We start from the raw sequence: 72,089 nt of genomic DNA, 5'->3' as shown, positions 1-72,089 counted from the left end.
GAGGGGTCTGAGTCCACATAGTCCTTAGCTAGAGAGGGAGGGGGAGAGAGAGAGGGAGGGGAGAGAGAGAGGGGAGGGAGGGGAGAGGGGGAGGGAGGGGAGAGAGGGAGGGAGAGAGAGAGAGGGAGGGGAGAGAGAGAGAGGGAGGGAGGGAGGGAGGGAGGGAGGGAGGGAGGGAGGGAGGGAGAAAGAGGGAGGGGGAGAGAGGGAGGGGAGAGAGGGAAGGGGAGGGAGAGAGAGGGAGGGGAGAGAGAGGGGGGAGAGAGAGAGAGATGAGGGGGAGGGAGGGGAGAGAGAGAGATGAGGGAGGGGGGAGAGAAAGGGGGGAGAGAGAGAAAGAGAGAGGGAGGAAGGGATGGAAAGAGCATAAACATTATTCCTGTATACTGACAGTCCAAGTCTCTAGCTAAAGAGAGAGACCAGAAATACAGTACTGTTATGTTATTAAGTCACAAAAGGAACTCATATGCTTTGATCCAGAAAATATTTTTATTTTTACAAATATAAAGGTCATCCTTTGATTATATAGCTAGACACACTGAGCGTCATAAGACAACTCATGTTCTTCTTAATCAGTTGTGACCCCCGTCTGGATCCTGAGTAGGGGCCACTGTAAAAGTTTGTTTCTCTGCGTGTTCTCGTACCTATTTTGGGTGCTCCAGTCCTCTCTTCCGCATTTGCATCGTTGCCGATCCAGAGGAAGATCTGTTGGGAGGCCACACATGCTGTTAGCTTATAGACTTTCAGATTCACTCTGCATTGTTTTTTGAGAGCAGAAGATGAACAAGCTTGTGAATTATGATTATGATGGGGGAGCTTCACTCACCTGGTCCCAGGTGTCCAGCAACATGACATCATCAGTGGCCAGGTCAGACTGTTGGAAGTCTCCAGGAACCTCTTCCACCTGGTGATTGGAAGATTACAATACAGCACTGTGGAACATGGGCACATTGGACTTTTGCATTGTAGTATTCCACATTGTGTTTCCTATGCAATGTTCTCTCCTTCTGAGTGACACTGAATTTCTCATTGGGGGTTGGATTGAGTAGTCATCTATCTATCCAAGAGAGACGCTACGATAGACACACTCAACAACACTCCCATCACTTACGCTGAGGCATCCGGTCTTGTTGGAGCAGCCAAACAGGCGTGGAGGTTTGACCATGTTCTGCAGACTCTTGGAGGTCTGGTACTCCTTCTTTCCTCCAAGGGCAGACCAGAACCCAGCTAGGACAGGTAAGACCAGCATAGATTCATTTCACTGGTTCTTCGGAACTATCGCGTTTTGTTGTGATATTAGGATGTGTGATGTTATCTCTTTCCTGTGTTATTTTATGGGCTCATTTCAATTGTCTAAAGTTGTTTCCTCTCCTTGTAACCTTTCCTTCATCAACACTGATCTGAAAAAGGTATATAGTCAAGCAAATACATGAGAGGAAGCCACCACCAAATAGCCTTTACCTATCCTGTGATTTCAGCCTAGTGTAGACGAAGGAGATAAGACAAGTAGAGGAAGACACGTTGGACTATTGAGATGCAACCCCACTAATACAATAAAGATGGAAAACTGCATGAAATCCTTACCTGGCTCCTTGCCCTCAGACACATCACTGGCACTGCCACCCAGGATGCCCACCACATGCTTGGCGGCGGCCATTTCCTCCTCGCTGGCGCCAACCCCCCTCCACACAAACATGGCATCGGGAGATTTAAGCACAAACACGTCATTGGCATTCAGGAAGGAAGCGGAGGGCTCTACCTGACAGGGAGAAAAAGACAAGAGGTGTTCAGAAAGGGTTTGGTAAAAGAATAATCCTACTTCTTATACTACACTGTTTCTATACTTCTACTATATTATAGTCTTAGATGTTCTTCTAAGGGCCTGTCAATCCTCCTCCCACACCGATGGTCATTATCTCAACTTTTTATTTTGTTTGTCATTTTTTTCAGAAGGGGGTCACAGCGTAGAGCTGTGGCGGTCATACAATTTTGTCAGACAGTTATTGTCACGCAAAATACTGCCTGTCTCACAGTAATTGACTCTTAATTCATGTAAACACGTTTAGTATCACCAGGCCTCCATGCATACAAGCCGCATACAATCCACTGATGCGCGCCTTTGGAACATCTACATTGAAAAAAGCCAAACATCAGCCTCGAAACCTTAATGACTTGGAGAAGATCTGCAAAGAGGAGTGGGCCAAAATCCCTCCTGAAACGTTTGCAAACCTGGTGGCCAACTACAAGAAACGTCTGACCTCTGTGATTGCCAACAAGGGTTTTGCCACCAAGTACTAAGTCATGTTTTTCAGAGGGGTCAAATACTTATTTCCCTCATTAAAATGCAAATCAATTTATAACATTTTTGACATGCGTTTTTCTGGACATTTTTGTTGTTATTCTGTCTCTCACTGTTCAAATAAACCTACCATTAAAATTATAGACTGATCCTTTCTTTATCAGTGGGCAAACGTACAAAATCAGCAGGGGATCAAATACTTTTTTCCCCCACTGTATGGGCTGCATGATGTGACTATAGCCTACTGATGATTTGAGAAAGTCGCAAAAAAAGCATGCGCTCTGCTCCTTACCTCAGGCTGCACAGCTGTTCTCTCATCAAGTGATCATATTATCACCCATCACACTATTCTCAATGTAATCTTGTCTTTCCTAATACGTCAAATTAGTTTCGATTTAGAATGGACCATTATCAAATGGGCAGGAACAGGGGCAGGGGGTAAACGACGTCATCCATATGCACTCGAATAGCGAATGGAGGCCACTTTCCCGCCTGTTCGTTTTTCAATCATGCCAGGTAGGCTACTCCGGTTATTTCACTCCACGCATCAACCACGCTGGGCTACAGGTTATATTCCAACCAAACCCCATGCCATGGGCTCTCCAACCCTGTTCCTGCAGGTACCCAGTGCTTCATTTGGGAAACCAAGTGAAATCTGTTCTGAAACATCAATAGCAACATGTTTTCACAACTAAACATATTTCATTAAACTGTTGACAGCCCCTCTCTCTGCGCACTCGAGAAAGGAATGAAGGAGAGAGGGGATGAGATGGAAACGCATGGTGATGAGATATTCTGTAGCTAAAGGTAATGTGTCAGCCTATTAATTAATTAAAAATATTTTTTTAAATCCCTATTACTAGGCTATTCCAAATCAAATACAAATTCACTATACTTGTAGGCTAACTCTGCACAATCAATTAACCAACAGCATCGCCTAGGCCTATTCAGTACGTTCTCTCCCAGACTTTTTAATAGGAAGTTTGGAGCGTAGAATAAGGTAACCAGTCTATCCAGTATGCATAACAATACAGTCCACAATCAAAGGCGATTACTAGAATTTGTTTAATTTGGAAGTATAGGCTAGATCAATTATGTACGAAGGACGTCTTAAATCTTTTTTTTTTTATATGTTTTTCTGACATGCGCAATATGCGATAGGCTATGTATTGTATAATGGCACAATCAATATTTTAATTCCTGTATTTTTTCGGGCATGGGCTCATATATAGGCATATGTGTATGCATAAACTCTAATATGCGTTTGGATGTTTTGAATTAATCATCACCTTAGGAAGTTGTGTGAGGCTTTAAAACAACATCCACAAAGACCAATTATGTTTTCCACTCAGTTTGGAGGGACAATAGATCCCTGAATACCAGACCATTTGGACCTGATGGAGGAACAATAGAGCCTTGAGTACCAGGCCATTAGGACCTGATTGAGGAACAATAGAGCCTTGAGTACCAGGCCATTAGGACCTGATGGAGGGACAATAGAGCCCTGAGTACCAGACCATTAGGACCTGATGGAGGGACAAGAGAGCCCTGAGTACCAGGCCATTAGGACCTGATGGAGGGACAAGAAAACCCTGAGTACCAGGCCATTAGGACCTGATGGAGGGACAATAGAGCCCTGAGTACCAGACCAATAGAACCTGATGGAGGGACAATAGAGCCCTGAGTACCAGACCATTGGCGACCTGATGGTCATTAGCGAGATGGGTACTACCAAGCATGTCCAGAGTGCATAACAGGAGATTACCGTTACTCAGCGGTCCCGTGGAATTTTACTGCGGTCATGACTCATGACTGCCAGCATGGCAGTAATCTGATTAACGCAACAGCCATATTTACAGCCCTAGTTACGGGTACAGGAACAACATTCAAAGTCATATTAATTCTGATATATTCAGTTATCATATTTGTATTTCATATTTTCACATATATTTTCTTGTACCCGTGGGTACATTATTAGTTTTTAAATAAGGAGAAATGCATACAAAGATAAAGAACAGTATCAACAGTTTAGTAATATTTTGTATTTAGGAAAAGAAACAAAAAAGGCACCCCTCCCCAGCCCATTACCCCCAACCCCCTCAGTCCCCATCTACCCGCCAGGATCCTTCCTCCCCACCCGGAAACCATGTTTCCCATCCCTTCCCACACCGCCAAGCCCCCTCTTCCCGCAAATCCCATTTTAATAGGTAATGGTATCATAATCGATCATTTCAATAAGCAATTTTCTATGCCATGCTTTCCACCTGGCTACCCCGGCCAACAGCTCAGCACCCCCTGCAGCAACTTGCCCAAGCCCCCCCTGCTTCTCCTTCACCCAAATCCAGACGGCTGATGTTCTGAAAGAGCTGCAAAATCTGGATCCCTACAAATCAGCTGGGCTAGACAATCTGGACCCTCTCTTTCTAAAATTATCTGCCGAAATTGTTGCAACCCGTATTACTAGCCTGTTCAACCTCTCTTTCGTATCGTCTAAGATCCCCAAAGATTGGAAAGCTGCCACGGTCATCCCCCTCTTCAAAGGGGGAGACACTCTAGACCCAAACTGTTATAGACCTATATCCATCCTGCCCTGCCTTTCTAAAATCTTCTAAAGCAAAGTTAACAAACAGATCACCGACCATTTCGAATCCCACCGTACCTTCTCCACTATGCAATCTGGTTTCCGAGCTGGTCATGGGTGCCCCTCAGCCAAGCTCAAGGTCCTAAACAATATCATAACCGCCATCGATAAAGACTGTACTGTGCAGCCATCTTCATTGACCTGGCCAAGGCTTTCGACTCTGTCAATCACAACATTCTTATCGGCAGACTCAATAGCCTTGGTTTCTCAAATGACTGCCTTGCCTGGTTCACCAACTACTTCTCAGATAGAGTTCAGTGTGTCAAATCGGAGGGCCTGTTGTCCAGACCTCTGGCAGTCTCTATGGGGGTGCCACAGGGTTCAATTCTCGGGTCGACTCTTTTCTCTGTATATATCAATGATGTCGCTCTAGCTGCTGGTGATTCTCTGATCACTCTATGCAGACGACACCATTCTGTTTACATCTGGCCCTTCTTTGGACACTGTGTTAACAAACCTCCAAACGAGCTTCAATGCCATACAACTCTCCTTCTGTGGCCTCCAACTGCTTTTAAATGCTAGTAAAACTAAATGCATGCTCTTCAACAGATTGTTGCCCGCAGCCACCCGCCCGACTAGCATCACTACTCTGGACGGTTCTCCTTTAGAATATGTGAACAACTACAAATACCTAGGTGTCTGGTTAGACTGTAAACTCTCCTTCCAGACTCACATTAAGTATCTCCAATCCAAAATTAAATCTGGAATCGGCTTCCTATTTCTCAACAAAGCATCCTTCACTCATTCTGCCAAACATACCCCCGTAAAACGGACTATCCTACCGATCCTTGACTTCGGCGATGTCATTTACAAAATAGCCTCCAACACTCTACTCAGCAAACTGGATGTAGTCTATCACAGTGCCATCCGTTTTGTGACCTGTATGCTCTCGTTGGCTGGTCCTCACTACATATTCGTCGCCAAACCCACTGGCTCCAGGTCATCTATAAGTCTTTGCTAGGTAAAGCTCTGCCTTATCTCAACTCACTGGTCACCATAGCAACACCCACCCGTAGCACGCGCTCCAGCAGGTATATTTCACTGGTCATCCCCAAAGCCAACACTTCCTTTGAACCCCTTTCCTTCCAGTTCTCTGCTGCCAATGACTGGAACAAATTTCAAAAATCACTGAAGCTGGAATCTTATATCTCCCTCTCTAACTTGAAGTATCAGCTGTCAGAGCAGCTTACCGATCACTGTACCTGTACACAGCCAATCTGTAAATAGCACACCCAACTACCTCATTCCCATATTGTTATTTATCCTCTTGCTCTTTTGCACCCCAGTGTCTCTACTTGCATATCATCATCTGCACATCTATCACTCCAGTGTTAATGCTAAATTGTAATTATTTTGCCTCTATGGCATATTTATTGCCTTACCTCCCTTCTCTTCTACATTTGCACACACTGTACATAGATTTTTATATTGTGTTATTGACTGTCCGTTTGTTTATGTGTAACTCTGTGTTGTTGTTTTTGTCGCACTGCTTTGCTTTATCTTGGCCAGGTCGCAGTTGTAAATGAGAACTTGCTCTGAACTGGCCTACCTGGTTAAATAAAGGTGAAATAAAAATAATAAATACATAATATAACCCTGTTGAACCCGACCTGACTTATCTGTTCCTCTTCCTCACACATAGACACACTGAGAACTCACCTCTACAGCTCGTGTAGCGCGGGTGGAGGACTGCCGAATGTGGAAGAGTCGTGTGCTGCCAGTGCCTGTCTGTCCTCCTTTACGGGACGTTCCTCCAATGTGGACCATCATGGGCTTGCCCTGGAACAGGCTCATCAGGTGGGGGGGTTCCTGGCCCTGGGTCACACGCACCTGTAGGGGGAAATAGACAAACGTGGACACTTAATGATAATGATGTAGATTAAGAAAAAACATTCTAAAGTGATGGGTCATTCTGTTGATTTCATGAAAATTGAGCAAAGGTTGCTTTCCTTAATAGACTGAACTGTCACGATGTAACATTATGTGCCAATATGGTGGTACCCATTAAAATATTAAACGCAAAACTGCTTGAAACACCCAACTGGAAGCAAAACAAAGAGTGATTGCCCTCTGCTGGTCAGAATCAAAACCTTTCCACACAATTATTCAGTCTATAAAGACAGGACAAAATGCATAGGAGACTCAATAATGTGACCTCATTTGCTAGAGACTGGATACCAACGCAGCAGCTGCCCTTGGCAAAAGATCATACATGCACAGGCAAATTGGATGTAGTCTATCACAGTGCCATCCGTTTTGTCACCAAAGCCCCATATACCATCCACCACTGCGACCTGTATGCTCTCGTCGGCTGGCCCTCGCTACATATTCGTCGCCAGACCCACTGGCTCCAGGCCATCTATAAGTCTTTGCTAGGTAAAGCTCCGCCTTATCTCAGCTCACTGGTCACCATAACAACACCCACCCGTAAGCACACGCTCCAGCAGGTATATCTCACTGTCATCCCCAAAACCAACACCTACTTTGGCCACCTTTCCTTCCTGCTGCTTCCTCTTCTGTCAATGACTGGAACGAATTGCAAAAATCGCTGAAGCTGGAGACTTATATCTCCCTCACTAACTTTAAGCATCAGCTGTCAGAGCAGCTTACCGATCGCTGCAGCTGTACACAGCCCATCTGTAAATTGCCCATCCAACTACCTACCTCATCCCCATATTGTTTTTATTTACTTTCTTTGCTCTTTTGCACACCAGTATTTCTACTTGCACATCATCACCTGCACATCTATCACTCCAGTGTTCATTTGCTAAATTGTAATTACTTCGCTACTATGGCCTATTTATTGCCTTACCTCCTTACTCCATTTGCACACACTGTATATAGATTTTTCTATTGTGTTATTGACTGTATGTTTGTTTATCCCATGTGTAACTCTGTGTTGTTGTTTTTGTCGCACTGCTTTGCTTTATATCGGCCAGGTCGCAGTTGTAAATGAGAACTTGTTCTCAACTGGCCTATCTGGTTAAATCAAAAAAATGTTAATCGGCTTTATGAACCACAATAAATTCAACGGCTTGACAACCTTTGACCTATTGAATTCAAGTTCTTTGTCCAGTGCCCTTACGAATAAAAATGCCACACCGTCCTAGCTATTGACTGTGCTGTGCTATTGACACTGATTGCGTTGGGGACAGGAAGATGAGCTGGAGAGTAAAGAGACCCACCTGAACAGGGGCTCCTCCCATCGAGTCATCCAGCTTCACAGTCATGAAGGCAGAGGCAGCCAGCTCATCCTGGGTGCACTTCAGCCCCTGCCTGATACACGGATACAGATTAAAAAAACACACACACAAACCAACAAACATGTTAACCACACCGTATTGGGACCTTCCGACAGGTATCAGATATGGACTAAAAGTATTGAGTCAGTTTGCAATGCTCCTTTCAGATACCTCTTCCTTTATGAACTAGGTTAAGGAGGACACGTGGAAGTGTTTCAGAATATTCAAGAACAGGTTAGGGTTAGGTAAAATGCCCCCTTTGTGTAACTGATTTGTTGTACACAAACCTGGCGTCGATGTCATTTGCACTGTCCAGGTGCACAGTAGATGATTAGGTGTAGGTGATGTCATTTGCACTCACTAGGTGTAAATAAATGATGTCATGTTTACAGCATAGTTGTGGATGATGTCATATTTACTGACCAGGTGTAGATGATGTGCTGCTCCCTGCCTCCCAGTCTGTAGCTGTAGAGGACGAGGTAACAGTCTCCTCCATAGAACTGGCCGTAGGAGGAGGGATCCACAGCCACTTTATCACCATCCTCAACACGCCAGATCTGAAACCAAAGCAATAGTTAGGGGTGCTCACTCACAATATCATTTTCAACGTTTATGTTGCCGCCCTGATTTGTTCTGAAAGTGCCCAGCACCCTGACTGCTGCTTCAAAACCTTGTATTTGCCTGGACTTTCCTAAATTTAAGATAGAAACACAGTAAAGTCCAAAGACTTAGTTCAGGGGTCTGAAACGTTCGGGTGGTGGGCCACATCCGGCCCACAAGCCGATTAAATGCGGCCCGTAGTTGTCTATGTAAATTTAAACAGATAGACCCTGGGAAAAATTAGTTTGAGACCCTTGACTTAGTTATTTCCATTGTAGTCCAGTATTATGTGTTTTACCTGGACTTTGCCTTTACCATCATCCACCATGCCATGCTGTGCGGCCATGTTTTTGTTGGAGTGGAGGGAGGAGGCGTCGAAGGGCACTTGCTCCACCTTGGCAATGCGGCCGATGCTGTAGGCCTTACTGGGACCTGTGGTCTGGTCCTTGTCCTTCCAGTCACTGAAGAACTGCTTGAAAAGAGTGGTCTCGCCTCCTGCTGGAAGTACCTGGATCTGCAGGGCCGAAGAAGAAATACACATTTTTTTTGTTTGCCATAAACCACAAATTCATCTCACGTTTGTGCCAATAGCTGAGTGATAAATGAAACTTGGAAGTACGGTTATATTCATTATCATTCAAAAGTTTAAGTCACTTTTGTTTTTAAGTGGACATGGCTAACAACATTTTGACCATTTCCTAGTAGTGCCTGAGCAAGACCTAGGAATGGTCAAAATGTTATTTTTTTCAAAATGAAACTTCCTGTTATTCCATCAGTGTACCTGTGTCTTATCGGAGTAGCCCTTCTCTTTGATGAACTTCTGGGCTGCTGACATGGCTGCTTTACGTTCTGATGTGTTGGCCTTGGGTCCTGCGGAGGGGAAACAGACAGGGATGCTAAATTATCAACCCAACTCAACAAGACTCTTAAAAAAAACTGACGATCGCTAAAACAAATACGTCAAGAGAGAACTCTGAAAAGATTGCTGTAAAACATTACACGTTGAGGTAGCCATTTACGCCCCGACACTATTCTTGACCAGACGGAGCTGTTTACCAGAAGGTACATATTTTCCGATAATCGACTTGCTTCGCCGAAGTACGTCACATAATGGATCAATATCCTGGCAAATGTTTCAAAAGCAAAGCGGAGAGGAGAAGAGTAGCCTACCTTTCCATACGAAGACGTTCTTGTCCACTCCGTTGTCCAGGATGTAGCACTCCTCAGCGGTCAGCATGGCCTGTTTGAAGGGACTGGAGGAGGCCACCGCCGATGACTTCATAGAGCCAGAAGCATCGGAGATCTACAAAACACAGGGATTAGATATCAACAGACACATATTCATCCTGTACATATGTTGACAGTACTCCCTTGAAAAGCAATGTGTTCTTCTCTACGGATTCCCATGTCTAAATAAGGGATCAATATGGAATCAACAAATAGATACAACATCAGAGATCTACAATGTACCTGAATAAGCTTGAGAGATCAACAATATGTGAGAAGTGAAATGGATAACACCATTATCAAGAGAAGAGAACAATGAGATAAGAACAATGACAAATCATGATGCTGATGCTAAACAGCAAAGTGCAGTAACATCAGTTACCATGTAGAGGGCACCCTTCTTCCTGTTGGAGGTGTCCACCTTCTCATCATCGGGTGTGCCAGGGGGGATACTGGGTTTGGGCCCCAGAGCCTAGGAGGATCCAACATGGAAGATTAGCTTCATACAGAAACACAGAGAAGCCTCGTTCCAGGCCCCATACACATGCATGGCCAGTCTCTCTTTTCTCTCTCTTTTTCACGTTCTCCATCTCTCTCTCCCCCTTTTTATTTATCCTTTTCTCTCTCGTTAGTCTTAGTGACATTGCCATATACTTGTTTGGGGTGGGGGGGGGTCCAGTTTAGCAAAAGGCTATGGCACAGAAGTGGCACAGGGTACAAAAAAGGCATTTGTACCCATCTGCATTCCCACGGTGAAGGCGATTTCAATAACCAGGAAACGCCTCAAAAATGTATAGCGCCATTTTATGATGTTATACAGTAATTACCACGTCCAATGATGAATATTTGAATGTTGTTTGAATGTTACTTGGATACTGTACGTGTATAAGCATGATTGATTTTCTTGTGTGTGTGTGTGTGTGTGTGTGTGTGTGTGTGTGTGTGTGTGTGTGTGTGTGTGTGTGTGTGTGTGTGTGTGTGTGTGTGTGTGTGTGTGTGTGTGTGTGTGTGTGTGTGTGTGTGTATCCCTATCCTTCACCTCAGTAAGTGCCTGTGGCTCAGCCCCATCCTCCACCATGTGGAGTTTGGCCCTGCCGTTCCTCTCGTTGTCCCTGATGTCAATGGCCACCTGGGACGCCTTCAGACGCTCAAAGCGGTTACACTCACTGCCACACCACTGGTAGATATCCTGAGGAAGAGGTAGAGTGGTGAAGATGAGGAAATAAAAGGTTTAGCTAGCTTTCCAGTGTCACCAAGTTACATGTCTTTTCGATGCCTAAGGGCTCGATACGTGTATTGAAATTCAGCTATGTGATTTCAAATCAAATACACATGGTTAGCAGATGTTAATGCGAGTTTAGTGAAATGCTTGTGCTTCTAGTTCCGACCATGCAGTAATATCTAACAAGTAATCTAACAATTTCACAACAACTACCTTATACACACAAGTGTAAAGGAATGAATAAGAATATGTGCATAAAAATATATATGGATGAGCGATGGCCGAACGGCATAGGCAAGATGCAGTAGATGGTATAGAGTACAGTATATACATATGAGATGAGTAGTGCATGTAAACATTATATAAAGTGGCATAGTTTAAAGTGACTAGTGATACATTTATTACATCCAATTCCAATTTCTGGTGTACATCATTTTTGCTTCTCATGTTACCTAGCTATAGCCCTTCAGGCTTGAACTCCTATATTGAGATGCCTAACTTGAAATGTTATGCAGATAATCATTGACATCAATACATGATTTACACAGAAATGTGAGGTGCTGTAAATATGAGTTCAGGTTAATGGTGATCATTTCACCAATTCCACCGACTACAGAGTCCCTTCAATGGTGTGGCCACATCATTTTGCTCATCATATAACTTAGCTAAAAGCTCTGACTCTAGCTTCCAAATACCAACACCTACATCATCATTCAAAAGTTTTAGAACATCCACTCATTCAAGGGTTTTTCTTTATTTTTACTATTTTCTACATTCTATAATAATAGTGAAGACATCAAAACGATGCAATAACACATATGGAATCATGTAGTAACCAAAAAAGTGTTAAACAAATCAAAACATATTTTATATTTGAGATTCTTCAAATAGCCACCCCTTTGCCTTGATGACAGCTTTGCACACTCTTGGCATTCTCTCAACTAGCTTCATCTTCATCTTCTTATTGGTGTCCTTTAGTAGTGGTTTCTTTGCAGCAATTCGACCATGAAGGCCTGATTCACACAGTCTCCTCTGAAGAGTTGATGTTGAGATGTGTCTGTTACTTGAACTCTGTGAAGTGTTTATTTCGGCTGCAATTTCTGAGGCTGGTAACTATAGTGAACTTATCCTCTGCAGCAGAGGTAACTCTGGGTCTTCCATTCCTGTGGCATTCCTCATGAGAGCCAGTTTCATCATCGTGCTTGATGATTTTTGTGACTGCACTTGAAGAAACTTTCAAAGTTCTTGACATTTTCTGTATTGACAGACCTTCATGTCTTAAAGAAATGATGGACTGTCATTTCTCTTTGCTTATTTTAGCTGTTCTTGACATAATATGGACTTGGTCTTTTACCAAGTAGGGCTATCTTCTCTATACCCCCTACCTTGTCACAACACAACTGATTGCTCAAACGCATTAAGAAGGAAAGAAATTCCACAAATTAACTTTTAAGAAGGCACACCTGTTAATTGAAATACATTCCAGGTGACTACCTCCTGAAGCTGGTTGAGAGAATGCCGAGAGTGTGCAAAGCTGTCATCACGGCAAAGGTTGGCTATTTGAAGAATCTCAAATATCAAATATATTTTGATTTGTTTAACACCTTTTTGGTACTACATGATTCCATGTGTGTTATTTCATAGTTTTGATGTCTTTACTATTATTCTACAATGTAGAAAATAGTAAAAATAAAGAAAAACCTTTTTAATGAGTAGGTGTTCTAAAACTTTTGACTGGTAGTGTATATACACAGGTCTACATTTCACCAAGGCTGTACTGTGTCGAGGAGAGTTACCTTTCCCAGGTCCACGATAAAGCAGTCACCCTGGTTGAAGCTAGCCCAGGACAGGGCCACCTCTGTGGCTCGGATGGCCCGCCTCCCCTTGATGTGCAACAGGCGCTTCACGGTCATGTCATTGGTCACGACGTGTTGGAAGCCTGAGGCCACACCCCCTTGCTGTGATGGGAGTGGTCAAATTAGGTGAAAGAGAAAAGAGGAGATCAGAGGCTTTTTTGTTGGTGGGTCTCTCTATAAACTAGGGTACCAGTGAGTGTTTCTTGTAATGGACAACTGTTTGGAGCTGTTACAAAGTTATTAGTAATAATTTGCCTTTTTTTTCATGTGAATACATTAAGATATAAAGGGGTAACATAGATACATTCAATATAATTCATGAGTTGAATCAAAACCTGTTTAAACACTACCTTTCTTTCCTTACATCTATCATACTGCTTTTTGTCATTATATCATATACTAAGCATTTAACAATTGAATTACACATTGAATTACAAAATCCAAAATTGGACTTCTTCTTGTATGGAGCTCTCGGAATTGCACTGTAACCCGTAATATTTCGTATATCCCTATGTCACGGTGTGAAAACAGCTTTCATGGGCACACATACCCCAAAAAATGTATGGATTTGCAAAATCAAATGCCTCTAACAGAAAGAATATTGTAACTTTAACAAGATGAATCAAACTAAAATCAATACTGTCATTAAAGGAGTTCTTAAATTGTTATGCATATCAGTTGTTTGATGCGCATTTGATGTCTAGCTGTTTAGTTATGTGGGGAAATTATTGTGCAACATCAGCTGATTCAGGAAAGGATTTTCTGAATGAAAATCAAGTGATAAACAGCTGGTGTCAGTGGAGACCTGTCAATCAGGGCAGGTGGAGCAGAGCCTGTTTTGAGCCACACATTTTTTGGGGGGGCTTGCCTGTTTTGCATGTTATTTTGGCATTAATACATGTCACATATCAGTTTGCAAACAATGTAAAAAAATATATATATACTACCGTTCAAAAGTTTGGGGTCACTTAAAAATGTCCTTGTTTTTGAAAGAAAAGCTAATTTTTTTCCATTAAAATAACATCAAATTGATTAGACATAGAGTGTAGACATTGTTAATGTTGTAAATGACTATTGTAGCTGGAAACGGCAGATTTTTTATGGAATATCTACGTAGGCGTACAGAGGCCCATTATCAGCAACCATCACTCCTGTGTTCCAATGGCACGTTGTGTTAGCTAATCCAAGTTAATAATTTTAAAAGGCTAATTGATCATTAGAAAACCCTCACTCATGGGGACACTATGTCACCTCCAAGTCTAAGGGTGGACTTAGAAAATTCTAGCCCCTTGGGTGATGCCATAGAGTTACATTAGAAGCATCCATCCAAGAAGGCTCAAGGTCATTGGCCACAGATAAAATGACGTAAAATCGCGTTATATCTACAGTATCTTTGATTGGACTGTCAACATCATACTTTCCAAATCTTAGCTAGCAGTCATCATCATCATGAATTAAGTTGACAATCTACTGGCAATTCCTTTTTAATCCTTGTCATATGAAGAGAAATAATGACGAGAAATTATAGATAAAACGTATCGGGGCTCATCGGCCATTGGACATAAACATTACACAACAAGTTGGAAATCGCAAATTCAACAATGAGTGGTTTGGAAGGAATCTGTGAGTTCAAGACAACTGGGAACTCGGGAAAACAAGTTACTAATCGGAAAATACGTTTTGAACATTAATCCAATTCGGAATTGTAAATGGAGACCTCAGGCCTCTTTCTAGAGCTATGATCTGAAGATCACTGACGTCATCATGATTTGACCTTTTTTCCCCCCAGAGGTCCCAGTTGTCTTGAAAGCACCATAAATCCAGAGAATGACAGACTTTGATGACAAAATGACTACAGTATATATGACTAAATGACTAAATTTGCCCACGAAGCACCGCCGTGCTACCTTCCTGTTCAACCGCTACCTTCCTGTGAACACAGCACAACTAGGGGAGTCCAAAAATGTCTTGTATGCTGTTGCATGAATGATGTAATATGCCAGGGAGATATGTATACCGTAGCCAAGAAAGTAATACTAAGTGTATGTTGTGTAGTATGCTGTTAGTATCTCATTTGCCTCACCATAATAATTTGGTCTATTTTCCCCTCTTAATTTCGCCTACTGTTCTGACTTGGTGGTGCACATGTTTTTCAGAAATGTAATCATAGAATATTGTAAGAGCTTTCATTGTCTGCTTATATACCCCCTTTATTTATCCTATGATTCGGACTTGGTGTACAGGGAGAACACTGTAAGAACGGCCCATGTTCTGAATTCTATCGCTGTACATTTCAAAATTGCTAAACAAATAGTTATATTGACTAACGTCCGTCCTAGCTCGCTCATTAATGTCTTTATCAAAATTACAGATTGCCTCTTATCCGCTCAGGGAAAGTTATTTTCATGAAATAAACACACACAGTGATTTATTAGACATAGAGTGATGATTAAAAAAAAGACTGCATGTGGGCTTTAATAGTTGAATCTCAATTGCATTTTCTTGATTAGTCACATCCGCTCTCCTTCTCAAAACCCATTGGATGAGAAGGTCAGAGGTCCTTCCCTTGTTTCCCCCATTCCTCACCTGCCTCTCAAAGCACATTGGGAGAGATGAGTGAAGTTTCCTCCCCTCAGGCTGCAATGCACTTTCAAGAGAATTCATTTGTTGTTTTTAGACACAGACTTTGCCAGATATGAACACAAAAACAGATTTCCGTTTGCAAACCATAGATATCACTGTCCAAACTACAATTTAACTCAAATCATTTTAGGTTTCCACCATAATTCTTGGTTTTTCTCTTCCTCTTAAGGGAATTCAAAGCTTGTTGTTATGTTATGTGGCTATTTAGGATATTCCCAAAATGAGAAACAGATCCAGTCTGAGGAAGAGAGGTTCTCCTGAGAAAAACAGAGAACTTTCCATGGCAGAGATGCAGCAGGAAGGAATGTTTTTTGACTGCAGGGTAACAAAGGCCTCAGATATTCAGCCCTAGCTAGCTTGTTTCTCTCTCTCTCTCTCTCTCTCTATTTTTCTCTCTCCCTCTCCCTCTCCCTTCCTCTCTCTCCCTCTCTCAAGGACACAGTGTGCAACTCTAAAATAGAAGGAAGCCAGTTTCCAGTTTCCAATGGTAAACAGAAATGGTTTAATTACTGTGATCCTTACTGTGGCTTTTGTGGAAACATAAAACAGATGGTGAGAGGAACAACAAGGGGCAAAACTCTCAAGCCCCATGGTTGTAGTATTATAGCAGAGATGTTACTGTATTACAGGTCACTACGACCAACCCCTCTTGCCCTAACCCGTACCTTTCTAAAACCACTTCCTTATCATCAACTGACTGCTCTCATTCAAAATGTCTGCTCTCATTCAAAATGTCTGCTCTCATTCAAAATGACTGCTCTCATTCAAAATGACTGGTCTCATTCAAATGTCTGCTCTCATTCAAATGTCTGCTCTCATTCAAAATGTCTGCTCTCATTCAAAATGACTGCTCTCATTCAAAATGACTGCTCTCATTCAAATGTCTGCTCTCATTCAAATGACTGCTCTCATTCAAATGTCTGCTCTCATTCAAATGTCTGCTCTCATTCAAAATGACTGCTCTCATTCAAAATGACTGCTCTCATTCAAAATGACTGCTCTCATTCAAAATGACTGCTCTCATTCAAATGTCTGCTCTCATTCAAAATGTCTGCTCTCATTCAAAATGACTGCTCTCATTCAAAATGACTGCTCTCATTCAAAATGACTGCTCTCATTCAAAATGACTGCTCTCATTCAAATGTCTGCTCTCATTCAAATGTCTGCTCTCATTCAAATGTCTGCTCACATTCAAATGTCTGCTCTCATTCAAAATGTCTGCTCTCATTCAAAATGACTGCTCTCATTCAAAATGACTGCTCTCATTCAAAATGACTGCTCTCATTCAAATGTCTGCTCTCATTCAAATGTCTGCTCACATTCAAATGTCTGCTCTCATTCAAAATGTCATTAGTGGACCATACATTGGAAAATAGTTGCTCTCCCAACTCATATCTGTCTGATTGTTAGTTGAAAGCGACTGACCTTGTACTTGATGCCAGACTTGAAGTAGCCCATGAAGGTGATGGACTCATTGTTCTGGACCTCTCTGAACTGGACCGGCCCTCCGCCCAGGAAGTCATCCAGTTGCGTGGCAAAGATGGCCGCCGCTCCGCTCTCATCCTGAGAACACTCATCACCTGGAGAGAAGAAAGAGAAGGGAGAAAGTGAGACATCATTCCCAGAGAAATTGCTAAAAATCATGCACAGACCAAAGACCTGCGTCCAAGCATTTATTCAAAGTGTTCTCATTTGAACTGTGGAGTATAGTCTGGTGACGGCCTGTTTTGGTTCTGGACAATTCTTTAGTAATTGCTCCGAGCTAACGGAATGAGACTTCATGCCAAGGTTTACATTCAAATAATGAGTAAAATAAAATGCTTATATTACAACTGGTTTGATCAGATCCACCAAACACTCCACCAAGGTCCAGTCAATCCTTTTTATGACGGGTAAACGTTGCTGTGGTTGGGCTGGTGGAGTTGTTTGCCATTTTGCATTGATCCCTTTCAGATCTCGAACGGGGGGGGATAGAGAATGTTAGATCTGCCGGCACCACAGTAAAGAAATGAAGCCTTGTTAGCAAGGTACCACATAAACATGTCCAGACCAGGCTTGTCTGTCTATTGTGGGTGGGTAATGACTACCCGGAACTGGTATGCCATGTGTGCGAGCACGGCTCAGCACGCACACCGAGTTCACTCTGGTTTGTCTTGTTGTAAAGTCAAACTGACAAACTAGAAGTTTATGGAGAGGAGAGATGGAGGGAAGGGAAGACAGAGAGAGAAAAAGAGACAGACAGAGAGAGAGAGAGAAGTAAGGAAATTAGAGGAGAGAGAGTTTTCTAATTTGATGTGGGCTTTCTTTGAAGACAAGTGGACTTGTATGTAGCCTACCATGCCCAGAAAGATCTTTAGCCAATTGAATTAAGCTAATAGACAAGACAGGGAAGCAAGAGGGCAAATAGATTTACACAAATACATTTCACACATGAGTGTGAGTACCAGGAAGGCGAGTTTCAACATCACTGTTATCACAACACAACATTGCCAAAGCATCATAGTGATGTGTGTTGCTGGGAATGCTTTCTCATGTGGTCACCTCACTTCACACCAAGTGTGAGAAAACGGAACATTTTCTGCGCAAGCAATACCTGCTATATTTAGATTTACCAAAGTGTCTACGTGTAAATTGACCACAGCTAAAGAGTGTTACTGTTTACACACATAGACACTCTGAAACAGTCACGTTTTCTATAAGTGAGTGTAACTCATGATTGGGAAAGAATGTGACTTCCACTCTTATTGAAATTCATACGGGTGTACTTCAGAGGAGGCTGGTGGGAGGAGCAATAGGAGGACGGGCTCACTGTAATGTCTGGAATGGAATCAATGGAATGGTCCCAAACACATCTAGCGCACGGAAACAACGCGCTTGACTCGGTTCCATCGATTCCATTCCAACCATTCCAATGAGTCCGTCCTCCTATAGCTCCTCCCACCAGCCTCCTCTGGTGTATTTGTCTGTGGGAATATCTATACCCCATCCATATGTCCATACTAGTCTGTCTGTGTCATGTCTGCCGGTGACCCAGATCCAATAACTCCTCTCTTTCTCAAAGTAACCATTGACCTAAGAAGACTGGACGAAAGCAAGGCCTCCACTACATAGCTTTCACTACTACATAGCTTTCACTACTACATAGCTTTCACTACTACATAGCCTCCACTACATAGCTTTCACTACTACATAGCCTCCACTACATAGCTTTCACTACTACATAGCCTCCACTACATAGCTTTCACTACTACATAGCCTCCACTACATAGCTTCACTACTACATAGCCTCCACTACATAGCTTTCACTACTACATAGCTTTCACTACTACATAGCCTCCACTACATAGCTTTCACTACTACATAGCCTCCACTACATAGCTTTCACAAGTCCAGTCCATGTCTGATCAGTGGTTACTTTGAGGAATGTGAGTATTATCAAAGCATTTGAGCGGGGGGGTCAGCGACATTTCTTCAACAGCTAAAGAAATGGATGTTAAGAGCCTAGTAGGTGTAGTGTGTGTGTCTTACCCATCCACATGTGTATGTAGTGGGAGGGGGCTGCGGTGGTGTAGAGGAGGATGTACGCGTCTCCTGTGAAGAAGTTGCCGTGTAGGGCCTTGGGGACTGGCCTCAGGTCCATGTTCTCAATACGCCACACCTGCAGCCCTGTCTCCTTCCCAGCGGCCACAAATTCCTTGTGGGACACCATGATGGCTCTGAGAGAGAGAGAGGGGAAGAGAGAAAGAGAGAGAGAGAGAGGGGGGGAGAGAGGGAGAGGGACGGAAGGTAGGAAGGAAGGAAGGAAGGAAGGAAGAAAGAAAGAAAGAAAGAAAGAAAGAAAGAAAGAAAGAAAGAAAGAAAGAAAGAAAGAAAGAAAGAAAGAAAGAAAGAAAGAAAGAAAGAAAGAAAGAAAGAAAGAAAGAAAGGAAGGAAGGGAGAGGAAGAGAGAAAATGATCGTATCTCAATGTTCCTCAAAAATGGTGACAGTTTCTCATTTCTAACCTTTATCGTCACTGTTTTCATCATTGCATTGTCTGTTGTAATTTGACTGCATCTGCCATCTTTTAAATTAAAAAGACAGGCTGTAAAAGATAAATGGACAGAGAACGAGAATGAGAGAGAGCGAGAGAGAAAAGCAGACCTGTCATAAATGTTGTATGGGGAACCAAAGCTGTCGCCTGTCTCAACAGGACCTCAGATAGGGTTTGTTCGTTTAGGGTTGTAGTAGTCAACTAACAACGGTCATAACTGAGGTTATAAATACCCATGTTATCTTGACCATCTAGTTGATCATTTTGTGAGAAGCGATTATATTTGAGGCACTAGATACCGAAAGCATTAACATAACTCTATATGTGAAAATGTGCTACTTCCTCTGAAAGGCGTGTGGCCTACTACAAAGAAATTAGATTTGGTACCACAGGCGCACAGGACAAGATTATGGTGACATAAACCTGGTTTCAATATGCTTTCTTGACATTTAAATGACCCAAGGACGATAAGGGAGACTAATTTAAGTTTAGAATTACACGTTTTTATTTGTCTTATGTATGCTACGGGATACACATGGTATTCACTGTCCAACAAAATGCTTACTTACAGGTTCCTTCTCGACAATTTACATTTAGCTTTTAGCAGACGCTCTTATCCAGAGCGACTTACAGTAGTGAATGCATACATTTCATACATTTTTTTCTCCGTACTGGTCCCCCGTGGGAATTGAACCCACAACCCTGACGTTGCAAACACCATGCTCTACCAACTGAGCCACACGGGACAATGCAACAACAATAAGAAATAATACAATATAAGAACACGAACAAAGAAAATGGCTCAGATTAAACTGAAAATAGAAGCAAACATAACATTTTATGTGCCCAGTAATTATGAAACCACTACTTCTACTGATGCATTTCACATCAGCGATCTTATTGTATGATAACTGTAAAACCAATCACTACACATCATTACACTGTAAAACCAAGTGTTTAGGATCTGAACACATAATTAAACACTTTTCTGTAACACTGTGAAGGTATTGAGAATTTAAATGAAAACCTGTCACAGTGTTTAGATTGTAAACACCAGAACATATTTATTTGCTGTATGACTTTTTAATCACATGAACACAGTACAAGGCATTAGGTTTTAAACACTAAACACTGGGGGTGTTGTTTGAACACTGTAGGGTGCAAAACCCCTGTATATTTGCATATTTCCCAGCATGCCTTGCTAGTGAACGTGAAAGATACCCACCCATGACTGTGTTTGATAGTGACAGAGAGATGCTCGTTGCATTAAATAACTTATATTTCTGAAGTCTTCATCAAATGACTGCCTAAGTGTTTCAATTAAAAGTAAGCCTTTTATGGCCACATAATGACTTTAGTTGTGGCCTTGTTATCCTCAACATTGTGGTTTGAAAATCCTGGCTCATGGGACACATCAGACATGCAATTCAAAATACACTCGTTTGTGAAGGGTTTAGTAATTCTTATCAGAATCCACCCAGAGGGAAGATAGCCAATAATTTCAATATTTTATCACTCAGAATGACTGCTATGGTGAGGACTCAACATACGAGGCTAACTAAACAATCTAAACTGGAACAACCATCTCAGTAATGGGTGCAATAAATCCAACCCCTTACAAATTGGATTAGTTTAGAAAAAAGTAAATTATCTATCTTTGTATAGTATACGATCAATTAATCAATCCATGTGCATGAGGAAACAGAGATATTAAAACAAACTATTTTTAAAAACCAACCCGCAACAAAGCATACTAGGAAATAGGATAGAGGCCCCTCCCACATATTTTTCACTCTGAGAGTTAACGAAAATGAACTCAACACAGTCGAGTAACAACAACACTACACGATTTAAAATATTTCTTGAATCAGTTGTGCTGAAATATAGGTAGGATGACAGACATTCCTAACACTGATCTGAATAAAAGGCATGGAAAGTCACATACATTTCTAATGACTAAATGCACTCTAAACAGGATAATGGAAAAGTAAACACTAGTGTTTAAAATCTGAACACTTGGAAACTGACTCGAAAAATCGGACTATCATGTTTAATCTTGCATTCTCAACACCTGTGTTTAAGATGAGAACACGTATTGGCAAATATAAATGCCTACTGTTTAAGTTTGAGATTTAGGTTATAAACATGTCACATGTTTCATGGTTTTACACTGTAGAAATAGTGCACTCCTCTACCAGTAACCTCAGCTAACTGTGCTTGCCTGTGTATGAATGAACAAGCTGTCTGGTTCTGCTCTGACGAGATAGACGAGAAATTATCTTCGCACTCAAAAAAACAACACCTTGGGATAATGCAAATGTGTTAGGTGAGATAGTTATCATATCTACTGAACATAAATTTGGTTGTCACTGTGCATGACCAAATATTAAAATACCTTCCTCTCTCACACAGACACAGACCGAGAAGCTGAGACACACGCACACACAAACACACCCACCCACGCGCGCACACACTTCAATGATGACATTTTCCTCTTCCAGGGAATGTGTTGTATAACAGACGTAGCCTAGAAATGTTATCAAGCCTAGTAACAAGTTGTCCGTGCACGACTCTCTTTCACTGTGATAGACCTATTTACACTTCATTGACACAGCTGGTAAAAATAAAGGCATTAGTTTGGTTTTTAGACAACTACAAAAAGCAATAAGCAGTTGAAGAGATCATGTTTCAGTCGATTTCGGTTAAAATTTAGGCTACAAGAGAGGAATTGAGCGAATGCACGGTCAGTCACACATATGAATTCATGTGAAACTTTGCGCAAAACTGTTGAAGAATGAAGGCCAAACTTAAACAGGCCTACAACATATATTGCGCACGACAACTTTGACAAAACTCGATATAGATCTATGCGTAATACAGTTTCCATATGGACCTTTGCAGGTTCAAAACAACAGGTCTCGCAACAACGAATAAAAGTCATCCAAATTATAATTAAAAATGTAATGTTAATATAAAAAGTAACTCACCGCTTGACAGATGTATAACGGAGGATACGAGAATGTGTGTTGAGCGAGCAGATGTGGACGCGTATGCGACTTCTCTTCCAGAGGCAAAGAGCCTTGTTAATTGCTTGTGGGAGGGTTTAGCCCCCCCCCCCCACCCCACCCCACCCCCACACACACACACACGCACACACACACACACTGGGAAGGAGTCTATGCAGCCAGTAAATGGTCAAGTAAGGTCAGAAACAAGCATGTAATTCTCCTTCTCTAACCTTTTGACTTGAGTGACTTGCAGCTCTTTGGTCAGAGCCAACTGAAACAGTACAGACAAACTACATCTTATTTTGAGATAAAGGAAATAGGCATCATGAGCTACTTCCTGGACTGTCACAATATTTAGGTTGTGTTTGAGGGACTTCCATTCTGCAGACTAGAGGTAGCATACAGATTATGACTTTGGGTAGCCTATAACCCATTAGCTGGGACGTTGGACAACGCCCAACACATAACATTGGAGAACGCCCCTCACAATAACCAGTTCAGTTCGTCAAACAAACACACAGAAACCATTCCCCCAAATCAAGCCTAAAGGTATGCTACAAGCTCACACCCACTGACCCTCTCTCTCTCTCTGTATAAAGGGCTATACGTGGAACCCAAAAGGATTCTACCTGGAACCAAAAAGGGTTATTTAAAGGGTTCTCCTATTGGGGACAGCCGAAGAACCCTTAAAGGTTCTAGATAGCTCCTTTTTTGTGTGTGTGTAAAGAGATGTTTACACACTGTAAGATTCCCAACTTTCACACTAGAAGTCAGTAATAGGAGAGATATGTGCCTTGCACTGGTTGGGAAGTGCGATATAGCATGTGTTCCTGTGAATGAGGGTATACAACCCACAGGAGGAGCAAACCCGCACAAAGGCATGGTCATCTAAAACAGATGCTATGGGAAAGTAGCTGGTCAATACCAGCAAGAGATTTTCAGTTCCCTGGCTCAACCAAAAGACAATCCTCTCAGAATGGCCTCTGACGATACCAAAAACTCAAAGAGCTGAAGGCTTCACTGTGAAAGGATGACTCACCTAATTTAGCTCCAAATTCAATTTAACTTTCTGAGAACTGGCTGTTCACTTCTTAAAGACTCCCTCATGATCTGCAGTGATTACAGTCTGTCTGGTAGAAACTCCCTCTGAAGTAAAAAAATAAATAAAATTGGCCCAGTTGATTTAATAATGACTGGAAAATTCCGCAAAATAGTCAGCATCAGCTTTGACCATGGTCATTTCAGGACCAGTGAATTGCATTCCTATTCAGAAATTCTGTGTCCAATTCAACATACCCCACATGTTGGTGATAAGAGATATGCTGTACAGAAGTTTGATAGACTGATAATGGGTACATATGCAAATTCTACCCTTTTCAGTGAAACCACAGAAAACGAATGTCCCAAAACAAGCCAAAACATGTATCTACACAGCAACCAGCAATAGGGGAAACAGCTGTGCTACTGTCTTTGTGTTTGATATCCGATTACAAGAGGAAGTACTTTTGTCTCTCACGATAGCCTCACTATGACAGTGATGGCTGCGGAGCTGTCACAGAGAAAGCTCACGGTCTTTGAAGCACGAGGGAAAAGTGATGTCACCGCAGGACTGGATGGCAGTTGTCTGCCTGACCGGAATGTAGCGTGCCACACACTCATAGGACTTCCGTCCCAAAAGGCACCCGAGTCCCTACATAGTGGCCATAGGACTCTGGTCAAAATAAGGGACGCAGACAGGGAGTTGATACAGAGTATTACAGACCCTGAGGGACAATGCAACCACCTCACCACCCTGGCTTTAGGGATTTGCCTCGCTAAGCCACCCCACTGTCTGCCATAATATGGTCTGATCGAAATATGCTCACACTTAATAAACGTGTTATTACACATCACTTCACTCACAGTACTGAAGCATGGGCTTGTTTGTAATAGAATACGGTTAAGTAGCTAACGCCTCCTGAAATTGATTTCGACTCAAAATGAACGTTGGACTTTACAATGAGTTCAATGAACCCAATGAACTTGAAAACCAGGCGTAAAATGCTGATTTGACTGAGGTTTAAGCCTTGGAACCATGGTTAGTAAAATGACACAGTAATGAATATTCTGCATTCTCGTCAGGCCTTGACTGCTCAGACAGCAATGTGGCTGCACCACAAGCACAACCGGGTAAGCATCCCCCTCAACCAAAGACCACGCCGTGGAAGTGTCCAAAACGACCATGATAAGGCTTTTTTAGATAGAGGGTCAATGGGGGTCAATGACAATACTGAGGGAACACAGAGCAGGCGCATTCGCCAATGTGTCCTCAACTAGCTTCTACCTGAAAGTCCGCCAATAATACATTCTCAGGCAGAGTATAGCGAATTCCATGCTTCTCTAAACTATGAATGAACCCCTTCATTTCACCATTAACTATGACCTATCACAAATCAGTTTTCTTGATGTGATTTATACTAGGGACAAAACCTCCCTCTCTACAGATCTCTATAGGAACCCAACGGACAGGAACAGCCTCCTTAGAGGTGACAGCTTTCATTTACTTCCACTTAATAAAAGTAAATTCAGTCCACATCAGAAGAATATGCAGCTCCGATGCTTCTTATCAGAAACAGACCAGGGACCTCACACAAAGGTTTAAGGAAAGGGGGTACAAAGATAATTGGGTAAAACATGCCAATGATCGTTTTGAAGGACGAACACAGTTGGAAAGCATTCAACCAAAAGTTAAAGAAAAAGCAGAACATGTCCCATCATGCTTCACCATGGGGAAGGCATTTAAGGACGATTATCAGGAAAAATTGACTCACAATTGAAACCCATTTTTAAATATCCCCCACATATATGGTCTTTTAAAAGACCCCCAAACGTGAGAGACATTGTGGTTTAAATCTGATTACCTTAAAGAGAAAAGTGAAACTTTCTTGGACAAGGTTCCAGAGGGTAATTACAAATGTAGCCAGTGTGTTCAATGCAGCTTCACGTACAAATGCAACTAATTTACTCACCCCAGCACAGAACAACGATTTAAGATCAGGGGCCTGATTACCTGCATGTCCACCAATGTTATTTACATGTTGAAATGTTCTTGTGGTCTGTCTTACATAGGGAAAACCCGTAGAAGCCTTAAGACACCGATCAGTGAGCACCGCAGCAATATACGGACAGGTGAGACAAAAAATCCGGTTGCTGCTCATTTTGTATAAGCTGGACATCATTTTAGTTCTCAGAGATACATTGGAATATAAATAGTCAAGATGTCATGCAGGGGAGGAGACATTGAGAGGAAACTTCTTCAAAGGGAATCTTTCTGGACCCACAGGCTCAACACACCGTCTCCTCTTGGCCTTAATGTGGAGTTTGACTTGAAATCATTTTTATAGTTTTAAAATGACCAAATTGTGTTGTTGTTTTTTTAATCCTAAATGAATAATTGTATGTATATTACTTTAAATATTGATCACATTCTTTGTGTATGATCATATATTTTGATACATTGAATGTTAACTTTGTGAAACATTTTTTACCTGCTGTTTCAGGAAGTGATGTCACGGAGTTCTGACCCTATATATAGGACCTTCCACCCCCACCTGGGATATGGATGCCTGATGAAGACCTAAGGGTCAAAACAGTTGTTATAAACAAATATCACCTGGGACCATGAGCAGCAGTGTGCGGCAATTTCCTTTCTGTTTTCCCAGGGCATAGCCAGGTAGTCAAAAATAATGGCCTGCCCAGCATTTTTATACATGACCCTAAGCATTATGGGATGTTCATTTCTTAATTAAATCAGGAACAACAATTGTATGGAAGCACCTGCTGTCAAACTTTGTGTCCCTCGTTTACTCAAGTGTTTCCATTATTTTGCCTGTTACCTGTAGCTTGAATAGGTAGGTATTTCGTTGTGTTTTAAACAAGGAAATTGAAGCTGCCTCCTTGACGTGTAGGTAGAGCATTCCAGAGCTGAGGGGCCACATGTGAGAAGGCCCCGTCACCCATGCTGCACAGGTTTGTGGCTGGTGTTCCCACGTTGTTTGAGTCTGATGATCATAGTGTATCTTCAGAAGTTGGCATATGTATTTAGGTGCATCACCTTTGAGGGCCTTAAAGGCAGTGGTGGAAAAAGTACTCAATTGTCGTACTTGAGTAAAAGTAACAAGTAAGCAAACCAGATGGCATAATTTTTTATTTTACGGCCAGGGGCACATACCAACACTCAGACATCATTTACAAATGCATTATTTGTGTTTAGTGAGTCCGCCAGATCAGAGGCAGTAGGGAAGACATAGTGGTGGAAAAAGTACCCAATTGTCATACTAGAGTAAAAGTAAAGATAACTTAATAGAAAATGACTCAAGTAAATGTCACCCAGTGAAATATAACTTGAGTAAAAGTCTACAATTATTTGGTTTTAAACATAGTTAAGTATCAAAAGTAAAAGTAATTTCAAATTCCTTATGTATTTACAGATAGCCAGGGGCACACTCCAACACTCAGTGTTTAGTGAATCTGCCAGATCAGAGGCAGTAGGGATGACCAGGGATGTTCTCTTGATACGTGTGTGAATTTGAATATTTTCCTATCCTGCTAAGCATTGAAAATGTAACTAATTATTTTGGGTGTCAGGGAAAATGTATGTATAAAAAATACATAATCTATTTAGGAATGTAGTGAAGTAAAAGTAGTAAAGTAAAGTGCAGATACCCCAAAACACTACTTAAGTAGTACTTTAAGTATTTTTACTTAAGTACTTTACACAACTGGGAAGATAATACATTATATTGATAGGTATGGAATTGGACCATATTGCTGTCCTGCCTGGGCATTCAAAATCTAAACGAGTACTTTTGGGTTTCAAGGAAAATGTATGGGAGTAAAAAGTACATCATTTCTTTAGGAATGTAGTGGAGTAAAAGTAAGAGTTGTAAAAAAATATACTAAAGTAAATTACAGATACCCCTAAAAAAACAACTTAAGTGGTACTTCAAAGTATTTTTACACCATTGGTTAAAGGTGAGCAGCAGAATCTTACATTTGGTCCTGTATTGAACAGGAAGCCAATGGAGGTTGAATAAAACAGGGGTGATGTGAGTTTTTTTGTGTAGTTTGTGAGCATCCTGTCAGCTGCATTCTGGATCATCTGGAGTTGAGACACGCCTTACTGGGATGCCAGTCAGCAGTGCATTACAGCAGTCAACCTGAGATGTTACCAGGACATGCACAAGCTTCTCAGCATCCGCAGCGGACAAGAAGGACCTGATTCAAGCGATGTTCCCTAGGTGGAAAAATAACACTCATGATGTTGCAGATGTCTGCTTCAAACGAGGCTAATGTCTAAACACCAAGGTTTCTGCATTGGGGGAAGCTTTGATGGTGTCATCAGCTAGAGAAAGAGAGAATGTGCTCATCTTGCTCCATGCACTCTTGGAGCCAATAAGCACAAGCTCTGTTTTAGTGCAATACATTTTTTAGGAAGTTCAACTGCATCCACCTCTTGATTGCATCTAAACAGTTTGTCAGTTTGGTTGTTACGCTCTCAGTATCCACTTTTGTCCTCACATACACTGACTGTACAAAACATTAGGAACATCATCCTAATATTGAGTTGTACCCCCTTTTGCCCTCAGAATAACCTGAATTCATTGGGCATGGACTCTACAAGGTCTTGAAACCGTTCAACTTGACACAACTCTCTCTTTTCAGTGTTGTCTCTGTACTATGCCATGCATGGAAGCCGAACTAGAAGGGTTAATGCAGATTGTTGGTAGAAAGTTACAGTAGTTATGTAGCTGTATTGAGACCACACTTTCAAGGACCTTTGGTGGACAGGGCAGGTGGAAATTGATATGTAATTGCTTAGGGTGTTGGGATCCAGTCCAGGTCTTTTCAAGGTTGGTATAATGGAAGCAGTTTTCAGAGAATTAGGCACAGTGCCTGAATTAAGAAAGTGATTTACACTACCGGTCAAAAGTTTTAGAACAACTACTCATTCAAGGCTCTTTCTTTATTTTTACTATTTTCTACATTGTAGAAAAATAGTGAAGACATCAAAACTCTGAAATAACATATATGGAATCATGTAGTAACCAAAAAAAGTGTTAAACAAATCAAAATATATTTTTTAAAGTAGCCACCCTTTCCCTTGATGACAACTTTACACACTCTTGGCATTCTCTCACCCAGCTTCATCTGGAATGCTTTTCCAACAGTCTTGAAGGAGTTCCCACATATGCTGAGCACTTGTTGGCTGCTTTTCCTTCATTCTGCGGTCCAACAACTAAGCCTTCCCTGTAGCTCAGTTGGTAGAGCATGGTGTTTGCAACGCCAGGGTTGTGGGTTCGATTCCCACGGGGGGCCAGCACAGAAAAAAAAATGTATGAAATGAAATGTATGCATTCACTACTGTACGTCGCTCTGGATAAGAGTGTCTGCTAAATGACATTTTTTTTTTTTTAAAACAACAAAAATTAAAAAAATACTCATTCCAAACCATCTCAATTGGGTTGAGGTCGGGTGATTGTGGAGGCCAGGTCATCTGATGCAGCACTCCATCACTCTCCTTCTTGGTCAAATTGCCCTTACACAGACTGGAGGTGTGTAGGGTCATTGTCCTGTTGAAAAACAAATTATAGTCCCACTAAGCCCAAACCAGATGGGATGGCGTATCGCTGCAGAATGATGTGGGAGCCATGCTGGTTAAGTGCGCCTTGAATTCAAAATAAATCACAGACAGTGTAAACAGCAAAGCACCCCCACAACATATCACCTCCCCCTCCATGCTTTATGGTGCAAAATACACAGGCGGAGATCATCCGTTCACCCACACCGCGTCTCACAAAGATTGGAACCAAAAATCTCCAATTTGGACTCCAGAACAAAGGACACATTTCCACCAGTCTAATGTCCATTGCTCATGTTTCTTGGCCCAAGCAAGTCTTCTTCTTATTGGTGTCCTTTAGTAGTTGTTTCTTTGCAGCAATTCGACCACGAAGACCTGATTCACACAGTCTCCTCTGAACAGTTGATGTTGAGCTGTGTCTGTTACTTGAACTCTGAAGTATTTATTTGGGCTGCAATTTCTGAGTCTGGTAACTATAGTGAACTTATCCTCTGCAGCAGAGGTAACTCTGGGTCTTCCATGCCTGTGGCGGTCCTCATGAGAGCCAGTTTCATCATAACGCTTGATGGTTTTTGCAACTGCACTTGAAGAAGCTTTCAAAGTTCTTGAAATGTTCCATTTTGAATGACCACGTCTTAAAGTAATGTCATTTCTCTTTGCTTATTTGAGCTGTTCTTTCCATAATATGGAATTGGTCTTTTACCAAATAGGGTTATCTTCTGTATTCCACCCCTACCTTGTCACAACACAACTGATTGGCTCAAACGCACTAAGGAAAGAAATTCCACAAATTAACTTTTAAGAAGACACACCTGTTCATTGAAATGCATTCCAGGTGACTACCTTATGGAGCTGGTTGAGAGAATGCCAAGAGTGTGCAAAGCTGCCATCAAGGCAAATGGTGGCTATTTGAAGAATCTCAAATATAAAATATATTTGGATTTGGTTAACACTTTTTTGGTTACTACATGATTCCATGTGTTATTTAATAGTTTATGTCTCCGCTATTATTCTACAATGTAGAAAATAGTAAGAATAAAGAAAAACCCTTGAATGAGTAGGTGTTCTAAACTTTTGGACCAGTAGTGTATGATTTTGGTTATAGTTGAACTGAGAAGAGTGAGTCTGGATTTTATGAGCGCTGTGGGAATAGGGTTCAAGGGCCAGTTATTTGACTTCATAATTTTTACAATTTAGGATACAGATGTTGGAGGTGTCAATGAGAATTTGTTGAAACTGCAGCTGGGAGGCTCAGTATGAAGCAGAGGGGCAGGCCCCAAGCAATGGGTCATTTGTACAGTACATGTCCTTGACTTTGGATTGGAAAATGTCAAGAAAATTCTTGGATTGCTCAATGGAAGAGTTATTTGGGGGTTTAACATTTCTTTCCAACAGAAAATAGCATTCTGGGGTTCCCCTCACCATTTGAAATGAGATTGGTATAGTATAACTTATGTGCAGTGTTCAGTGCCTCTTTGTATGCATTCCGAAGATATGGCATGCAGTTAGGTTTGTTTTCCTCCATATTCTTTCCAGTTTACACTCAGCAGCGGAATGTAGATATCTCCAGAGTTTTTAATGTGGCAATGATGATAATAACTGTGCACAGTCCCTGGTTATATTGTTAAACTGCCATTTCAAGTGAGGTTGAGGATGAGGGAAGTAATTGCACATCAGATAATGCTTCTGCAAATGAGTGGGGGTGACTGATATCCTTCCGGAATCTGAAATCTGTCTCTTTTTAAACAGTGCTGGTATTGGGATGGAGGCAGTCATGAGAAGGGCCCTATTGTCAGATAAGCCCAACCCAGCTAGCACATTTGGTTCCTTGGAATTTGTGGGAACGTACGTTTTTAGTTTCCCATTGGTTCTGGGATTGAAGCCATAAGTTTCCTGAGCAGTAAAACTGAACATTTTCAAACGTTCTGAGAACGGAAGTGAAAACATTGCTTGTTCTGGGAACATACATTTTTAGGTTGTTGGGAGGTTCTTTACGTTTTTACTATGGTTCCATTAAAGTTTTTTCTGGGAGGTTTTAACATTCCGAGAATGGAAAACAAAGCATGCCATGTTTTTTTTTTAACTCATACAAAGCTGTTCATTTTAGTCTATTCAAACAGACCCCATTTCAAAGGAAACAAGCACTCATTAAGATCAGGTGCGGCCAATTAGTAAGCATGGCCAACCCACCTGAACACACTTAACAAGATAAAGGATAGAGAGAGTTTTGTTGAGGCTGAAAACGGAATGTATGTTTTTAATTAACATTCTTAGAATGCACTTTGAATGTTACTAATGTTTTCTTGTGGTTTTTCTGAAAAATTATCTTAATGTTCTGAGAACATCACTTTAAATAGAACCATTAGGAAACCTGTAGAAACATTATGCTAAAGTACTGAAATTCCCACAGAAGAACGTTATTCCTAATATTCTCTGAACAATTTGACAACATTACTTTAAATAGAACCATGAGGAAACGTTATGCTGAAGTACTGAAATTCCCACCTAAGAAACATATGGTTCTCAGAACGTTATGTGCTAGCTGGGAAGTCAACTGAGGTCAGATCCCTGAGGTCCACTCCAGGGGCCTCATTTATAACCTTTGTAAATTGCGTCCAACCAGTGGCGGATTTAGGTATAGGCAATATGGGCAGCCGGTCAGGGTGGCATCTTTCCGGGGGCGGCACGGTGACATTTGCGCCATCGGTTTTCTATCGCTCATTTGCACATCACGTCAATGATATGTCACCGTGTGGGACTGTGGATGAATTAACCTTGTCGGACTGGGTGCCCTGATTCTAGTTTGTGAGCTAGGCAGGCAATTGCCTGGGAAGGTCTCCCACTCAGAAGTACGAGATGGGGAGGGGGGTGTGGGTAGGTTGACCTCCGGTCTCCCCACTGAGGTAGGGAGAGCAGGGGAATCTATCAAATAGCACAACTCTAACTTTGTACAGTAATAACGCAATTTATAAAATCAGTCACACTACGAAATGCTTCCAAATAAACCACAATTCATTCATAATACTGTGAATATATAGTTTCACAGACATATTGTTGCATTTTTTTCTGGTTTGTGTAAAATTGTTAAGAATAATATAAAACCAGTCTGCACACCACCAAGGTGAATTCGTTTTGTCTTGACTCTTGGTTGACAGTGTTGGGGGATGGGTAATGTATTGACGCTGGAGTGCCAAATCAAATTTGATTCCATTTGTCTTTGGTACTTGTTTTTTATATTTATGAGTCTTATTTTTGTATATATTGTTATATTGATATCGTTTTAAATGTCCTGATTATTTATTTGTGGTGTTGTTCCAAATGTCTGAATAAAAATTACAGTTAGTGCAGAATGGTGTTTTATTTTTTTATTTTTTTGGGGGGGGGGCGCCCAGGGAGCCATACAAACTAGAACCGCCACTGCGTACAACATTTCTGCCGCGACATTTCTGAAAAGTCCGCGCACATACAAAAATATTGAGATGCATAAACTTGGCGCACGTCATACATACGCATGTTCCTCGTTATAACTCAGACCGGTCATAAAACTATGCAAGCGCGAACAAGCATTAAAACCACCTGGAAAACGCCTCCATTCGCCTTTTATGGTGACAATGACGGTCTTTATTTGCTGTAAAATCGGGAATTTATTGGCAATAGGCCACTGCAAAAAGCGAATTGTTGTTCAATATTTAGTTTATCAATAGATTATAGGATTTATATGTCCTGCCTTTGTACAGGCTCTGAAATTAAATAGGAAACTATGTCGCGCTCCTATCGTACAGCAATAGGCCTTCTGTAGCCTACCCATACTGTCAAATATTTTACATACACTACCGGGGTCTATTTACTGTGTAGGCAGAATGTTTTCATCTTTAGCAGTAATTTATGCTGCATCTGGAAAATGACTGTCGGTTTCCGAAAGAGAGAAAAAAAATGAAAATGTTCGTGGACCTGTCAGCAGAACGTTTGAATTCAGCAATGTTTTTGCATCAACCTTTCCACCAACGTAAATAGTGTATCATGGACTGCCGGCGAATTCTGAAACATTGTTGGGCACGCTACTCAAAAAAAGGCAATTACAGTACTTACAGTTCTATTTCTCTTGTGTTTTTGTTCTAGTTGTTCTAATTTTTAAATAAAAATACAAAAAAGGTATAAATATGTTTTATAGTACTACTTATATTGATTACTGCATTGTTAGGAAAGAGCACGCAAGAAAGGAATGTCACTGTAGCCTACATGTGCACATGACAATACAAACTTGATACATAGGCCTACTTCAATGAAGATCAGCTGTTAAATTCGACAAGTATGATAAACCGCACTACCTATGACATTGCAAAACTTGAAATACATATAGCCTATCTATTTACTAGGCTATTAGGTCCAATTAAATGAGAGATGTGCATGGTCATTTGTTGTATGGCTCCTACAGGAATATGAACACATCACTGCCAGAAAAGGTGAGGAATAAATGGTTGCATACTTGTTTATATGTATTCCTGTTTTGACTTTTATTAATAAGCTTTTCATCATAACCCTCATTTGCATAAAATACTTACTTGCCAGCTTGCAGTAGCCTACAATACCACAAGCAGATGTGCATATGCATGGTCTACATTTTACAGGGAGGCAAGCACATTCATGTCAAATTGCATCCTGCCTAAGAACAGCCCTTAGACGTGGTATATTGGCCTTATACCACGCCTAAGAACAGCCCTTAGAGGTGGTATATTGGCCATATACCACACCTCCTCAGGCCTTATTGATTAAATATCCATGATGAGCCCTCTATCTCTGTGACAACATATGGGCATTATGATCCTATTGATGATTACTTGAGTGCTGCCAGCTGTGGGCAAACCCAACCCATGGAAACTGTTACGGTAGCCTTCATTCCATGACATACCATTTTTTCCTATCATCTCATAAAATCTCAGTTTTGGACGAGATTGACTTTATGACCAAAATGATCCTATTTACACTTCGCAGTGACACCAGAATAAATGTCTGACTCATATCGATGCCACAGGCCATTTTCAAAATGAAAAGTTGCTTTTTAGGGGCAGTCGCTCTTTCCAACAAAAAAAAAGACATTGAAAGGAGGCAGGGTTTTCTATTGGAATAGGCTTTACTATCCCACCTCCTCTGTGGCCAGTGTTGTGTGGCTGAGCATTGTGCTGAATTCCAAGGGGCACGGCCTGGTTAAGTAGATAGCCGTTTGAATTTGGGATGGAGCCGACTTCTTCAGTGTAGAATCAGTCATTGTCGAAACAAAATCTGCGGAGTTCTGCTTGATCAAATGGCACCCTGTCAAAACCATACGGTACCTTAAATAGTCAACATTAGAGTTTGGAGTGCTCATCACTGAACGGTTCAACACGATTCTGGTACATTTAGTTTCTTTTTCCTCATTAGAATACCTCCATTTTAAGTATGTTTTTATTCCTTGCCACGTATAAAACAAATGGTGCCAACAACTGAAGATGTTCTTTTGTAGAGCTGTAGTTTCACTGTTGTAACTGGGACAACCAGTACCAGATGTGGTCAGTAGGCGTGTGGCACAGGAACCACCCACACTTCTCTCTTTCACATCTACCTCAAATCTCTCCAAGCCTGCACGAACCACTGCACCCATGCATTTTCAACCATCTATGAGCTCAATGCAAGAGGGTCCTTTTTTTTCACCTACATGTATTGCTACATAAGCTAATGTCAGCATCTTACAAATGTCTCAAATTTAAAACGTTACTACACACACAAAGAATGACAACAGTGGGAAGTTAGAAGCGGAAGACAGGGGTTTATGTATAGAATTAGGAATTTGAATCATAAAAAAAAAAGACCTATAGGTTGCTTCTGCACCACAAGCAATTTTCAAAATGTGACCACATCTTTCTTTACTGAGAACTGCACTCACATCCTCCACCTTAGTAATCCACGACAGTGAGAGCGGAAGAGGAAGAGAGGAGGAAAAAAAGAGAGAGAGAGAGAGAGAATCAAGTAATAAAACAGCTTGTTAGTGGTGGCTGGAAGAAACAGATCCGCGCCCAAAAACCGTTCAGTACAAAAAATTCACTGATCAAGAGCACCAATTGAAACGCGTCACAATACTAACATTGTAAAAAAAAAAAAAAGGGCCAGCGCTGCTGCTTTTGGAGAAGATGTTTTGTTATCCCACAGAGAAAGTCATGCAGGCTGGTTGCTAACGGTGATGTCTATGTTCCGTCTTTGTCTGAAGTGTCAACACAAACATTACGCCCCCCCCCCCCCCCACACACACACACACACACACACACACACACACACACACACACACACACACACACACACACACACACACACACACACGCAGAAAAAAAATGGCATTTTTCCAGTAACCTTCAGAAACAAATGGCACAGGCCGAAAGGGCGGGGAGTCTGTTCAAACACATACAGGCAGACAAACATACACACACAAAGGCAGACTGACAGCTTTGTGTGGATCCTACTGCACCATGACCAAATAGCAAACCCACATTTGTACACCAAGCATTGTGTTTCATGTAGCGGTATCCTGCGGTGTGTGTGTTACATTTTGATTGTATTTTTTTGTTGTTGCTTGTTATGACATTGATGTTACTCTGCTGCAATTCATTAGGCTTGTAAACGTCAATTATACATTTCATAGGTCCCCTATCATCAGTGGAATTTTTATTCAGTAAAACCTACTTTTTCCTCTTTGTAAAGAAATACCATTTTTAAAGAAATATAAAGTAAATAAATATGTATTCAATTAGTGTGCATGTGTTGAGCACAGAAAAATCACAATAATGTAGCTTACAATCTTGTTACCGAAAATATAATTTTTCTCTAGTTTGAATTTTCCATCAACTCTAACTTGAGTATTGAACATTTGACTTATCCACAAGAGTTTAGGATCCTAAAAATACTAATTCTACACAACTTTTGTTGTTGTTATTTAAACCCCTCTGGGCGCCCAATCAAATGCAGCAAGTCGGGCTGTCATTTTGTTCCAACATGACCACCGTCTAGACCACAAATTCTTTGTTAGGCCTTGCAAGTTCCCCTTGCAACATGACTCTGCAGTCCAGCACACAGATGCCAAAAGCATCAAAGTGAAGTTCAGGTAAAAAAAATTTTTTTGAAAAGGTGCATTTTCTTTTTCTAAAATAAAATGAGGAACCCCACTTCACACAATAAGTAATATTTAAAAATATCAAAAATGTATTCTACTAAAAATGATTTAATTTAATTCAGATTGAAAATAGATAACATACACATTTATACTTAAAAGATATACAGTGAGCTCCAAAAGTATTGGGATAGTGACATTTTTTGTTGTTGTTTTGGCTCTGTATTCCAGCACTTTGGATTGGAAATTATGGAATGACTATGACGTTAAAGGGCAGACTGTCAGCTTTGAGGGTATTTTCATCCATATCTGGTGAACCGTTTAGAAATTACAGCACTTTCTGTACATAGTCCCCCCATTTTAGGGGATCAAAAGTATTGGGACAAATTCACTTATATGTGTATTAAAGTAGTTCAACATTTAGTATTTGGCCCCATATTCCCAGCACGCAATGATTACATCAAGCTTATGCATTTGTTGTTTGTTTTGGTTGCGTTTCAGATTATTTTGTGCCCAATTGAAATGAATGGTAAATAATGTATTGTCCTTTTGGAGTCACTTTTCTTGTAAATAAAAATCGAATGTTTCTAAATACGTCAACATTAATGTGGATGCTACCATGATTACAGATATTCCTGAATGAATTGTAAATAATGAGTGAGAAAGTTAGACGGACAAATATCATACCTCCCCCTGCCCCAAAAAACGCTAACCTCCCCTGTTATTGTAATGGTGAGAGCTTAGCATGTCTTGGGGGTATGATATTTGTGCGTCCGTTTCTCACTCATCATTATTCCCGATTCATTCAGGACTATCCGTACTCATGGTAGATGTAATCATTGCGTGCAAGGAATATGGGACCAAATACTAAACTTTTGACAACTTCAATACACATAAGTGAATTTGTCCCAATACATCTGGTCGCCAAAAATGGTAAGACTATGTACAAAAAGTTCTGTAAATTTCTCAACGGTTCCCCCGATATGGATGAAAATACCCTCAAATTAAAGCTGACAGTCTGCACTAACTTCACAGTCATTGTAACATTTCCAAATCCAAAGTGCTGAAGTACAGAGCCAAAACAACAACAAATCTATCACTATCCCAATACTTTCGGAGCTGACTGTATATACATAACGTGTGTCTAGGTAAAAGAGCATGAACCTTGGTAGCCATATACAGGGCAAGCCTGAGCTGGAGTTAAATGTAATGAAACCAATTCCTACCAGACAGTAGCGTGGCCTGACGCTTCATTCACAAACACACAAACAAACAAACCACACACACTAAGTCTTCAAAAGTCTAAATGGGTCCCACTATTATACGTTCCCCCGTAGAACAGCATCCACAATCTTTAAGGTCCCCCTGAAAATGAAACACCGATATGGATTAGTGAAATAACAGAGGTGTCCATTGTGTCACCGGGAGGAAAAAAATTCTGCTGATTATAGCCTAAACGTAGAACAGAAGGAGTGAGCTCTTCACTACAAGGACATTGTTTAGTTAATGTATTTATTGCTTATTTATTGGATAAACCAAGTTGTATGCAGAATCCCTTTCATTTGAACCATTCATCATTCCATGCAATTAATACTATAGCTACAATGTCAATTGCACAGAACTGCATTGTTGGAAACGTAGGGCAGGGGTTCCCAAAATGTTTTGCTTTGTGACCCACCAATTGAGGTGTCGTGAGTCGCGACCCACCATAAGGGATGAGCGGTAAAAAATTAAATTAAAATAAAAAACACACAGATCAAAGAATAAGAAAAAAAGATAGAATTGTAGGAAATTGGTGTGGAAATTGCTATGCATTCTGACATGGCTGGTGTTCTCACGCTCATAACATTACAACATTAAATGGGGGCTTTTATTTTGCGGATTGTAAATTCTCAAAGATTGTAGGCTATTATTGAAAAATGTATAGGTCCATTATCTTTGCTACATAGTTTTAGTCGTTTAAGTTCACACTGAAAATGTTTTCCTATCCCGAAAATGTATTTTTTTTAAAAATGTCAATGTCATCCCGCGACTCACCTGGACCCCTGCCGCCACGTAGGGTGTTCTCAGTGCTGGTCTGGATGTAGCTAGATATGTTCAAGTCGCGTCGAGGACAATTTGAGCATTTTAGCTAACCCTTTCTCTAACCTCAACCAATTTGCCTAACCTGCCACGTTAATTCTCCTATCCTGCGGCGTAAGTTCTCCTAACCTGCTACGAAAAGTCACTTCTGTTAGTCAAAACCGTCAGGCCTGCCCCGAGAACCACGTGGGTTCCGAATAATGTGATACTCCGTCAATTGCACCTCTTCCCTAATTGGTGCTGTATGCTGTTTGGTTAGTTCATTGAGTGGATGTTTGAATACAGGTGTGGTACCTCTGACCTAATTATTGAAGGAACTGCTTTTAACAGCAGGTGTGTCATTATTTGAGAGATCCTTGTGTGTGTGTGTGTGTGTGTGTGTGTGTGTGTGTGTGTGTGTGTGTGTGTGTGTGTGTGTGTAAGGTGAACCACAGTTTTCGGACTGTTTACAACATTTTTTGTTAAGAGCGTCAGCCAGCTCTCAACTACCTATACAAAAGGCATTAAACAAGCACCAACCATTTCATCAATCACCACAATTACACATTGCCAATGCTCAAACTACAGCTACATGTACGACCTCATTTCATCCTTTGTACCCCAGAGAGAGTTGCTCATGCTAACCTGCAGTGCGAGGGTGTGCTCAGCCTCTCAGAGGCCCGCGGAGCCACAGAGGGACGGGTCCTCCTGCAGGGCCAGCGTCTGGTTGACAAACCTCAGCATGCCCGTCAGGGAGCTCATGTCCATCTCCTCCTGGGTCTCCTGCCTGAGGGGGGACTCTCTCTCCGGCTCTCTCTCCTCCCTCTCCTCCGACATTTTGTCCACCATGTAGGTGAGGGGATTGAAGGAGAGGTCTGAGGCAGAGGTGGCCTCCAGTCGGCTGAGGCCCTGCCAGCTGTGGTCAGGCTGGTATGGGGTGGGGGACAGAAAGGAGGTGTCCCAGGGGAGGTGTTGACCCAGGGCTTCCCGTAACGTGGCCTTCAGGTTCTGAGGGAGATCGAGGGAGGAGTCCACACTGCTGCCCTCCACGGGCCAGTCTGGAGTGTGGGTTTGGGGTGGGCGAGGAGGGGAGTGGTGTTGTACGTGGGGGGATGAAGGGGAACGGGTGTGAGAATGAGTGGGTGGTGGAGAGGGGTGGGAGAGTTTGGGAGGGGAGTGGGTGGGTGGGGAGGAGCAGGTGTGTTTATGAGGAGAGTGGGTGCATGAGTGAGTGTGTGGGGGAGAATGGTGGTGTGTGTGAGGGGGCGGAGGGGATGAGGGCAGGGTGATATCTGGGTGAAGGTGGAATGTGGCGTGGTGGAGCTCTGTAGCTCTCTCCAGACTGGAAATTCTGGCCTGTAGGCGAGTGACTTCGGACTCCTGAAGGGATGAGAAGAATCAGTCATTCAGTAGCTAGGTTTTATATTTTTTCCCATCAGAGGTGTTTCCATCAAACTGACTTGTTGCGGATAAAAAGCTGCGTGTGACAACGTAGGTCACGTTAAAAGCACTTTCACGCGTAATTTCCGAATAAAAAAAATAAAAAACTGAAGTTGAACTTTTCGTCACATTTTCAACTCTACCGATGGTTTTGTGACACAAACTGTTGGGATAAATAGCAAACTTGCTCAATCTGGTTTTGGGGTATGCTCTCTAGACAAGGAGCAGGTGAGATCATTTTATTTTGATAATTGGCAGCCAAGCACCTAGCATCATGTCACAAGCATTGAAATAATAGTCGACCCTCGATATTTAATGAAAATGTGCATGATCACCGTGCACGGAACCATGTGAAGTTCTTCATAACTCATTTAACCAGCCTATTAACTTTGAATGCTTTTCCACGTCATGGTGGTAGGCCTACAATGTAACATATCATTGCGTGACTCCAAGTTTACTTCGATATGATGGTTATCATATGAATATTTGTGTATAAAGGTGTTTCCACCGCATAAGCCATTTCCAAATTCTCCACCCTTGTCCAACGGATTTTATTCTGTCAACATTAGGACATTTTTATTATAAATGGCCTGATGTGACTTTTTTTTTTTATACGTCAGGTAAATCATCCGCATGAAATGGTTGGATAGAAACCTGGTTACTGACAATGAGGTAAAACTATCAGCTAGGCCAATAGTTAATAACATCAAATGAAATAAAGGAGCGTCAGAAAAATGGAATTTTAAATCTAGGAACCAAAGTGTTGGTCAGTGTTTCCCAGGGGACCCTAATCACATTTGAATAACAGCTGCCCTGACTCCTTCACCATTTCTTAATACCTTATAGAATGAGGCAATTATTTCCTCTCTAAAAATGTCCCCCATCTTGGAGGAAAACAACACAATGATACTGGAGTATATGTTCATGACCAGTAGGGGGGGGGGCACTTCACTAGCCCAGTCCCAGGCCTACTGTACTCTACCTTGATGAGCAGGGCCTCGCGGGCGCTCTGCAGGCTGGTCTGGGTGGCGTGGAACTGGGCCTGCAGGTGGGCCGCCTGGGCCCTGGTCTGCTCTAGCTGCATCTGGCTCTGCTGCAGTCTGGAGGCCAGGTGTTCCTGGGAGCTCCGCAGGCTGCAGCTCATCTGCTCCGACACCTTCAGGAGCTGGCCCCGCGTCTGCTGCAGGGAGTAGAGCTGGGGGAGGGGCAACAGAGAAAGGGGGAAGGAGGAGAGGGAAGTTACAAGCGTGTACTGTAGGAACTTCAGCGGTTATTGCATGTGTGAAAGAACGGGTGATTAGGGAAATTACGAGAAACAAAGAAGTGAAAGAGGGACTGGGGAAGAGATTGATGAGGTGATATATACAGTAGTGCCCTCAAAAACTCAACTCTGGACCTCGAAGCCAGTTCCACTGCGTTTTTTCCCCCCCCATTGAGACACCAGGTGGGTGATACTAATTATGAGGTGGCAACAGAAAAACAGCAGGCTTCGGACCTCGTAGAACACCCCTGCAGTAGAGGATGACAGAAACGGAAGAACAGTGGAGAAAGAGGAAGATGGGAGTGTGCGTGAGAGGGAAAGAGAAGGCCAAATGAACAGACAGAGATGGACAGAGAGGCTGTACTACATAGACCTCCACAGTTCTCGGCCCTGTTGTACCTCCTTGCTGTGCTGTTCCCGCTCCTGCTCCAGCTCCTGCTGTAGGGAGGAGATGGTGACTTGCAGTCTGGCTTCCCCCTGGACCCAGCGGCCCTCCCTGGCAGACAGCTTCTCCTCTAGACTCCTCACCTGCGCCTCCTATATGAGACCCGACAACACAGTTAAGGTCATCATCTGGCCATAGAAGAATGAACAGAAATACCACAATTTGTTATTATGGATAAAGAGCAAGAATACATGGATTTATTGGGCATTTACAGACAACAAAATGAAGGTTTCACCTTTTCCCTGGCATGTTGAGTGATGCTGTCCAGCTCCTCGGTCAGGCTCTCGCAGCGATTCTGTGTGTCCCGCAGCTCTTGCGTTGTTCTCTGCAGCTCCTCCCGACACACACGCAGGTTCTGGCCCTGCGCCAGAGAGTCCTGGAGCAAAAGGTCAAAGGTTAAATCAGACAGAGCCTAGACGGTCAGTGAGATTTATTTTTATTTTTTATTTTTACAGCATTTACTTTATGGATTACTCCAAATAGACATTAAGATTGTCCAGGGTTCATTATGTGGTTCATTCAAAAAGGTTCCCGGAAAGGGAACACTGAACAGTATTACATTATGAGGTTATCGATCCAGAAACATCTCGCCAATTGCTATAGCTTCTAGGTTGAATGCTGTCGGTGGTATTTATTTAACTTCTCTGTTCAACCATCTATCTCTCCCTCCATGAGAATAACGATACCATAAGTATTACCCATCTTTCCGTACATCAACTTAACCCTCAATCTATCAACAGATCCATTCATCGCCTCATCCCACCATACCTTCTCGGAATCCTCCTTCCCTTGTAGTTGTGCCTTTAGCAGGTCTAACCGCTCACTCAAAAACGCAACCTGGGGAGACAAAACATGAGGCGATAGTCTACTACAGTACTTCAGCTATAACGCTATAACAGAATGGACAGTACTTTAGCTATAACGCTATAGCAGAATGGACAGTACTTCAGCTATAACGCTATAGCAGAATGGACAGTACTTCAGCTATAACGCTATAGCAGAATGGACAGTACTTCAGCTATAACAGAATGGACAGTACTTCAGCTATAACGCTATAGCAGAATGGACAGTACTTCAGCTATAACAGAATGGACAGTACTTCAGCTATAACGCTATAGCAGAATGGACTGTACTTCAGCTATAACGCTATAGCAGAATGGGCAGTACTTCAGCTATAACGCTATAGCAGAATGGACAGTACTTCAGCTATAACAGAATGGACAGTACTTGTAACGGGAATATGCTTCTCCAGGGGCAACAAATGACCCCGAATTACACAGATGGAAGAATAGAGGTGTGTGTGTAATGGGGCCTTTTACCCGTTTGTCTCGGTCTTTGACCTCTCCCTCTCTCTGGTCCAGAGTCTGCTGTAGGGTCTGAACCTTCTTGTCCATCTCCACCTTATGGTCTCTGATGGCCACGTCCAACTGGCCCAGCTGAGGAAGAGGGAGACACGCATAAGGAGAGAAGCTCTGGATTTCTTAGCATTCCACCCATTAAAGACAAAGACCATATTCATGTGGAATAAACCTCATATAGCACGCCATGAAATGAAATGTTGCCTCGGTTTAGTGTGTGTGTACGTACCAGCTGTGCTCTCTGCTGGAGCTCGCCCTGTCTCTCCTTCAATGCTGTGTCCATGTCCAACACCTCGTGGTTCCTCTCCTCCAACTCCCTCTGGCTTTCCCTGCAGCACACACACACACAGCCAGTGAAATCACTGTACACCAGGGGCATGTTCTATTTCACACAGAAGATCTCAACAGCTGATCGCAGCTGTGTAGCGGGCATTTTGTTTCACACACACACACACACACACACACACACACACACACACACACACACACACACACACACACACACACACACACACACACACACACACACACACACACACACACACACACACACGCGACTCAAAGGAAAACTGCTTGAGACAGTAACGCAGAGATATTGTGTGTGTTTGCAAATCCCCTTGCATCCCAAATAACTACTCATTGTGTGGTCAAGACTAGTGATTCTGCGCCGTGCCTTGCTCAAACTGATCCCCTCAAACAGCCTTTGTTTTTAGCTTTTTAGGCCTTTACTTTTACATAGATTTCTTGAATTATATTGCATCAGTGGTTGAGGTTCAGCACTGTAGCTGCTCAATAGGGTTTACAGATCAGGTGTTACTGTACCGGTTATATGTTTGAATGACAGTGAGAGATAATCCACTTGTAAAACTGTCAAAGCGTCACAATAATACCTAGCCATTACAGTCATCTGATTAGAACAGTTTGTGACACTGTCATATTGGCTGGTGGCATGTTGAGTGGGGGACAATTGTGTATTTGACCAAGACGTTTACCGGAAATTAACTGGTTGGTATCAGACGGAGGGTTTGAATCCATAGCAGACAGATACGAGTGATATTATAACTCCTGTTCTGTGGTCCTATTCACACAAAGAGATCATGTGTATAAAATGATTTCCAACTCATTTTATGAGTCCCGTGGGTGCTTGGTATCCGTGTGGGTCGGTGTGTGTGTGCCACCAAAGCAACTGCTGTTTGTTCACTGACTGCGACAAAGCCTCAAAACAATGCACAATTTATTATAAGAATACATTTAAACAAAAGAATATAGCATGATACATATTATGAATGCCAGAGGCTAGCTCAGCCAGAGGCTAGCTCAGCCAGAGGCTAGCTCAGCCAGAGGCTAGCTCAGCCAGAGGCTAGCTCAGCCAGAGGCTAGCTCAGCCAGAGGCTAACGACACATAGCTAGCCTATCCTCTTGAAACAGAGGCTTTCCCTCGATGATGAGCTCACATCAGGTTTTAGTGCAAAGAAAAGTTACGTTATTTAACATTGCAACTAATGCTCAACAAACACAAATGTGCACAGTACATCATATTTACTTAAAGATTAACAGACATATATTACATAATATATTAACTAATTATATAAGAAAAAGTGACAGTTAAAGACGAAAAAGGTCACCCAAAATCAATTACTCTTAAACCAGACCAAAGAACGTCTAAACATATGACTTTTGATTCAGTCTTCCCAAATCGCCCGTCAATGAGGTCTCAGAGACAAATCCACAGCGCTCGACCAGTCAGTGGTTGCCATGGTTACACGGTCCATTGAAAGCGCGTGAGACTTCCGGTGAGCGGGCGGCGCTTCTTCAATGATATGAATATCTTTACCTTCAAAACTGCTCTGCATTGAGTTTATTTTGTTTAGGAAGCATTTCCTAAAGATTTGAGGGGAGACGTGTTTTGTTCAGCAGAGCAACAAATGGACAACCCCGGTCAAGGCCCCTCCCCCTGTCGGGAGGTTGGCAGAGAGAGGCTCACCTGAGCTCGGCGGACAATTTCTCCAGTGATGTCTGTCGTTGGTCTGCGCTGACCTGCGTGCGCTGTAACAGCTCTCTCAGCTCCTGTAGGTTCTCTAGGGTGTCGTGCATCTCACCGCGCACCCCCTGTAGCTGTCCCTCCAGAGTCTCCGCCCGCTGCACAGAGTTCCGCCTGTCCACCTCGCAGCGGTGGAGCTTCTCCTCCAAGTCCACAACTGCAGGGGGAGGAGGAGGGGAGAAAGGGCTTCCACGATGACTATAGATGTGGTAGAGAGGTCAGTGGAATGCAGACCGTGGGGGATATATACAGTAATCACGAAAAATCTAAATAAAATTGGCCCCAACTTTGATTGAATGAATGAAGAATTGAAGAAAGACAGAAACTAAAATAATCACCAATCCCCCCTAGTGTGTCTTACCCGCGTCATTCTTCTTCTCCAGTAGGCCCTGGGTCTGCTGCAGGGTCTCCTCCATGCAGCTGAGCTGGGAGGACTTCATGCTGGCGTCCTTCCGCAGCCTTTGCAGCTCCTGCTCCATGGATGACAGCTCCCCACGACACCGATTCATCTCAGACGACAGCTGACTGGAATACACATGCGCACACAGTTAGCATACAAGTATCCTAACACGGATAAAATACATGTACAGTTACAGACATGCAGAGATTCACACCCTGCACTCACACACATCCTAGACACCCTCCATCTGGCGCCTACCAAACTGTGCACAAATGTGCCCCCATTAGGAATCCTCTCAGCAACCTAGACCACTACACTACCCGCCAAAAAAAAAAATGGAGCCAACTCGGGTTCTATATGACTTGGACCGAACTAGAGTGCTAACTGAGTAACCTGAACTAGAGTACTAACTGAGTAACCTGAACTAGAGTACTAACTGAGTAACCTGAACTAGAGTACTAACTGAGTAACCTGAACTAGAGTACTAACTGAGTAACCTGAACTAGAGTGCTAACCAAGTAACCTGAACTAGAGTGCTAACTGAGTAACCTGAACTAGAGTACTAACTGAGTAACCTGAACTAGAGTGCTAACAAAGTAACCTGAACTAGAGTGCTAACCGAGTAACCTGAACTAGAGTGCTAACTGAGTAACCTGAACTAGAGTACTAACTGAGTAACCTGAACTAGAGTGCTAACCAAGTAACCTGAACTAGAGTGCTAACAGAGTAACCTGAACTAGAGTACTAACTGAGTAACCTGAACTAGAGTGCTAACCGAGTAACCTGAACTAGAGTGCTAACCAAGTAACCTGAACTAGAGTGCTAACCAAGTAACCTGAACTAGAGTGCTAACCGAGTAACCTGAACTAGAGTGCTAACCGAGTAACCTGAACTAGAGTGCTAACTGAGTAACCTGAACTAGAGTGCTAACCGAGTAACCTGAACTAGAGTGCTAACCGAGTAACCTGAACTAGAGTGCTAACCGAGTAACCTGAACTAGAGTGCTAACCGAGTAACCTGAACTAGAGTGCTAACTGAGTAACCTGAACTAGAGTGCTAACTGAGTATACCTGAACTAGAGTACTAACTGAGTATACCTGAACTAGAGTACTAACTGAGTAACCTGAACTAGAGTGCTAACAGAGTAACCTGAACTAGAGTGCTAACCGAGTAACCTGAACTAGAGTGCTAACTGAGTAACCTGAACTAGAGTGCTAACAGAGTAACCTGAACTAGAGTGCTAACTGAGTAACCTGAACTAGAGTGCTAACCGAGTAACCTGAACTAGAGTGCTAACTGAGTAACCTGAACTAGAGTACTAACTGAGTAACCTGAACTAGAGTACTAACTGAGTAACCTGAACTAGAGTACTAACCGAGTAACCTGAACTAGAGTGCTAACTGAGTAACCTGAACTAGAGTACTAACCGAGTAACCTGAACTAGAGTGCTAACTGAGTAACCTGAACAACAGTACTACATGAGTAACCTGAACAACAGTACTGATTAACCTGAACTACAGTACTAACTGACTAACAACAAGTAGAATACTAACTGAGTAACAACAACTACAGTACTAAGTAACCTGAACTAGAGTACTAACTGAGTAACCTGAACTAGAGTACTAACTGAGTAACCTGAACTAGAGTGCTAACTGAGTAACCTGAACTAGAGTACTAACTGAGTAACCTGACCTAGAGTACTAACTGAGTAACAACTACCATACTAATTAAGTAACCTGAACTACAGTACTAACTGAGTAACCTGAACTAGAATACTAACCGAGTAACCTGAACTAGAATACTAACTGCGTAACTATAACTAGAGTACTGAGTAACCTGAACTAGAGTGCTAACTGAGTAACCAGAGTTAGAAATCTGAGTACGATCTCTGTATCGATCCTCCCTAAGTAGTGACTTAATAGACAAAGCAGTGTGCTTCCCTAGTCAAAGCGGTCCTCTATGCTTCGCTATGCTCCTTTATTAAGTGTTAAACTCTACCCTAAAATAAGCTCTCGCTCTAAGGAGAATGCTTCAGAGTGTAGCGGTGTATATATACCCCCTATATATACCCCCTGACAAAGAAAGGAGCGTGTGGTGTGTGTGTGTGTGTGTGGGGGAAGAGATGGGACACACAAAATAAACCCCCTGATTGTGGAGGCACAAGAGTCATGGGACTGTCTTATTCTGTCAGCACTATGCCGATGGGAACATTTCTCTCCTCCTCGCTCTCTTTCTGCTACAGGGCAGGAGCTGCTCGGTCTGGCCTGAACTCCAACAACTCCCACTGACCAACACAGAACAGTTGCAATATACATACCGAGAGGATTTTGTGAGGTCTTATCTTAAGGTAATACAAAGTTAGTATGATATGGATCAACTTGGCGCTATAGCTTGAAGGTTACTTTAAACTATCTTTTCATGGCTCAGATATCATAAAATGTGTTTGTTTTGGGGGTAAGCAAAACAAATAAGCATATTTGAAAGGCTTCATTAACGAATCAGACGTTAGTGCAATGTCTGAATTCAATTACATTTAGTGAATTGTTTGACTGAACCATTCTATATCAAACTAAGCAATGACAAATGCTTAATTGGAATGCATACAAATCTACTGCCTAGTCTTACGTGACAGAGCCAGAGAGCTGTGCAGCCTGTCGCCTCTTCTCCTGCACCTCCTTGTCAGCCTCCTGCACCTCCTTCTCTCTCCTCCTCAGCTCCTCCTCCAGAGACAAGCGCGCCCGCTCCAGCTCCTGCTCCAACGCAGACACCTGGCAACAAATATCATTCATATTATACAGTACCAGTAAAAAGTTTGGACACACCAACTCATTCAAGGGTTTTCCTTTCTTTTTACTATTTTCTACATTGCAGAATAATAGAGAAGACATCACAACTATGAAATAACACATGGAAGAAGTTGTAACCAAAGAAAGTGTTAAAGAAATCAAAATATATTTTATATTTTTGAATCTTCAAAGTAGCCACTCTTTGCCTTGATGACAGCTTTGCACACTCTTGGCATTCTAATCACTAAAGTTGGAGACTTATACAGTTGAAGTCAGAAGTTTACATACACCTTAGCCAAATACATTTAAACTCAGTTTCACAGTTCCTGACATTTAATCCTAGTAAAGATTCCCCGTACGTCAGGTAGGATCACCACTTTATTTTAAGAATGAGAAATGTCAGAATAATAGTAGAGAGAATTATTTATTTCAGTTTTTATTTCTTTCATCACATCCCCAGCGGGTCAGAAGTTTACATGCACTCAATTAGTATTTGGTAGCATTGCCTTTAAATTGTTTAACTTGGGTCAAATGTTTCAGGTAGCCTTCCACAAGCTTCCCACAATAAGTTGGGTGAATTTTGGCACATTCTTCCTGACAGAAATGGTGTAACTGAGTCAGGTTTGTAGGCCTCCTTGCTCGCACACGCTTTTTCAGTTCTGCCCACAAATGTTCTATGGGATTGAGGTCAGGGCTTTGTGATGGCCACTCCAATACCTTGACTTTGTTGTCCTTAAGCCATTTTGCCACAACTTTGGAAGTATGCTTGGGGTCATCATCCATTTGGAAGACCCATTTGCGTCCAAGCTTTAACTTCCTGACTGATGTCTTGAGATTTTACTTCAATATATCCACAATTTTCCTTCCTCATGATGACATTTATTTTATGAAGTGCACCAGTCCCTACTGCAGCAAAGCACCCCCACAACATGATGCTGCCACCTCCATGCTTCACAGTTGGGATGTGTTCTTCCGCTTGCAAGCCTCCCCCTTTTTCCTCCAAACATAACGATGGTCATTATGACCATTGCTCGTGTTTCTTGACCCAAGCAAGTCTCTTCTTACTGGTGTCCTTTAGTAGTGGCTTCTTTGCAGCAATTCGACCACAAAGGCCTGATTCACGCGGTCTCCTCTGAACAGTTGATGTTGAAATGTGTCTGTTACCGAACTCCGTGAAGCATTTATTTGGGCTGCAATCTGAGGTGCAGTTAACTCTAATGAACTTATCCTCTGCAGCAGAGTTGGGTCTTCCTTTCCTGTGGCGGTCCTCATGAGAGCCAGTCATCATAGCTCTTGATGTTTTGTGCGACTGTTCCGGATTGACTGACCTTCATGTCTTAAAGTAATGATGGACTGTAATTTCTCTTTGCTAACTTGATATAACGGCTGTCGTGAAAGAGAGTAGACCAAGGTGCAGCGGAGTTAGTGTTCATCATTGAATATTTAATAGACGAAAGAACACGATACAAAAATAAGAAAACCGACAGCCAAACAGTCCTGTCAGGTGCAAAACACTAACAGAAACAATTACCCACAAAACCCCAACGGAAAAACAGGCACTTATGTGTGACTCCCAATCAGCAACAACACTCTACAGCTGTGCCTGATTGGAAGCCACACGGACAAAATCAATGAAACAAACCAACATAGAAAAATGCACATAGAACGCCCACCCAATGTAACACCCTGGCCTAACCAAAATAAAGAACAAAAACCCCTCTCTATGGCCAGGGCGTTACACTTGAGCTGTTCTTGCCATAATATGGATTTGGTCTTTTACCCAATAAGGCTCTCTTCTGTATACCACCCCATACCTTGTCACAACACAACTGATTGGCTCAAACGCATTAAGGAAAGAAATTCCACAAATTCACTTTTAACAAGGCGCACCTGCCTGGTACGGCAATTGGTCGGCCTCCGACCGCAAGGCACTACAGAGAGTAGTGCGTACAGCCCAGTACATCACTGGGGCCAAGCTGCCTGCCATCCAGGACCTCTTTACACCAGGCGGTGTCAGAGGAAGACCCTAAAAATTGTCAAAGACCCCAGCCACCCCAGCCATAGACTGTTCTCTCTACTACCGCACGGCAAGTGGTACCGGAGTGCCAAGTCTAGGACAAAAAGGCTTCTCAACAGTTTTTACAGCCAAGCCATAAGACTCCTGAACAGGTAATCAAATGGCTACCCGGGCTATTTGCATTGTGTGCCCCCCCAACCCCTCTTTTACGCTGCTGCTACTCTCGGTTCATCATATATGCAGTCACTTTAACCATATCTACATACTACCTCAATCAGACCGACTAACCGGTGTCTGTATGTAGCCTCGCTATTGTTATAGCCTCGCTACTGTTATTTTTCACTGTCCTTTTACGATTGTTTTTATTTCTTTACTTACCCATTGTTCACCTAATACATTTAGGTGCACTATTGGTTAGAGCCTGTAAGTAAGCATTTCACTGTAAGGTCTAAACTTTGATTTGAAATGCATTCCAGGTGACTACCTCATCAAGCTGGTTAAGAGAATGCCAAGAGTGTGCAAAGCTGTCATCAAGGCAAATGTTATTTATTCATATTTTTTATTTATTTAACCAGGCAAGTCAGTTAAGAACAAATTCTTATTTACAAAGACGGCCTACCAAAAAGCCTCCTGTGGAGACGGGGGCTGGGACTATAAAAAATGTAATAAAATATAGGCCAAAACACACAACACTACATAAAGAGAGACCTAAGACAACAACATAGCAAGGCAGCACACATGAAAACACAGCATGGTAGCAACACAAAATGGCAGCAGCACAATACATGGTACAAATACTATTGGGCACAAACAGCACAAAGGGCAAGAAGGTAGAGACAACAATACATCAAACAAGGCAGCCACAACTGTCAGTAAGTGTCCATGATTGAGTCTGAATGAAGAGATGGAGATAAAATGGTCCAGTTTGAGTGTTTGTTGCAGCTCGTTCCAGTCGCTAGCTGCAGCGAACTGAAAAGACGAGCCACCCAGGGACGTGTGCGCTTTGGGGACCTTTAACAGAATGTACCCGAGAGAATACTATAGATGTCAATAATCAACTGACTGGCTTTCTTGACAAGTTTTTCCAACCCTTTTGATAAACAGGGCAAAATAGAAATTAGTCTAGTTAGGATCAGCTTGATCTCCCCTTTAAATAAAGGATGCACCGTGGCTGCCTTCCAAGCAATGGGAACCTCCCCAGATAGGAGAGACAGGTTAAAAAGGTCAGCAATATGCTTGGAGATGATAGGGGCATCAACCTTAAAGAAGAAAGGGAGCTCCTTTAGCACCTCGGACTCCGTGACCGCCTGCAGGGAGACATTTTGTAGCGTGGCAGGGGAAAAGATGGAAGAGGCATCAGGGATAGTCGCATTAGAAGGGGTGGGAGATGAGGAAACATTGGACTTTGCCTTGATTACATTATTTGATCTGTCATTCTCTTTCCTAGAAAGAGAGAAGAAATGAGAGAAGGAAGAGTGAGACTGTCTGGCCAAAAATAATCAAAGATAAAGTTACATAGAGGAAGTTGATGATAAATCAGGAACTGTCCATGAGAATGAGGAAGAACGATGGGTGCATACTTTGAAGAATCTCAAATATATTTTGATTTGTTTAACACTTTTTTGGTTACTACATGATTCCATGTGTTATTTCATAGTTTTGATGTCTCAACAAATATTCTACAATGTAGAAATAGTACAAATGAAGAAAAACCCTTGAATGAGTAGGTGTTCTAAAACTTTTGACCGGTAGTGTGTATGTGTGTGTGAGATGTATGTATGTATGTATGTATGTATGCATGTATGTATGTATGTATGTATGTACCATATTCATATTCCATTAGTATTACAATGTTTGTTTAAGCACTATCCTGAACATAGTATTACAGTATTTGTAACCTAACTGGTTTTACATTAAATTGCATTTATACCTGTGTATAATGGTTTTTCTTACGGTAAAATACCCACTTAAATGATTGACCTTAAAACAAATGGAAGACTTGATGATAACCTAGTTGACAAAAGGTTTACACAGAAAGCATGTTGCCTGTGGGAAATTCAGCTCTCATGTTCCCTATCAAGCCACGCTTTGTAGACAGAAAAGTCCTGCCCGCAAGTGAATAGATTTATATTGGCTTTGGTTAATGGAGTCATTGTACTATGTTCTTGTTGTGAGGGGAGTTTGAGAAAGAAAAAAAAATGAACAAGGTGGCAAATGATTCTAACCACATAAAGGCATGTGAAATGATTTTAGAATCATTTCACATGCCCTTATGTAGTTAGAATCATTTCACATGCCCTTATGTAGTTAGAATCATTTCACATGCCCCCATAAGGGCATGTGAAATGATTCTAACCACATAAGGGCATGTGAAATGATTCCAACCACATAAAATGTCCCTGATAAGTCAAATACTAAAATGAGCTGAAGTGAATTAATAGAATTTACACATTTGCTTTTCAGGGGGTCTTCCTGGAAGTGGTTTGCACTTTAACACTGAAGTCAATATAATAGGCTGTGTCCTGCTTATTCAGCTGCAAGAAGACTACTGACCATTGAGATACAACCTGGGTCAAGTTTCCATGTCCCGGTAGGGAGCTCCATGACAGATGTGTGTTTTACCTTCGGTGTCACTGCAATGTCAGCGGTCTCCCTGTCTACAAGACATATATTCCTACCTGGCATCTAGGTAGAGCATCTCTCAGTCTCTCCAAGCAGGCTTCCGTACCTGTCCCTGTAGCTGGCTCTGGCTTTCCTCCAGTTCGGCCACACGGGTGCTGCTCTCCTGCAGCATGCTCTGCTGCCGCTGCAGGGAGTACTGAAGCTGGACACAGCGCTCACTGGAGCGACCACACACCAGAGCGCTGCTACGCAACTCCTCCTGCAGAGACGACAGCTGTGGAGTAGAGAGACGGGGGGGTTACACACACACGGGACTCTCACACACGTACACACAGACGACAAGGTGAGAGACACGCGCACACGGTGGCGGAGCGTGTCAGACAGTCACAATGGAGTATTAAGCAACACGGAACATAGACGCACACCTCCGTGCTCTTGAGGTCCAGCTGTCTCTGATGGCGCTGCTTAGCGTCCTCCGCCTGCAGTAGGTGGGAGCTCAGCTCATCCCTGCAGGACGACAGGGCTGTCTCCAGCTGCCTCACCTGAAACGCAGACACGCGACATCAAACGCAGAGCATAAATACGGTCTGCGTCAAACCACGCGCCTTCCTGTCCTCTTTCCTCGCCATACGTCCCTTGTGAAGCTTGTACACGTTCCTTGTCAACGATCTACGGCAAGACATCCGATTTGATATTGATATGTCGTCACCAAGCACAAGACTGGTACTGTGGTAACTGTTCAGGCGGACGTCTTTGTAGACCACAGTACATACAGTTGATATGCATTTAAACTGAGCGCTAGAAAAACCTGGGTATAGCATTGAATACAGTGTTTTCCATTTATTGTTACCTTGGTGGAAGACTCGGTGGCCTGCTCTTTGACACTCCGTAGAGCCTCCTCGCTGCTTCTCACTTTGGTCTCTCTCTCCTGGTGATAAGTACATTGAGATCTCATGACAAGGTGCACAGCACACAGGCAAGCCATTCTATTTATTACATTAACGCCATGGCTTCACGTACGGTCATGAAATGTCATTTAATGAGTGTTCTGGCACAAAATGGCTGCCGTGCCATGCATCCCGGTTACATAGTAGTGGTTCGTGAGAGGGTGTGTAGGATGAAACTGTATAGCTGTGGTGGCTCTGACCTGTGTGAGCTGGTCCAGGGAGACCTGCAGTAGGTGGGCCGTGCTCTGGGCCTCGTGTCTCTCCCTCTGGGCACAACACACAGCCTGCTCCAGCTCTGAGACCTGGGCGCGGGTCTGGTCCAGAGACAACTGCAGCTGGCGACAGGGAAGGAGCAAGAGAGGGAGAGAGGGACAGAGGTAAAGAGATAAAAATGGAGAAAGCAACTACTACTGAGAGTCCACAACAACATGATGTTTTTTTTTTTACTTTTTCTTGAGTCCATTATTTGTACAGTTCCTAGAAAAGAGAGGAAATGAGAGAAGGAAGAGTGAGACTGTCTGGCCCCAAAAATATAAAAAGATAAAGCAGCACAGGAAGTTGATGATGAATCAGGAACTGTACATAAGAATGAGGGAGAAAGACAGTGAAATGAATCAATCCACACACAAACACGATACTCACCAGTTCCACTCTGTCCTGCAGTTCCTTGCACTGGTCAGCACGGGCCTTTTTACTTTTGTCCAGAGCCTGTTGGAAGTCCCTCTGCTTCTTGGTCATCACAGACTGGTAGTGCTGGATAGCACTGGCCTTCTCCTGGGATGAGAGAAAGAGACGGAGAGAGAAAGAAAGAGAGGCAGAGAGAAAGAAAGAAAGACAGGGAGAGAGATAAAAAGATAGAAGTAGAGAAAGAGAAAGAGAGTACCTCATTACAATGAGCATCCTTTATGAGTCACTTAATGTGACGTGTGTGTGTGTGTGTGTGTGTGTGTGTGTGTGTGTGTGTGTGTGTGTGTGTGTGTGTGTGTGTGTGTGTGTGTGTGTGTGTGTGTGTGTGTGTGTGTGTGTACCAGCAGCTCCTGCTCCAGCTGAGTGTTCTTCAGAGCGGCCAGTGAGTAGGCAGAGCTCTTCTCCTGCAGCTGTTTCTCCAGAGCCGCCACACGAGCACTCTTCTTCTTCAACTGTAGCAGGACAGCAAGACCACCGTGGGGTGGCGGTCAGAATTCAACAACTCACACATCCGATACACGCGCAAGCACACACGACAACAAACAAGCTCTAGTCCATCTGTGTTGGCAGATCTGAAAGAAGCTCTATGTCCACTGGAAGGGCAGATGAAGCCATCCCTACTACCCTTACCCCTTCACTACACATCTGCAAACCCAGAAGGGGATAAGGGAAGAAGCTAGTGTCTTGGTGTTATTGGACTCGGCACACCTCTCCCCTTCCCCACTCACTCTCCTCACCTCCTTCTCGGCATCGGTAGCCTGGCTGGCCCTCTGGAGCAGCTCGCTGTGGACCTGCTGGTAATGGGAGGCCCTCTGGGCCATGGAGCTGTGCAGGGAGGAGACCTCCTCCTGGGCTTTTGACAGCCTCTCCTGGAGCCTGGAGGCCAAGGAGCTCTGTCTGCCCCGCTCTGCCTCCACTGCCTGGAGCACTGGGAGCAGCTGCTGGTATCGCTCACCTGGAGGAGTGGAGGGGTGTAGAGGGAGAAGGGGGAGATGGATAGATTGGAAGAGGGGGTAGGTAGAAGAGAATGAGATAAAGAAGAAGTATCACACAGCCCAACAACCATAAATACATCAACTTAGTACAAAGACATACATCGGGTTCACAGGAGGCTGGTGAAGGGAGGACGGCTCATAATAATGGCGAGAATGGCGTGAATGGGATGGAATCAAACTTGTGATACCATTCCATCAATTCCGTTCCAGTCATTACTATGAACCTGTCCTCCCCAATGAACGTGCCCACCAGCCGCCTGTGATTCGGTTGTACTGCACACACACCTGGGTCTGTAGTTCCTGTGTAATCCACTGGGGGCAGCATACAGGGCTTCACACAGAGAGATCCCTCATCGCCCTGTAACAACACAACCCCATCAAGTGTCTAAACAAGTATCTCTCTATCACCCCCAAGTTGACTGTGTGTGTTTGTGCATATAAATATATGTCTGAATGTGAGTGACTGTACGTGTCTACGTACGTGCGTGTACGTGTCCCCAATCCTCCATACCTCTCGGAGGTGCAGCAAAGCCAGTATGCTCTCCAGACTAGCTAATTCAGCCAGGCTCTGCTGGGCCTCTCTCTGGCATTGGACCAGCCTGTGTTCCTGGCACTGGGTGAGGGCCCGGAGGTCCTCCGTCTCCCTGTGGAGAGAGGTCAGCTCCCTGGCCGCCAAGGCCCGCTCCCCCAGCTCCATCTCCAGCCGCGAGGCCCGCTCAGCAACCTCCTCCAGACGTCCCTGGAGCTCAGAGTTTTTGGTGTTGAGTGTACGCGCCTGGGTGACCTCCTCCTTCAGCTCACTAAAGAGATGGTTTCAATGACATAGAGTGCATTCAGAAAGTATTCATTCCCCCTTGACTTATTCCACATGTTGTGTTAAAGCCTGAAATCAAAATGGATTCAATAGATTGTGTGTAAAACAACACCACATAATTACAAAGCAAAAGCATGTTTGCAAATATATTGAAAATGAAATTACAGAAATAACTAATTTACATAAGGTTTCACACCAGAGTCAATACTTTGTAGAATCAGCTTTGGCAGCGATTACAACTCAGTCTTTCAGGGTAAGTCTCTGAGAGCTTTCCACACCTGGATTGTGCAATATTTGCCCGATATAAAAAAAAAATGTATTTGTCACATGGCCGAATACAACAGGTGGAGTAGACCTTACAGTGAAATTCTAACATACAAGCCCTTAACCAACAATGCAGTTTTAAAGCAAATACCCCCCAAAAAGTAAGACACAAGAATAACAAATAATTAAAGAGCAGCAGTAAATAACAGCGAGGCTATATACAGGGGGTACCGGTACAGAGTCAGTGTGCAGGGGCACCAGTGTCGAGGTAATATGTACATGTAGGTAAAGGGGGGGGGGACTTGGTGCTCCGGTACCGCTTGCCGTGAGGTAGCAGAGAGAACAGCGTATGACTAGGGTGGCTGGAGACTGACCATTTTTTAGGGCCTTCCTCTGACACCGCCTGGTATAGAAGTCCTGGATGGCAGGAAGCTTGGCCCCGGTGATGGACTGGGCCATACGCACTACCCTCAGTAGTGCCTTGCAGTCGGAGGCTGAGCAGTTGCCATACCAGGCAGTGATGCAACCCGTCAGGGTGCTCTCGATGGTGCAGCTGTAAAACCTTTTGAGGATCTGAGGACCCATGCCAAATCTTTTCAGTCTCCTAAGGGGGAAATAGGCTTTGTTGTGCCCTCTTCACGACTGTCTTGGTGTGCTTGGACCATGTTAGTTTGTTGGTGATGTGGACGCCAAGGAACTTGAAGCTTTCAAACCTGCTCCACTACAGCTCCGTCGTTGAGAATGGAGGGCATGCTCGGTCCTCCTTTTTCTGTAGTCCACAATCATCTCCATTGTCTTGATCACATTGAGGGAGAGGTTGTTGTCCTTGCACCACACGGTCATGTCTCTGACCTCCTCCCTATAGGCTGTCTCATCGTTGTCGGTGATCAGGCCTACCTACCACTGTTGTGTCATCGGAAAACTTAATGATGGTGTTGGAGTCGTGCCTGGCCGTGCAGTCATGAGTGAACAGGGAGTACTGGATGGGGCTGAGCACGCACCCCTGAGGGGCCCCCATATTGAGGATCAGAGTGGCGGATATGTTACCTACCCTTACCACCTGGGGCGGCCCGTCAGGAAAAACAGGATCTAGCTGCAGAGGGAGGTGTTTAGTCCCAGGGTCCTTAGCTTAGTAATGAGCTTTAAGGCCACTATGGTGTTGAACGCTGAGCTGTAGTCAATGAATAGCATTCTCACATAGGTGTTCCTTTTGTCCAGGTGTGAAAGGGCAGTGTGGAGTGCAATAGAGATTGCATCATCTGTGGATCTGTTGGGACGGTATGCAAATTGGAGTGGGTCTAGGGTTTCTGGCATAATGGTGTTGTGAGCCATGACCAGCCTTTCAAAGCACTTCATGGCTACAGACGCAAGTGCTACAGGTCGGTAGTCATTTAGGCATGTTACCTTAGTGTTCTTGGGCACAGGGACTGCTTGAAACATATTACAGACTCGGACAGGGAGAAGTTGAAAATGTCAGTGAAGACACTTGCCAGTTGGTCAGCGCATGCTCGGAGTACACGTCCTGGTAATCCGACTGGCCCTGCGGCCTTGTGAATGTTGACCTGTTCAAAAGGTCTTACTCACATCGGCTGCGAAGAGCGTGATCACAGTCGTCTGGAACAGCTGATGCTCTCATGCATGTTTGTGTTACTTGCCTCGAAGCGAGCATAGAAGTCATTTAGCTCGTCTGGTAGGCTTGTGTCACTGGGCAGCTCTTGGCTGTGCTTCCCTTTGTAGTCTGTAATAGTTTGCAAGCCCTGCCACATCCGATGAGCGTCGGAGCCGGTGAAGTACGATTCGATCTTAGTCCCGTATTGACGCTTTGCCTGTTTGACGGGTCGTCGGAGGGCATAGCGGGATTTCTTATAAGCTTCCGGTTTAGAGTCCCGCTCCTTGAAAGCGGCAGCTCTAGCCTTTAACTCAGTGCGGATGTGGCCTGTAATCCATGGCTTCTGGTTGGGGTATGTACGTACAGTCACTGTTGGGACGATGAAGCCAGTGACTGATGTGGTGTACTCCTCAATGCCATCGGAAGAATCCCGGAACATATTCCAGTTCGTGCAAGCAGTCCTGTAGTTTAGCAACTGCTTCATCTAACCACTTTTTTTAATAGACAGTAACTGGTGCTTCCTGCTTTAATTTTTGCTTATAAGCAGGAATCAGGAGGATAGATTTATGGTCAGATTTGCCAAATGGGAGGGCGAGGGAGAGCTTTGTACGCGTCTTTGTGTGTGGCGTAAAGGTGGTCTAGAGTTTGTTTCCCCTCTGGTTGCACATTTAACATGCTGATAGAAATGAGGTAAAACTGATTTAAGTTTCCCTGCATTAAAGTCCCCGGCCACTAGGAGCTCATTGAGTGCGGTTTTAGTGCCAGCATCGGTCTGTGGTGGTATGTAGGCAGCAATGAAAAATACAGCTGAAAACTCTCTAGGTAGATAGTGTGGTCTACAGCTTATCATGAGATGCTCTACCTCAGGTGAGCAACACCTGAGACTTCCTTAGATATCGTGCACCAGCTGTTGTTTACAAATATGCAAATTCCCCCGCCCCGTGTCTTACCAGAGGCTGCTGTTCTATCCTGCTGATAGAATGTATAACCCGCCAGCTGTATGCTATTAATGTTGTCGTTCAGTCACGACTTGGTGAAACATAAGATATTACAGTTTTTAATGTCCCATTGGTAGGAAACATGTGCTTTCAGTTAGTCCCAATTATTTCCCACCAAATGAACGTTAGCTAACAGTACGGATGGCAGCGGCAGATTAGCCACTTGTTGCCTGATCCTCACAAAGCACCCCGATCTCTTTCCGTGAAATCTCTGTTTCTTTCTCCAGCAAATGATGGGGATGAGGGCCTGTTCGGGTGTTTGGAGTATATCCTTCCCATCCGACTCATTAAAGAAAAATTCTTCGTCCTATTTGAGGTGAGTAATCGCTGTTGTGATGTCCAGAAGCTCTTTTCGGTCATAAGAGACAGTAGCAGCAACATTATGAACAAAATAAGTTTAACAATGCGAAAAAACAAACAAAGTAGCACGGTTGGTTAAGAGCCAATAAAACGCCAGCCATCCCCTCCAGCGCCATCTTCCTAGATATTTGCTCATTATTCTTTAAAAAATTATTCAAGCTCTGTCAAATTGGTTGTTGATTGGCAAGACAACCATTTTTAGGTCTTGCCATAGACTTTCAGGTAAATTTAAGTCAAAACTGTAAATCGGCCACTCAAACATTCACTCTCTTCTTGGTAAGCAACTTGGGTTTCAGGTTATTGTCCTGCTGAAAGGTGAATTCATCTCCTAGTGTCTGGTGGAAAGCAAACTGAACCAGGTTTTCCTCTAGGATTTTGCCTGTGCCTCCATTCTATTTCTTTTTTATCCTGAAAAACTCCCCAGTCCTTAATGACTACAAGCATACCCATAACATGATGCAGCCAGCACTATGCATGACAATATGGTGTATGGTACTCAGTAATGTGTTGTATTGGATTTGCCCCAAACATAACACTTTGTATACTAGTCAAAAAATGAATTTCTTTGCCACATTTTTTGCAGTATTACTTTAGTGCCTTGTTGCAAACAGAATTCATGTTTTGGAATATTTGTATTCTGTACAGGCTTCCTTCTTTTCACTCTGTCAATTAGGTTAGTATTGTGGTGTAACTACAATGTCGTTTTTTAAACATTTTACCCCTTTTTTTCCTCCCCAATTTCGTGGTATCCAATTGGTAGTAGTTACAGTCTTGTCTCATCGCTGCAACTCCCGTACGGACTCTGGAGAGGCGAAGGTCGAGTGCCATGCGTCCTCCGAAACACAACCCAACCTAGCCACACTGCTTCTTAAAACCTCTACAGGATTGGTGGGTCCCCTGCGGGACAGTTGAGCTAACATATGCTAATCACGTTAGCCTGAGGCTGTAAGTAACAAGAACATCTCCCAGGACATAGACATATCTGATATTGGCAGAAAGCTTAAATTCTTGTTAATCTAAATGCACTGCCCAAATTACAGTAGCTACAGTGAAAGAACACCATGCTATTGCTTGAGGAGAGTCCACAGTTATGAACTTGAAAATGGGCGGCAGGGTAGCCTAGTGGTTAGAGCTTTGGACTAGTAATCGAAAGGTTGCAAGTTCGAATCCCCGAGCTGACAATGTACAAATCTGTCGTACTGTTCCTAGGCCGTCATTGAAAAATGAATTTATTCTTAACTGACTTGCCTAGTTAAATAAAGGTAACATAAAATTTAGAAATTAATAAACCAATTAGCCACATTTAGGCAGTCTTGAAACAACATTTTGAACAGAAATGCAATTGTTTCAGTCTAAAACTTTGAACATACAGTTGAAGTCAGAAGTTTACCTTAGCCAAATACATTTAAATTCAGTTTTTCACAATTCCTGACATTTAATCTCAGTAAAAAATCCCTGTCTTAGGTCAGTTAGGATCACCACTTTATTTTTAGAATGTGAAATATCAGAATAATAGTAGAGAGAAGGATTTATTTCTGCTTTTATTTCTTTCATCACATTCACAGTGGGTCAGAAGTTCACATACACTCAATTAGTATTTGGTAGCGTTGCCTTTCACTTGTTTAACTTGGGTCAAATGTTTTGGGTAGCCTTCTACAACCTTCCCACAATAAGTTGGGTGAATTTTGGCCCATTCCCTTTGACAGAACTGGTGTAACTGATTCAGGTTTGTAGGCCTCCTTGCCCGCACACGCTTTCTCAGTTCTGCCCACACATTTTCTATAGGTTTGAGTTCAGGGCTTTGTGATGGCCACTCCAATACCTTGACTTTGTTGTCCTTAAGCCATTTTGCCACAACTTTGGAAGAATGCTTGGGGTCATTGTCCATTTGGAAGACCCATTTGTGACCAAGCTTTAACTTCCTGACTGATGTCTTGAGATGTTGCTTCAATATATACATATAATTTTCCTCCCACATGATGCCATCTATTTGTGAAGTGCACCAGTCCCTCCTGCAGCAAAGCACCCCACAACATGATGCTGCCACCCCCGTGCTTCACAGTTGGGATGGTGTTCTTCAGCTTGCAAGCCTCCCCCTTTTTCCTCCAAACATAACAATGGTCATTATGGCCAAACAGTTCTATTTTTCTTCCATCAGACCAGAGGACATTTCTCCAAAAAGTATGATCTTTGTCCCCATGTGCAGTTGCAAACCGTAGTCTGCCTTTTTTATGGCGGTTTTGGAGCAGTGGCTTCTTCCTTGCTGAGCGGCCTTTCAGTTTATGTCGATATAGGACTCGTTTTACTGTGGATATAGATATTGTTGTACCTGTTTCCTCCATCATCTTCACAAGGTCCATTGTTGTTGTTCTGGGATTGATTTGCACTTTTCGAACCAAAGTACGTTCATCTCTAGGAGACAGAACGTGTCTCCTTCCTGAGCGGTATGACGGCTGCGTGGTACCATTGTGTTTATACTTGCGTACTATTGTTTGTACAGATGAACGTGGTACCTTCAGGCATTTGGAAATTGCACCCAAGGATGAACCAGACTTGTGGAGGTCTACAAAACATTTTTCTGAGGTCTTGGCTGATTTCTTTTGATTTTCCCATGATGTCAAGCAAAGAGGCACTGAGTTTGAAGGTAGGCCTTTAGCTACATCTACAGGTACACCTCCAATTGACTCAAATAATGCCAATTAGCCTATCAGAAGCTTCTAAAGCCATGACATCATTTTCTGGAATTTTCCAAGCTGTTTAAAGGCACAGTCAACTTAGCGCATTTAAACTATTCACCCACTGGAATTGTGATGCAGTGAATTATAAGTGAAATAATCTCTCAGTAAAAAAATTGTTGGAAAAATTACTTGTGTCATGCACAAAGTAGATTTGCCAAAACTAACTACCGAATTGCCAAAACTATAGTTTGTTAACAAGAAATTTGTGGAGTGGTTGAAAAATGAGTTTTAATGACTCCAACCTAAGTGTATGTAAACTTCTGACTTCAACTGTACACTACCGTTCAAAAGTTTGGGGTCACTTTTCCTTGTTTTTGAAAGAAAAACACATTTTTTGTCCATTAAAATAACACCAAATTGATCACAAATAAAGTGTAGACATTGTTAATGTTGTAAATGACTATTGTAGCTGGAAACGGCTAACGTTTAATGAAATATCTACATAGGCGTACAGAGGCCCATTATCAGCAACCGCACTCCTGTGTTCCATTGGCACATTGTGTTAGCTAATCCAAGTTTATCATTTTAAAAGGCTACTTGATCATTAGAAAACCCTTTTGCAATTATGTTAGCACAGCTGAAAACTGTGGTTCTGATTAAAGAAGCAATAAAACTGGCCTTCATTAGACTAGTTGAGTATCTGGAGCATCAACATTTGTGGGTTCGATTACAGGCTCAAAAATGGCCAGAAACAAAGACCTTTCCTCTGAAACTCGTCAGTCTATTCTTCTTCTGAGAAATTAAGGCTATTTCATGCGAGAAATTGCCAAGAAACTTAATCTCATATACAATGCTGTGTACTACTCCCTTCACAGAACAGCGCAAACTGGCTCTAACCAGAAAGAGGAGTGGGAGGCCTCGGTGCACAACTGAGCAAGAGGACAAGTACATTAGAGTGTCTAGTTTGAGAAACAGACTCCTCACAAGTCCTCAACTGGCATCTTCATTAAATAGTGCCCGCAAAACACGAGTCTCAACGTCAACAGTGAAGAGGCGACTCCGGGATGCTGGCCTTCTAGGCAGAGTTGCAAAGAAAAAGCCATATCTCAGACTGGCCAATAAAACAAAAAGATTAAGATGGGCAAAAAGATCAGACACTGGACAGAGGAAGATTTGAAAAAAGTGTTATGGACAGACTAATCTATGTTTGAGGTGTTCGCATCACAAAGAACAACATCGTGAGATGCAGAAAAAATTAAAAGATGCTAGAGGACTGCTTGACACCATCTGTCAAGTATGGTGGAGGCAATGTGATGGTCTGGGGGGTGGTAAAGTGGGAGATTTGTACAGGGTAAAAGGGATCTTGAAGAAGGAAGGCTATCACTCCATTTTGCAACGCCATGCCATACCCTGTGGACGGCGCTTAATTGGAGCCAATTTCCTCCTACAACAGGACAATGACCCAAAGCACAGCTCCAAACTATGCAAGAACTATTTAGGGGAAAAGCATTCAGCTGGTATTTGGTCTATAATGGAGTGGCCAGCACAGTCACATGATCTCAACCCTATTGAGCTGTTGTGGGAGCAGCTTGACCGTATGGTACGTAAGAAGTGCCCATCAAGCCAGAAATGTCTTCACATTACCTCAACAAATTGTCAACTAGAATGCCAAAAGTCTGCAAGGCTGTAATTGCAAATGGAGAATTCTTTGACGAAAGCAAAGTTTGAAGGACAATTGTTATTTCAATTAAAAATCATTATTTATAACCTTGTCAACATCTTGACTATATTTCCTATTCTTTTTGAAACTCATTTTATGTATGTTTCATGGGAAAAAAAGGAAATTTCCAAGTGACCCAAACTTTTGAACGGTAGTGTACACTGCTGCCATCTAGTGGCAGAAATCTCAATTGCATCCTGGGCTGGCATTACACATTACGGCCTTTCTCTTGCGTTTCAAAGATGGTACAAAAAATACAACCAAGAAAAACTAGTTTTTTTCTTTGTATTATCTTTTAACAGATCTAATGTGTTATATTATCCTACATTAATTTAACATTTCCACAAACTTCAAAGTGTTTCCTTTCAAATGATATCAAGAATATGCATGTCCTTGCTTCAGGTCCTGAGCTACAGGCAGTTAGATTTGGGTACGTCATTTTAGGCAAAAACTTTAAAAAAGGGGGAGGTTCCATAAGAGGTTTTAACAGAACACGCAAATCGAGGATGCAACGATGTGCAGGGTTTCTTACCGAATTCTGAGCCAACAAGACGAGTAACAAACAGCAAAATCACTCGCCAATGTCAATCGACTTTAGTAGAAAGGTTTAGGCTACCTATTCTATTAGTCAGCTTGTCAAGAAAGAAATAGCCTATTCCAAACAAACTCTGGGACAGTTGTGGGACGATCGATCAGTACACCAAGAATATATATATATATTTTTTTAAATACAATTAAAAAAGCAATGAGTCTGATCCAACAGATCAGAAAGTTTAGCTTAAAATGTTGATAAACTATCATTTCTTCACATTATAAGCGCAGCAAAGCTCACAAGGCAGTAGGCTACGCACAAATCTTCGTTCCATAATGCAATTAGAGGGAACACAGTTGTCAAAAGCGCATTGCACGCGAGCGGTTTCATGTGACAGAGATGAAATTTAGAAAGAGAGGATATCTAATAGGCTACTTTGAAGCGAGGCAAAACATGCCTCATAATGTGCATTATTTTATTTTTTTTATGTTTCTTTAACCTTTATTTAACTAGACAAATTGTTATTTACAATGACGGCATACCCCGGCCAAACCCGGACGACGCTGGGCGAATTGTGCGCCGCCCTATGGGACTTCCAATCATGGGTGGTTGTGATACAGCCTGGAATCAAACCAGGGTCTGTAGTGAAGCCTCTAGCACTGAGGTGCAATGCCTTAGACCGCTGCGCCACTCGGGACCCCAATTAGGTGTATGTTTTAAAAATGCATACTGCCTCCAGCTCATTGCAGTGGTGTGTGACAGGGTGATGTAGCCTGCCTTAACGTAGCCGCTCAATGGCGCGTTCAAAACAACTGGGAACTCGGAAATCTCAGACTTCAGACTTCACTGCGTTTAAGACAACTGGGGGGAAAAAATTGCTCTGATTGGGAAAATTTGTTTTGAACAGTCATCCAAATCGGAATTCCAAATCCGGAACTCTGGCTTCTTTCTACAGCTCCAACTTTCTAAACTAAAGATCACTGATGTCATGACTTGACCTCGTATATTTCAGAGTTCGCAGTTGTCTTGAAAGTACAACAAGATGCTGCAGCAGCAGCTCTTGAGTTGTCTGACAAATTTTCCACTCAAAGGCTCTGTATCTGTATGCTGTTAGCGTGTGATAAATAAGATGCATAAGGAATACCGTACACACGACCTAATTTAATTCCACAAAATTATTGAAATTCCCTTAAAGGCTGATAAGCATGCCCATTCAAAAAACTAAAATATTTCCATCGACTGGCATTTCCATTAATGAATAAGCTAAAAAGCATTATTTCAAAATATGATATTTTTTTGGTATTATTATTTATGGATTTTTCCAAAAAACAATATCGGACAAAGGCCGGCTTCTACCGGCTAACGGAAACCCTGGACTGGGTGTATTGATACACCATCCAAAGTGTAATTAATAACTTAATGTTCAAAGGGATATTCAATATCTGCTTTTTATTTTTAACCCGTCTACCAATAGGTGCCCTTCTTTGCAAGGCATTGGAAAACCTCCCTGGTCTTTGTGGTTGAATCTGTGTTTGAAATTCACTGCTTGACTGAGGGACCTTACAGATAATTGTATGCGTGGGGTACAGAGATGAGGTAATCATTCAAAAATCATGTTAAACACTATTACTGCAAACAGAGTGAGTCTATCCAACTTATTATGGGTCTTGTTAAACACATTTTTACTACTAAACTTACTTAGGCTTGCCATAACAAAGAAGTTGAATACTTATTGACTCAAGACATTTCAGCTTTTAATTTTTAATTAATTGGTAAAAAAAATATCTGAAAGCATAATTCCACTTTTACATTATGGGGTATTGTGTGTAGGCCAAAATCTCAATTTAACACCACTAACCGTATAGTATCTACTTAAATCAGGTAGATACTAACATCTATCACCAACTCAGATTTTTTTACCAATCAAAAGATTTTTGTTCGGTTTAATTACACCAACAAAACACAAAAAAACAGATGCGCATGCTTTGTAATGTTTCTAAAACAAATGTATAACTAGTAAGAAGTAGTGGTATATCGAAACAAAAACGGCAGAAATACTTTGAAAACAGCTACTGCAGAATTTATTTTGCTCTAAATATGATCATACGTAACTATTTTTATTCACAAATGTGAGTGAACTGCGTGCACTGTGGAGCCCTGGCCACCCACCAACGTGGCTGGTGAAATAGACATATTACCCGCCAATGTCCAACTCCACCCGCATTTGGCAGGTGGTAATTTTAGGCCCTGTTGATGATAATGCCCACACCCACCTGATGGTTTGGCACTGCTCCTCTCGTGCTCTCTCCATCACGGTGCACTTGCTCTCCAGCTCCTCTCTCTCTCGGTCACACACGATGAGACTCTCCTTCAGTTTGCTCTCGTTCTCCATGACCTTGGAAACACAGTCGAGCCATAATGTCAAAGGGTCGATCACTACTCATTATTTACTATACTGAACTAAGTAAGGGTTCAATGAGTTACCTTTTTCAGCTTAATGGAAATATTTGTCTTGTAGTCTTTGAAAGCGTCTGTGAGTTTCTCCGCATTGCGAAGGGCTTGGTTCCTTTGTTGCTCCGCTCTGTAAGAAATGAGACAGCTCAGTACATTGTCGTTATTTCACACTAAAAGACATGCTTATGCCCGTGAATGAGCAACAAGTGTCAGTGTTTTCCTTAGTTGGATTGTTGCCTATGTCCGGGCACAAAGGCCCTGAAGGAACATCCTAGGATGCCAGCAACAAAATCAATTGAGAACAATAAGGGGCAAATTATTTTAGATGGGAAGAATCAAAGCTAAAACAAATGAATGCAAGGGGAAACAAGTGTCAAGTGTTACCGTTTTCCTTGTCTGGTTGTGTCAGTAAGCTCTGTTCTGAGCATGCTCAGTTCGTCTCTGAGTTCGGCTACCTGTCTGTCACTTTGGGTTGCTGCCTGCTGGCTCTGCTCTGCCTTCAACTCTGCAGTCCTAAATCAACAACAAGTCAACAACAACATACAATTCAGTTCTATTTTCATTCTGAAAAAAATAATGGAAAATACAAATTCAGTGAGACTTACTTACAATCTTCCATTTAAAGACACAGCAATAAAAAAATATGCCTACTGACCGGAGTTCTTTGGCCTGGGCCTCCACCTCAGCCTCCAAGCTCAGGATCTGCTCCCTCATGACGGTCACACTGGAGGTCTTAGCCCCTACGGTGGAGCCCAGGAGACGGGCCTGAAGGAAGAGCAGATACACCGACCATTTAGCATCTCTCCTAGTGAATGTCAATCATCTTTACATGCATGGTTGTTCTCACTTAGTACCTTGGTTTTAGAGCTGGCCAGCTCAATCTGGGTCGCCTCCAGGTCACTGATGAGCTGTCTGTTCTCCAGAGCCAGGGAGGCGTTCTCCTGACGCAGGCAGCCTAGCTTCTTCCTGAGGGGTGCAACCTCCATCTCCACTGCCCTAGATGAGGAGCACTGATGGATACAGACGTATAGACAGGTTAAGACATGAACCACAAACCTAACACACACACACACACACACACACAAACATCAAAGACAAGAAACACACTCAACTCAGATTAATGTCACGCAAACAGACAAAGTCTGTGACATTACAGCTACAGAGTTAGTGTAGAAATGACCACACACACACACATACATACATACAGTAACATAGACCGGTCCACCTCTAAATAAGGGGCTGTCTCTCTCTCTCACCCTGGAGTCAGTACTGGGTAGGCTTTCACAGGCCTGTCTCTCAGCTGTCCTACTTCTGTGGAGGGGTCTCTCAAGACTTGGGTTGTCAGGTGGAGGATGTGGGACATCAGGCCGCTGTAGGTCCTCTAGGGACAGAAGACCTGGCAACCCATGTACTAAACTCCTCTCAGACCGCTCACTGTGACTCTCATGTCCTGAGTGACTTGGAGGATGGAGAAAAGACATGTCAAAGTAAGTGCTACACCTGTTGGACTTTCAGAGGACCTAACAGTCTGTTAGTCAATTGGGCTATGTGCGTGAGGAATTTGCATTGACTGGCACCTACCTACCTGTGACTAAAGTGGAGAAATCAAGTTAGCCATGTATATTTATGGCTAGCAGCAAGTTGGCGTCGCTTACCTTAATTGTTCTCCCAAACTTTGCAAACTAATCTCCGTCAATCGCAATTGATTCCTTAAACTGGCCACATCTTCGACAAGATCCTCATCGTTGTTGTTAAACATTGGTGGCTGTCATTTGCACACGCTAACGTTAGCTAGCTAGCTAACATCAACAACTCGCATAGCCAGTTTATCAATCAACAGGTTGCTAGGGTTATTGTTATCTAGCTAACTGAAGCAAATATATGCTGTGGTACTCTGGATAAAGGTACCTAGCTAGTGGAATAGGACAATACGCGGTAATCTTTTAAAAGATTCATAAAGTTTAAAAATCGTTTGCTGCTTGGCAGTCCAATCTGCTCACTGCCAAAATGTAAACATCGCTCCAACATCGCGTCATTCGATTGGACGAGAGGGAACTGTGTGAAAAGTGATTGGTTTCACGAAGAAGTCGTGAACTGCAAAGGCCGCGAATGGTGGCGCGTTTTGGCTGACCAATTCAAAGCATATGCATCACGGCCTCCTAGAACTTTCCCTTTTGTCTGTGTTGGTTTCTGTTACACCTGGCAAATTCTTATTCATCTCAATTTGTCGAGCAGAAATATGCAGAATTACGAAATATAGTGGATAATGAAAAAAATGATGCATAGATATGTTTACTTTTGAGTCATGTAGTTGACAACAACATATATCGTGAGTCATAGCTGAATGAATTCCCTTCAAAATGTAAGTGAGACTGACCCTCAGTCATCTTAAATAGAGAAAACATTTCTCACATGAACCTTTTGACACAATTCATCATTGATAGCCCAATCATAAAAATTGCATTTACTTTGAAAGTAATTTAAGAGGAAAGAAAGAAACGCCATATATACAGTTTAATAAAATATTCAATCGAACGCTCCATTATGCCAATGTATGAGTGCCATTTCACACACATATGTTTCTATCACGTGTGGCTTCATTCGTTAGACATGCAATATACAGCTTGATTCCAGGAATCGACTACCTACAGTGCCTTCAGAAAGTATTCACATACCTTGACTTTTTTCACATTTTTGTTGTGTTACGACCTGAATTAAAAATGGATTAAATTGAGATTTCGTGTCACTGGCCTACACACAATACCTCATAATATCAAAGTGGAATTATGTGTTTCGATATTTATACAAATTAATAAAATATGAAAAGCTGAAATGTCTTGAGTCAATAAGTATTCAACCCTTTTGTTATGGCAAGCCTAAGTTCAGTGGTAACAATGTGCTTAACAAGTCACATAATAAGTTGCATAGACTCACTCTGTGTGCAGTAATAATGTTTAACATGATTTTTGAATGATTACCTCATCTCTGTACCCCACGCATACAATTATCTGTAAGGTCCCTCAGTCAAGCAGTGAATTTCAAACACAGATTCAACCACAAAGACCAGGGAGGTTTTCCAATGCCTCACAAAGAAGGGCCCATTTTGTTAGATGGGTATTTTTTTATATATATATATTATTTTTTTTACAGATATTGAATATCCCTTTGAGCATGGTGAAGTTATTAATTACACTTTGGATAGTGAATCAATACATCCAGTCACTACTCAGTACTTTGTTGAAGCACCTTTGGCAGCGACTACAGCCTTGGGTATGACGCTACAAGCTTGGCACACCTGTATTTGGGGAGTTTCTCCCATTCCTCTCTGCAGATCCTCAAGCTCTGTCAGGTTGGATGGGGAGTATCACTGCACAGTTATTTTCAGGTCTCTCCAGAGATGTTCAATCCTGACTAGTCTCCCAGTCTCTGCCCCTGAAAAACATCCCCACAGCATGATGCTGCCACCACCATGCTTAACCGTAGAGATGGTGCAGGTTTCCTCCAGACGTGACGCTTTGCATTCAGGCCAAAGAGTTCAATCTTGGTTTCATGAGACCAGATAATTTTGTTTCTCATGGTTTGCGTCCTTTAGGTGCCTTTTGGCAAACGGGCTGTCATGTGCCTTTTACTAAGGAGTGGCTTCCGTCTGGCCACTCTACCATAAAGGCCTGATTGGTGAAGTGGTTCAGAGATGGTGGTCCTTCTGGAAGGTTCTCCCATCTCCACAGAAGAACTTTGAAGCTCTGTCAGATTGACCATAGGGTTCTTTGTCACCTCCCTGACCAAGGCCCTTCTCCACCGATTGCTCAGTTTGGTCGGAAGGCCAGCTCTAGGAAGAGTCTTGGTGGTTCCAAACTTCTTCCATTTAAGAATGATGGAGGCCACTGTGTTCTTGGGGACCTTCAATGCTGCAGAAATATGTTGGTACCCTTGCCCAGATCTGTGCCTCAACACAATCCTGTCTCGGGAGCTCTACAGACAATTCCTTCGACCTCATGGCTTTGTTTTTGCTCTGACATGCACTTCTTCTTCGGTGGGATTTATCGGCGGTTGGCATCCAAGTTATGGTGCATTACCGCCACCTACTGTACTGGAGTGTGGGCCAGAGACAGGGAGAAACTAAATCCTACCTGCCAGCCACGTTGCTCTTAAAAAAGCTAACAAAATATTTGAGACTATATCTAATGACATTCTACTCAATATACTCTTTAAACTAATTTCCTGTATCCCCTTCTCCCTCATACTAGATCTCAGCCTCTCTCTTTCCCTCTGATACTGTCTACACTGTAGCAATACATGCTCCACGGTCTCTGTTTCCTGGCAATAATCACACTTTCCCGTTGGATGCTTTCCTATCACATTTAAGGACTTATTTAGCTGGCTGCGTCGCACCCTTAATCTTGTAAAAATAGCCTCCTCTCTTCTGTCCCTTCCTGCTGTCCTCCCTTCCCCGACTTTGCTCTGTACTTTAAATAAATGCCTGCCCTGAGTATCTCTATTCCACTGCTCCTGCCATCTCTGCACCGTCACTGTCCATATCAGGCTTTTCCCTCTGCCTTACTCATTGAAACTACGACATCAACATCCCCACTTCTAGGTGCTTGTTTAGCCAGTATATCAACTGCCTCGTTCCCCTCCACCCCCACATGGGCTGGGACCCAAATAAATGTTATCTGTATACCCATCTGTCTAATCCTGCCATGGGTTTGTAGCACCTCATAAAGCAGGTCTCGTCTGCTACGTGACCTAAAGGACTGGAGACTCATTAACACTGCACATGAATTAGAGCAAATAACTACTCTGTCTGTCTTGACTTCCACCACCCACTGCAAGGCCAACAGTATGGCCATCAGCTCCACTGTATATACAGCCAGATGATCTGTAATACGTTTTCTGACTTCCACCCCACATTCCTGCACCACAAATGCTGACCCAGTACGTCCTGTCCTTGGATCTTATCAACCATCTGTGTAAATGGCCACAAAATCCTGATACACAGAATCCAGACGTCTCTTAAACAAATCAGATGGATCAACACCCTCCCTATCTTTCCCTAGCCTCTCCAATACTTCTAGA

The 72,089-nt window shown here is 42.7% G+C and overlaps 2 protein-coding genes across 5 annotated transcripts in view; both read right to left on the bottom strand.

Annotated features, from left to right (window-relative positions):
• Positions 1-22,896, bottom strand: part of LOC106568976 (gelsolin) — a 23,675-nt gene extending 779 nt beyond the window's left edge. Inside the window, exons 1-17 of the mRNA XM_014139892.2 lie at positions 22,750-22,896; positions 19,259-19,446; positions 17,156-17,310; positions 13,028-13,189; positions 11,049-11,198; positions 10,392-10,481; positions 9,953-10,085; positions 9,564-9,652; positions 9,081-9,296; positions 8,606-8,739; positions 8,126-8,216; positions 6,600-6,770; positions 1,585-1,759; positions 1,112-1,227; positions 827-904; positions 645-705; positions 1-28 (exon numbers count right to left, since the gene is read on the bottom strand). The exon at positions 1-28 is cut by the window's left edge and continues 779 nt beyond it. Of these exons, the coding sequence (XP_013995367.1) occupies positions 1-28; positions 645-705; positions 827-904; positions 1,112-1,227; positions 1,585-1,759; positions 6,600-6,770; positions 8,126-8,216; positions 8,606-8,739; positions 9,081-9,296; positions 9,564-9,652; positions 9,953-10,085; positions 10,392-10,481; positions 11,049-11,198; positions 13,028-13,189; positions 17,156-17,310; positions 19,259-19,439 (2,030 nt within the window). The 5' untranslated portion in view covers positions 19,440-19,446; positions 22,750-22,896. The remainder of the gene's footprint in view (positions 29-644; positions 706-826; positions 905-1,111; positions 1,228-1,584; positions 1,760-6,599; positions 6,771-8,125; positions 8,217-8,605; positions 8,740-9,080; positions 9,297-9,563; positions 9,653-9,952; positions 10,086-10,391; positions 10,482-11,048; positions 11,199-13,027; positions 13,190-17,155; positions 17,311-19,258; positions 19,447-22,749) is intronic.
• Positions 22,897-35,700: 12,804 nt separating this feature from the next.
• Positions 35,701-69,089, bottom strand: ccdc18 (coiled-coil domain containing 18). 4 transcript variants are annotated; one of them, XM_014139894.2, is made up of 27 exons: positions 68,669-69,087; positions 68,270-68,471; positions 67,868-68,023; positions 67,669-67,778; positions 67,398-67,526; positions 67,044-67,140; positions 66,833-66,954; positions 56,066-56,384; positions 55,870-55,942; positions 55,327-55,544; positions 54,931-55,041; positions 54,545-54,676; positions 54,103-54,237; positions 53,806-53,883; positions 53,381-53,497; positions 53,062-53,229; positions 48,156-48,298; positions 45,492-45,655; positions 45,074-45,287; positions 43,319-43,418; positions 43,051-43,167; positions 42,500-42,568; positions 41,967-42,107; positions 41,686-41,823; positions 41,008-41,220; positions 39,231-39,965; positions 35,701-37,889 (listed from the first exon to the last, which is right to left on the bottom strand). In XM_014139894.2, the coding sequence occupies exons 1-26, from the start codon at positions 68,770-68,772 to the stop codon at positions 39,258-39,260; spliced, it is 4,278 nt and encodes a 1,425-aa protein (XP_013995369.2). In that variant the 5' UTR covers positions 68,773-69,087; the 3' UTR covers positions 35,701-37,889; positions 39,231-39,257. The 4 variants fall into 4 exon arrangements, with proteins under 4 accessions (XP_013995369.2, XP_045549840.1, XP_013995368.2 ...); XM_045693884.1 differs by lacking the exon at positions 35,701-37,889 and having other exon boundaries at positions 38,018-39,965; positions 54,103-54,231; positions 68,669-69,089; XM_014139893.2 differs by lacking the exon at positions 35,701-37,889 and having other exon boundaries at positions 38,018-39,965.
• Between the last annotated feature and the right edge of the window lie 3,000 nt (positions 69,090-72,089).

This window comes from Salmo salar, chromosome ssa14 (genome assembly GCF_905237065.1).
Source record: "Salmo salar chromosome ssa14, Ssal_v3.1, whole genome shotgun sequence".
Lineage (NCBI taxonomy): Eukaryota > Metazoa > Chordata > Actinopteri > Salmoniformes > Salmonidae > Salmo > Salmo salar.
Note: the sequence above shows the minus strand (reverse complement) of the source record. Positions and strands in the feature narration are given on the sequence as shown.

Coding starts and splice junctions, on each gene's coding strand:
- ccdc18 (XM_014139894.2), bottom strand. CDS start 68,772: ATGTTTAACAACAACGATGAGGATCTTGTCGAAGATGTGGCCAGTTTA. Junction 55,042..55,326: donor CTACCGATGCCGAGAAGGAG/GTGAGGAGAGTG, acceptor GTCCTGCTACAG/TTGAAGAAGAAGAGTGCTCG. Junction 54,677..54,930: donor AGCTGGAGCAGGAGCTGCTG/GTACACACACAC, acceptor CTCTCATCCCAG/GAGAAGGCCAGTGCTATCCA.